General features: G+C 48.3%; 1 protein-coding gene across 1 annotated transcript; it reads left to right on the plus strand.

Moving 5' to 3' along the window:
* The first annotated feature begins 10,146 nt into the window (after positions 1-10,146).
* TRIM63 (tripartite motif containing 63) lies at positions 10,147-52,235 on the plus strand. Its single transcript, XM_086957658.1, has 9 exons — positions 10,147-10,502; positions 16,692-16,858; positions 23,136-23,304; positions 27,006-27,101; positions 30,925-31,158; positions 32,644-32,666; positions 45,550-45,674; positions 49,234-49,326; positions 51,728-52,235. Exons 1-9 carry the CDS (start codon positions 10,323-10,325, stop codon positions 51,736-51,738), a joined length of 1,098 nt encoding a protein of 365 aa, XP_086813784.1. The 5' UTR covers positions 10,147-10,322; the 3' UTR covers positions 51,739-52,235.
* The last annotated feature ends 19,854 nt before the right edge of the window (positions 52,236-72,089 follow it).

The raw sequence follows: 72,089 nt of genomic DNA on the forward strand, positions 1-72,089 counted from the left end.
AATAAGAATATTTGCTTTCTCCCCTGACATTCACGTTGCCCCATTGCCACTGTCCAGTCTGAACACACTTGCATAATTGTGATTTTGTAAATTTTGAGTCTTTTTCCACATGTATTTTTGCTTCCACAGCTAGCAGATTTTGTATATATTATTGATTAAAGGTACCTTACATCCGGGTGAACCGTAGGGCCGCGCGGGTACTTCCTTCTGGTTAGTAGGTCTTGACACTAGGTCAGAGACCGTCGATTCCTGGGAACTCCTGGGGATTGACTACTGCAACACAGAACGAAGTGCGTCAAGAACGTAGCGGACGGTTTTAGAGGATGGGTTTCTCGAAGCTGTCGGAAATGGAAAAGGCTCAGGCCCAAAGATTCGAGTTGCGTAGAATTGCGCACACAAAATGCTTCATGTTTCAGGTGTTCCTTCTGTTTTTAACTGTTTCCTCGTTATTGGTGGGTGGGGTGTATTACATGATACAGTCATTGTTGCCTTCTGCCTCACCTATCCCTTCTCCTGAACCTAAACTTACTACCACTGTTTCTCCTCATTCCTTCCACATCTTACCCCAACACGAGCAGGCTAGACGTGCGGAATTCGTGAATAATTCATTCATTCAGCTCCTTCATCAGCATCAGTTGGTGATGAACACTACCAATTGTTGGGTGTGTGGGTTAATGCCACATACCACCGATAAGGGAATTCCGTACTTGGTCCTTCCTTATAGTTCCCAGGGTTCAGCTCGAGCATTCCAAACAATGTTTCGAAGCGCACTAGATTCTTACCCCAATCGAGAGCCACGTTCTCCACACTTTGGTCCCGGTCCGTACCATAAGTCTTTGGCAATAGCGATTGCTGATTTAGATAGGGATATCTATGAGCCGTCGCTCATCCCAGAGGAAGAGGTGCGAGCCTATAGGGATCTCAGTGAGGTTGAGCATAGTGTGCTCGTGGGCGAAAGACAGCTTAGGAGCTCGTCTCCAATATGGGTCGTACCCCACCTTGGTAATTTCTGTCTAAAAGGCCGTGGCCGAAACCAGAGAGCTCACCTTGGAGAGAGTGCTTGCTCTGACACGTATGTCTTGCCAATGCTCTCTTCCCCTGTTCTCCTGACTGCCAAGGGTACGTACTTTGTCTGTTATGACCGTGCATATACATGGTTGCCCCTTGACTTTGCGGGCACCTGTTATATTGCAAACTTGTTGCCACCGACTTTTACAGTCGCCTCCGATTACCACAAGACCAGAGTTGTGAGGGGCGTGATTAGCAAAGAGGACACTGCCGGTCAAGAGGCAGGAGACTTTTTCAAGGGTTTCTTGCTGTTTTGGGGGCCTATGATTAATAGTAGGAACCTAAGACAGTTGACTCGAGTGGTGGAATCGACAGCTAACATCACTGCCAGTGCCCTTGGTAATATTACAGCAGAGCTTCAGGCGGATAGATTGATGACGTTACAAAATCGTATGGTTTTAGACGTTGTCTTAGCAGATCGAGGTGGAGTATGTAAGGTGATCCATTCGAGTTGTTGTATTTTCATTCCATGTAACAACAAAGAGAGAGATAGGGAGATTCCAAAGACACTCTCTTAATCCCCGGTTATATATCCAACAACAAAGTAAGAGAGGTCTAAACTGGTCAAGCTCACGGCTGCCATAGACGTGGAGCAAAAAAGATAAGCAAGATATTGATGATCACAGTCACTCTAGTTGAGTGGGATCACAGTCACTCTATTTGAGTAGGAAAGCCCTCACACACCGACCTAGTCAGTGTCATGCTTCATCATCGGGCCCCACCGAAGAGACCGAGTGTCTCTTCGGTGGGGCCCGATGATGAAGCATGACACTGACTAGGTCGGTGTGTGAGGGCTTTCCTACTCAAATAGAGTGACTGTGATCCCACTCAACTAGAGTGACTGTGATCATCAATATCTTGCTTATCTTTTTTGCTCCACGTCTATGGCAGCCGTGAGCTTGACCAGTTTAGACCTCTCTTACTTTGTTGTTGGGTATTTTCATTCCAGACAACGCTCCGACTGTCTATAAAGCCATCTCGAAGTTGCATAAGATTTCTGAGTCCATACACGTGGACGTAGGAGATTGGACGTTACTCGGATGGTTTTGGGGCCTGATGTCGACTTGGGGTTGGAAGATTCTGATGATCATCGGGGTTGTTGTAGCATTCCTGTTCACGTGTTGCCTTTGCTTGCAGTGTGGTCCTGCTTTATGTGGCCTCTGTGCTACGACGTGTATAAGGCAGCCGCCTGTTACCAAAGGAACTCTGTTGGATAAGGCTATGTTGCAGCAGCATCTAGATAGTCTGATGAATATCGAGATCGATTTTGATTCCGACTAGTGCTTGCCTACATGAGGGCAAAAGGAGCGTCTGAGGTTCCGTGACAATTGTAAGTGGTGTTTTCGACTCGCACGAATATGGTTGAGTCTGGTATCTCTGAACCGCAAATGATGAGTTTAGTGGGTGTACGCGTTTTCGCTGTGCTAACCTAAACCGTTCATTTGTTTCGTGGGTTTCTTCATCTGAACCCACGGGTTCCATCTTAGATACGGCATCCATTTTGTTTCTTGCCCTCAAGTAGCCAGCGAACGGACGCTGTCCGCTTCGCGACCCTGGGATTCCCAAACTCTTGAGGAAGACACGTTTCCTTTGAAGGTGTCTTTATGATGAGGGGGATGGCACTGTAAGGCAGATGGCCCCGCTCGAGGCTCATCTTGCCGTGCCGCTCTATTGTTTCAGTTGTGTATGCATTAGGCACGTCCCATTTGATGCCTGCAACTCGTGTTCCTTGACGCCACCCCTTTTACACCCCTTTCAATCTGTTCACTGTTTCCGTCTTCCTCTGCACCTGTTTCTGTCTCTTCCTTGATTCGTTTACTACTGATTGGAATGTACTAATGGTGGGAAGATGTACTTTTACAGTTGGGAACCGCCAAATGTTACTGTAATTATGTTCCAGGCCCTGAATACATGAAAGCGACCCCTTGCGATCTTTACGATGGGAACCAAGTTGTAAACCTTTGTGCACCATGTTATCCTATGCTTCAAAACTGTATAAGAAGAGCGATCCACAGATACAAATTGAAGCAGTCTCCGTGAACTTACATGCTATGTACTTCTCGTGACTTCTGTGTTCCCTGCAGTAATAAACCTCGAATCTTTGACGCCGAAGGAAGTGTCCCGTGTCTCTGTCATTTGTACGCCGGAACAGGTTACCCACGAAGGTTTTAGGTGTTATCCCTGGCACCGCTGGGTCTTAGAGAAAACCCAGTCCTTCAGTAGCAACAGGCTTACTCTTCTTTGGGTGGGTGCATCTCCCTTTCTCCCTAAAATCCTACCTAAGCCTCACATTACTCCTCCCTGTTCAGTAAATCAGGGTTCCCCTTTCTAACCACTCTACCTAGTTCCTCCCACATTTACTACTAAGGACCTCATTTAGATGTCGGTCAGAACCTCCCCAACCGACATCCATGGTTTAAAGTCTGACTTCCTAATTACAATATCGGCGGTCTGAGTTTAAACCGGCCGGTCGGACCAAGTGGCTACCGATGGGCTCAAGGAGCCCGTCGACCAGTCAGAGGCTGTACATAATCCCCTCCGGATGGGATTTCTACCATTGATATTAAGATGCCGGTTTCCAACAGGCTGTTCGTGTTTGGCTTTCTGACATGAAAAGCCTTTCGGAAAGCGAATTTGGGGGCTCCTAGCAGGGCCCCCATCCCTTAGCAGCCTCCGGTTGGGGGCATAGGGGGCACCTATGGTGCCCCCCTGTAAATCCCTGCACCATGTGGCAGTCACCCTGAGATGCCTGTCACGCAGTGCAGGGATTTACAGAAACTTCCATTTCTCTATGGGAGCTTGTGCTGAGGACGGTTTCCGACCCCCGCACAAACTCCAACTGGGAAAAGGGAGTTTGCGACCACACCATGTGCAGTCGGAACAGCCAACCTGTAGTGTGTTGGTTCTCACACAGAGAAGGTATCTGTCGGAGGCAACTCCGACCAACATCGTAATTAGGGTTTAAGTAGTCAATTTAGATCTCTGAGATTATCCTCATGAAAAAGATAGGAGGGGGTGGAGATTTAAACTTGTATGTTTGTCAATTGCATTTCATTAAAAATAAGTAGTAGTACTATTGTAGAACAACTTTACATGCTTGTTGGACTTGGCCCTTCTGGCAGGTTCACCCCTAAACTTTTTGCTTTGTGAATGTGAATTGGTGGTAGTGATTTTTGGTTTCTGCGCACTTTCACTGTGTCCCAGTGGAAAGTGCATGCGCACTCTGAGTGCGTGGAGTAAGGTTGGCCTGCCCTCCCATAGGAATGCATGGGGAATGTCTGTGTCCCTGGTAGTTCCTGATGCGTGAGGTGTGCAGGCACGAGTTTGGTATGTGCGAACTCGTGAGATTGAATGCTGCGCAATGGTGTATGCAGCATGTATGTGTCTAGTGGGGAAGTGCCCCTTCTAGACATGGCTGTGCGTGTGCTGTAAAGGTGCTGACGTGTGATTGGCTGGAGCTGGCTGGGGTGCCAGGCTCCATGAGCCATGATGGGTCTGCCCTGTGGTGAGTGTTGAGATTAGCATGCTGATGACTGGGGAGGAGTGCACCTGGGTCCTGAATAGGGCTGGGCTTTCCCCACACAATGCTGGCTCCGCCCCCTGTGGTGCGTCTAACGACCCTAGTCCTGCCAGTGAATAGAGTGAGGGGCTGAGCACATCAAGGGTGCTCCCAGACCAGCTGCGACTGGTTCTGCCCCCACCCTGCCAAAAGACAAAGGATTTAGTGGTATAAGAAGGGGCTGTGTCCCCTCACATTTTGTTCTCTTCCAGGATCCTACAGAGGAGGGGCTGCTGCTGCTGCTGGGCACCAGGAGGAACCGCCACTTGGACTGCCTCCCTGCCTGGAGGGCCAGTGAGCTGGCCCTTGGCCCAGCCTTGCCCCCCTGCCTGCATTCCAAGGACTTGTTGCTGCAATTTTAAGCCCACAGTGCCGGGAGAGCGCTGAAATTACCCCCTAGCGCTGGAAGCGCTTCATTTTCACATGTAGCGCTAGGAACGCTTTATTTTGTGTTCTAGCGCCTGGGAGCGCTTTATTGGTGAAAGCCGTTGCCCACCCAGCATTTGCCCTGTTCTTGGCCAATTTTGGAGCCCCCTGGCAGGTGCCCACCCTGCAAGGGACATTGCCGCCCAGCGAGTGCCCACCTCGCTGTATATTTAAACTTAATTGGGAGCCAACCCCGAGATTGTACCCGTCGCCGCCCGGCCGAACCGGAAGTTAGGCAGGCCGGGGGCGGGACGACCGAGACAATAGGAAGTGACCTTGCTTCCCCCGGGGCTTCCAGGAGGAGAGAGAGCCCCGGAGGAGAGGAGCACTGCCCGCGGCCCCTGTGGAGCAACGCCAGAAGAGTAAGCCGGAAGCTGCCTACCGGGGCTCCCATGTGAAGGAGGATCCCCGGGGAGAGAAAGAAGAGCCAGCGCGACCGGAGGAGCCAAGAGGGAGTCCCCCGGCCGCTGGCAGAGGAGAGCGCTGTGCCCCCACCCCCCCGGAAGTGCCCAGTAAGGAGAGGGCCTCGGGTGGGTTTTTGCTGTCCCCGGAGCGGCCCCACTGGATAGCGGGCCGCTCCCTCGAGGTTCCCCCAACCTTGGGCACAGTGTGTGAAAAGATCCCCGAGCGGGACACCCAGGGAGCAGAGGTACTGCTGCATGCCGCCAGAGTCCCAGGGTCGAAAGAGCTGGTGATTGCGGGGCCATTCTCTTCTTCGCCTAGAGCGGCCCCGGTGGTCAGAGGGCCGCTCCAACGCAAATGCCCCATTTGTTTAGTTAGAGCCCACAAGGCTCTTAGGGCATACTTAGGTGGTTGTTTTTCTCCTTGTACAGGTGGTGCTAGTGAGGTCCTGGTTCCCTGAGTGACCTGTTCCTAAGGTGGTTAGGGTTGCGCATGTGGTACTTACCTTGTTACCAGTGATTAACTGGGTGTGTGCTTTATGTTCTGTTTTGTGCTACAGTAATTTATATTCTATGTGCTAATTCTACCTAGTGCTAAGTTCTAAAAGTGTCTATTCCTGACAGTGGTCCATGTGGCCCTGCCTTGTACATATCCCCTGTAAATGCTGCCTGTGCCTGTTGGCACATTGTAAAGTGTGTGTTCTAATCTAATGTGTTTTGGTATAATACAAAGGCTATTTTTATATATAACCTTGTGTGGAGTTTCCTTTGTGGTGGGCCTTGGGTGTTGTTGCTGGGTGCACACGCAAACACTTAACCTACATAGCCTCCAAGTTTAGCCTTGCTGCTCGCGCCACGTTACGTAGAGGGTGAGCAGGGGTTATCTTGCCGTGTAACTCCCTTGCCCTGACTTAGGAGTGGTGGTCTCTGACTGACTTTGGCGCAAGCCCTGGCCAACCAGGGATCCCATTTCTAACAATGCTACAAAATGCAGTCTGTGAATCATGCCCTTAATTAGGAGGATTCATTTTAAAAAAACAGCTGGCTAGTCAGATATACAATGCAGCAATGCACTGAGAATTAGGTGACACCTTGGTCCCTTTGTTATTACTCATGCCTGCTTCAACAGGCTACTACAATATCTGGCTCCTGGGGCTTCCGTGTTGGGACGTGTCCCTCGCCAGGTATAAATGAAACGATTCAGAAAAGGGGGTGGTGATGAACAGAGTGTCTGAATTAAGCAGACCACTCTTACCCAGTCCAAAGATCAGGGCTTGATCCATCACCGTTATTTATCTCACTGCACCATCCCAGCTCAGAACCTGGCTATGTGCAAATCAGTCTGTCCCTGGCCCAGTGCATCATGGGAACAGGGCAGACTAAACTACCAAGCCAATTCTTCACCAGAAAGGATTCAAGCAAACCGGGCCGAAGACGGCTGTAATGCCAGAAACCGGTCCCCGGGAGCTTGTTTCCTTCCCAGTGTAAGAATTGGCTTTTGTAGTTTGGTTTGCCCTGTTCCCATCATGCACTGGGACAGGAACAGACTAATTTGCATACAGCCAGGTTCTGAAACTGGGATGGTGCAGTGAGCTAAAAAACGGTGTTGGATCTAGCCCTGATCTCTTGACTGGGTGAGAGCTTTCTGCTTAATTCAGAGACTCTGTCCCTCACCACCCCTTGTTGTAAATATTTTTGTCCACCCTAAGCGTGGAAGGGTATTCTCAGATGTGAGACCCTTGCTCATTGCACCATCAGGATTCAAGCAAACCGGGCCGAAGACGGCTGTAATGCCAGAAACCGGTCCCCGGGAGCTTGTTTCCTTCCCAGTGTAAGAATTGGCTTTTGTAGTTTGGTTTGCCCTGTTCCCATCATGCACTGGGACAGGAACAGACTAATTTGCATACAGCCAGGTTCTGAAACTGGGATGGTGCAGTGAGCTAAAAAACGGTGTTGGATCTAGCCCTGATCTCTTGACTGGGTGAGAGCTTTCTGCTTAATTCAGAGACTCTGTCCCTCACCACCCCTTGTTGTAAATATTTTTGTCCACCCTAAGCGTGGAAGGGTATTCTCAGATGTGAGACCCTTGCTAATTGCACCATCAGGATTCAAGCAAACCAGGCCGAAGACGGCTGTAATGCCAGAAACCGGTCCCCGGGAGCTTGTTTCCTTCCCAGTGTAAGAATTGGCTTTTGTAGTTTGGTTTGCCCTGTTCCCATCATGCACTGGGACAGGAACAGACTAATTTGCATACAGCCAGGTTCTGAAACTGGGATGGTGCAGTGAGCTAAAAAACGGTGTTGGATCTAGCCCTGATCTCTTGACTGGGTGAGAGCTTTCTGCTTAATTCAGAGACTCTGTCCCTCACCACCCCTTGTTGTAAATATTTTTGTCCACCCTAAGCGTGGAAGGGTATTCTCAGATGTGAGACCCTTGCTCATTGCACCATCAGGATTCAAGCAAACCGGGCCGAAGACGGCTGTAATGCCAGAAACCGGTCCCCGGGAGCTTGTTTCCTTCCCAGTGTAAGAATTGGCTTTTGTAGTTTGGTTTGCCCTGTTCCCATCATGCACTGGGACAGGAACAGACTAATTTGCATACAGCCAGGTTCTGAAACTGGGATGGTGCAGTGAGCTAAAAAACGGTGTTGGATCTAGCCCTGATCTCTTGACTGGGTGAGAGCTTTCTGCTTAATTCAGAGACTCTGTCCCTCACCACCCCTTGTTGTAAATATTTTTGTCCACCCTAAGCGTGGAAGGGTATTCTCAGATGTGAGACCCTTGCTCATTGCACCATCAGGATTCAAGCAAACCGGGCCGAAGACGGCTGTAATGCCAGAAACCGGTCCCCGGGAGCTTGTTTCCTTCCCAGTGTAAGAATTGGCTTTTGTAGTTTGGTTTGCCCTGTTCCCATCATGCACTGGGACAGGAACAGACTAATTTGCATACAGCCAGGTTCTGAAACTGGGATGGTGCAGTGAGCTAAAAAACGGTGTTGGATCTAGCCCTGATCTCTTGACTGGGTGAGAGCTTTCTGCTTAATTCAGAGACTCTGTCCCTCACCACCCCTTGTTGTAAATAGGTATAAATGAAAGGCATAATGGTGGGCGGGCGGACATCACAGACCGTGTAGGTCAGTATTTATTGTGTAACCTTCCTACATGCTATCTCAAGGGATTGGGGTGCAAAGACTCCTAAATCAGATCCTATCTATGCCTTATACTTGGCTGACAACCAGGACTAGGGCCAGGCCCTTCCAGGAATTTTGTTGGTGATTGTCTAGTGCTTAGACTCACCTACAGAGTTGATAGTCCGACGTGCTGACCCCCACACCTGCCCTAGCACTATCCTCCTGCTTTACAAGACCTTTGGCAGTGAGCAGGTCCGGGCAGTTCCATCCCTTATGTAGAGCTGGATTCACAGAAGTACACCTCCAAGCGCCTCACGCTAGGCTTAGTGACAGCCTGTTCAACTATCAGACTATCACTGTGGACCACACATTGAATAGGAACTGACTTCATTTGCATCTTAATGTTAATTCGTGTTGATTTAGTATCACTTGTATGGCTGTCACTCGTGGACATCACAGATGAAGGTTTTCTTTTAAACATAATTTTTCATATTATCACAGTACAGTAATGAAACGTGGCAACACATTATTTAAAATGTGTATTTTAATTTCATTTTATGACGTGTTTTACAGAGTTTGTACTGCACTTAAGAATGTATTTGTTCTGCAGTCCTGAAGGTGGAAATCCATGCTCCCAGGGCACTTTTGTCGCCTGTTCCTATCACTGCTATTGCAACTTCTGAGGTGGCCAGTGCACCTCTGTGACCTTTAAATGACATCAATGGCTTTGCACAGACTCGAGGTTCTGAACAGGAGCTAGCATACATTTCATTGCATAGATGTTCTGCATTTCATGCTAGCTGCTCAGTTTTTGTGGCACTTGCGACAATTCCAGGGTGTTTCCTCCATGTGTTTAATTGTTTGAAGTTTCGTCGTCCAGATGGGAACTTGTCACCCTTTTCCGTATTAAGCGGCCTTTATTTTAAAGGGGGGGGGGGGGGGTTGTATATAGCGCGAACTAGATGCAAAGGTATCAACCAGAGCGCATTACAGGAGCACCAGTTAAGTTACAGAGGGACAATTCATTCTTTAGGCACAGCGAACGATTTATTTGCTCCAAACCACAGAATGTTGTGAGTCCGTGCAGAGACTCGAACCCGGTTCCCCAGCTCCAAGGTCAGCCGCCCTAGCCGTTTTGCCACATTCTATCCATTATATGAAGTTACCGACCCTGTTGTTAAAGAGAAGCCGGCTGGCAATGGCGTGCAGCTCCAGTCCAGACAGTCACACGGCCGAATCCATAGAAAGCGTAAGTTTAGACCCCCGAATCCTTGGAAGAGGGTTGGAGGGGGTTGTTTTTCTCACGCAAAGCCAGATCCCGGGAAGGGGTGGGATTATTGTCCAGCTGTCCCGAACATCCTGTGCCCCCTTGTTTACAGGTGTCGGGCTAGGGATGACAGAAGATTGCTCACTGTTGCATGTGACGCCCCAGCTGTGTCTCTCGGGCCGCAGGAAACCCAATCCTTGCCCGGGCAGCGTGGCCGGAGGAATCCGTGAGCAGTCCTGCAGACACGTGACCTTGGGACAAATCATATATATATATATAGACCTGTAACAAGATCTGCAGATATAGTGTGACGCTAAACTGGGAACCTAACAGAACAGCACTAGGAGCCGAGCAGGCGACAAGCAGAGAGCACCAGCAGGCATTCGGATAAGCAGAGGCAGCAGGCCCAGAACGCACAGCCAGGGAGCAGCCGCAGTCGCAGCGCTACACTTGCCTTCGAGAGAAACCCTGCATGCAGGACTTGAGCCACAGCATGGACTTCCAAGCGGACATCATACGGGACTCTAACCCCATGGACAACTTGGAGAAGCAGCTCATCTGCCCCATCTGCCTTGAAATGTTCAACAAGCCGGTGGTCATCCTGCCCTGCCAGCACAACCTGTGCCGGAAATGTGCCAACGACGTCTTCCAGGTCAGTGCCAGCGGGCAGGGCAGGGGGAGGAGAAGTTAACATTCACTTTAGGGCCTGATGGGCAGTATTCCACACTTTCCTGGCCGGGGGCACTAAGATAACGCAAACTGGAGACCCCTCTCACCCCTTTGCAAAATATGAAGAGGGGCCTCTAAGTTTCTCATATCTCACAGATATTCATCTGCTTTGGGCTGAATACCCACCCCCGAAAGATTGAGGGACCATTGAAGGCTTGCCAGGCTGCCCCGGGCCACCGAAGGGGGCACATAAGAGGGCGGCCACCCTTAGTGCCACATGATGGCACTCCCCCATTCAAGGCACCAACTGCCCCTGAAACAGCGACACTCCCTGGATCAAAGTTAAGCCTGTCTTTTCACTTCCAATACCTCTCGTATGCAGCGGAAGCCGTGGCCCTTCACTGCCTACCCCTCTTCTCGTTCCCATAACGCTGTCCCTGGACAGCTCGACACTCTCATGTCCAGAGCACAAGCTGCCCCGTAACTCACAGCGCTCTCCTGATGTCAGTCCAGCATGTCCCTTCAATGGCAGGCACTCCTATAACCAAAGCACAAACTATCTCTTCCCTGGGCAGCACTCTTTTGACGAGTATCAGCATGTCCCTTAACTAGCAGCCTTCTCTTCACCAGGGCTTTAGTCTGTCCTTCCCAGGCAGGCCCGCAGTTTAGTGACAATCCCTTTACTGCTGCCAACACTCTGCTAACCAGAGAAGCTCTACCCCATCTCTACTATAACTCTTCTGCCCAAAGCCTCACCCTGTCCCTTGATTGCTAGCACGCCCTGACCAAGGGTAAAGACCCTGCTGCTTAATTTGTGCCAGGGGTTGTGGCAGATGGGCAACGACACTCAGTTATGGGGACTGCTGCCTATTTTTCATCTTCTGACTTTGACCCACTGCAAGAGAGAGAGGCATTAAAGGGATGAAGAAGAAGCTAGGAAAAAAGGGACAAATTGTACGTGTGGATGAAACAGAACTGCTAGAGTGAGATAAAGAGACAGGAGGTGTATGGTGGTGGAAGAAAGTGGCATGAGTTGGATCATGAATAGACAGCATTGGTATTCTGAGAACCCAGCAGCACTAGTCATGGCCTTCTAAAAAAAACCTTCACCCATACACTTATTTTAAGCACTACCAAGCTCACTGCTCTACTGCACACAGCCTCCTGCCCATGCTTCTGACTACATTGGAGGTCAGGACCTACTATAACATGTGCCCCCTCCAAACATGTTGGTAGCACATTTCTGTCTCTGGGCCAGAGCCTGGGTATTCTCCTCAGTCAGATGATGGTAGAGTATTCATTGCTCAGTGTTGTTATCACCATTCCCCTGACTCTGGTTTGCAAGGATGGCTGCCAAAGTCACTGCCTCCTAGCCTGGGTTATTTATGGTTGGGTGCTGCCCTCCCTACTCCCTGCGGATATTCAAAAGGGGAAGCCCAGGAGAAGGGCATGCCAAAGTTGTGTGTTCTGTGGTTACCAAGGTCCGCAGACCTAAAATATGGGTGAGACTTTGCCAATGGGGAGTACGAGGAACTCAAGATCTGGAACCCTAAAGAATGGTTCAAAGATCTCTTCATCTGGCATTACAGAAACTGCACCAGAGCCTGGCATACATGTCACACCTGGGGAGAAATCAGCTATTCCAGAAAATGCTGTGGGAGGTAACCACATATTTAAACACCTGGGGAGACATCGGCTATTGAGGAAGTTAAATATCTCATCACGAGTGGAGACAAACCCATTCAGGTAAAGGGGTGGGAGGAACACACATATTTTAACACCTGGGACGATATCACATATTGAAGAAATGCAATATTTGCTCATTTTGCCAAATGTCAACCGTTCAAGAGAAAGGCACAAGAGGAAAATAAAGATCTTAACATCTGGGAAGATATCAACCATTCAAGAGAAAGACATGAGAGGAAAACAAAGATCTTAACTTCTGGGAAGACATCAACCATTCCAGAAAAGGTGCGAGAGGAAAACAAATGCCTCAACACTTGTGGAGACATCATCCATTCAGGAAAACAAATACCTCATAACCTAGGGAGACAGCAACCATTCCAGAGAAAGGCGTGTAGGAAAGCAAATATCTTAGTAACTGGGGAGACATCAACCATTTCAGATGAAGGCATGAGGGGAAAACATAGATCTTAACTTCTGGGAAAATATCAACCATTCCAGAAAAGGTGCGAGAGGAAAACAAATGTCTCAACACTTGTGGAGACATCAGCCATTAGGGAAAACAAATACCTCATAACCTAGGGAGACAGCAACCATTCCAGAGAAAGGCGTGTAGAAACACAAATATCTGAGTAACTGGTGAGACATCAATCATTTCAGAGAAATGCGTGGGAGGAGAAAAAATATCTAAAAACCCGGGAAGGCATCACCACTCCATATAAAGTTGTTGGTGGAAAATAAGCATATCAATACCTGGGGAGACATCAGTCATTGAGGAAAATAAATATCCCAGTGCTTGTGGCGATATCAACCAGTCCAGAGAAAGGTGCCGGAGCAAAACCAATATCCTAATACCTGGAGAGAAATCAATAATTCTAGAGAAATGGATGGGAAGGAAACAAATATACCAATACCTGGGAAGATATCAACCATTGAGGAAATTAAGTATGTGAACATCTGGGCAGATGACCACCATTCAAGACAAAACCATGGGAGGAAAAAAAAAAGATCTCAACACCTGTGGAGACATCAGCCTTTGAGGATAACAAATACCTCAAAACCTGAGGAAGCATCAACCATCCCAGAGAAGATGTGGAAGGAAAGCGAGTGAATCAGTACCTGTGGAGGCATCAGCCATTGAGAAAAATAGTATGAGTGGTGCTAAAAAATGCACGCATTAGTTTACACTGGTGAAACACACCTGAAAACAAGTGAGGCCACTTCTGCTCAGGCCCCCTTCTCCGCTTAGTATGCCTGCATAAGTGGGAGGCCCAGCTAGAGAAAGGGAGTGACACCTTTGCATGTTGCTAAACGGGAGTCATAGGACGCCCATCTCACTCCAGAAAGGCCACTCAGACACCCACTGGGCTGCTGGCTGTATAGGAACAACAGAGGCCCCGCCAAAAATCGCCCCACCAGGCTGCTAAAAAAAAGCAGCCCACAGCTGGAACCCAGACCCATCCCCTCGGGCATTGCCCGAGTGAGATCATTACCAATCCGACGCTGCACATCAGGCCTAAAATGGGTTTGGCGCCAAATTGAGGCATGACAGGAATCCTTGCTGGAATGCTGCGCTCAGTGATTTTCTTTTTTATTTTAAAGACGTTTATTGAAAATAAATTTTACAAGTATAATACAATGCAGTATATCAATTCTTGTCTGCGGTGGAGAGAGAAGAAGAGAAGAGGAAGGGAGAGAAAAAGGAAAGAAAAGGGGGGGGGGTTATCGCTCCAGGTGAGCGTCCAGGGCTGCCCATATTCCCCCTTTTGTGGTGTGGTTCGCTGAGTGGTGATTTGCGGTGATATTGCCGGCCCCCCTCAGGAAGGTTACCCAGTTAAACCATCGCTTGAAAGTGGCTTTGCCAGTGTTTTTCCAATTAGCTAGAATTGTTTTGGCCGCCGCTGTTAGCAGGAGGTCAACTAGGTCGCAGTCATCTTTGGATTGGAGCTCTGTGGCCATAAAGGCTTTTGATGGCGGTTTGATGGCCAATCTTGTTTAGGTTGTGTGTGTACTGTATGATGGAGGGTTTGTGTTTTGAGAGGTTGGCTTTGGTGATTGGCGCCTTGATCTTGAGGAATTCGTAGAACTCCTGTTTTGGTAGATTGTGTGTGCGTTGTAGCGCTTCGAATGTGAGCGGGTTGTTCCCTATCTCCAGCTGGGCCGGTGTTGTGATGCTCCTCCCATACCACTCTTTGCTCGCTAGTGTTTTCCCCCTGTATGTTATTCTGGAGTTATGCCAGATTGATTCCCATTTCGACCCTTTAATGCTGAATTCCATATCCCTGTCTACTCTGAGAAGCGCCGCTTTGGTATTTTTGATGATTGCATTATTGGCCTCTGGGTGTTTGTATGCCGTCAGTGCCATTAGTGGGTGCGCTTAGTGATTTTCAATTGAGTCTGGAGACATCTTTCTTCACTCCCCAGTGTATGCTAGATCAGGACCCATTAGAAAACCTGTAGGCAGGAACTCACCTTATCCAGACCATGACGTGCCTCTTGCTTAGAGGATTATTGATGCTGCGTGAAGAGCTTTTTATTGGGTGTTTTGCAGCACTGTCAAAGATTGACTGCAACATTAAGTATCACTTAAGTATTATATCTGCAACTTTGAATTGTTAAGGGGAGGATTTTTGATTTGTTTGAAATTGGCTGATTTTGTATCAAATATAGCCCTGGTAGGCTCTAGTCAGGTTTCAATTGCATAAAGTCAAGCACGGAATATACTTCAGTTCATTCATATTTGTCCGTTCAACGCTGTACAAAGATGTGCAGGACAGTCCCAGCATGGTGATCTGTTTTTGTATGAGTTTAGGCTGTGAGGACTTTGAGAGGGGCTTTAGCTTCATTTGAAAGGCTATTGATTTTGGGTATTCAGTTGGTATTTGCTGATTGGTTGTATGTGATAATATTGTCAATAACGTAGACCTGCACACATATATGCCCTCCACAATATCACCAATGTATACATATATAGAGTAGTGCAGTTTTACTGTTATTAATTCCATGATGATATGCTGGTAGTGGATATTGGGGAGTTTATATAGGTGCAGGTCTATATTAAAACTTTGACATTTATTTTATTGCTTTTTTTTAAAAGAATAGGTGCCAGGTCCAAAGTTTTGTTCAGATGCCCGCAGCTAGCACTATCGAAGGTTGGCATACTGAATACCAAAGTTACCCCTTCTTGGCTCCACTTCATACATGCGTCTTTACTCTACTACCGCACACTCCCTGCCTCTTTATCTTACTCTCACAGGTTGCTTTTTCATCCCTCCTTTCTCCATTTGTCACAGTTTTTACATCTTTCATTTCCCCCCCTTCTTTCACCTGCTTGTGTTTTTCACTCCCTTTTTTTGGATCAAGGTCTGTTGAAAAATAAGCGGGAGTCCTAAAAATAAGTGCCTCTGGAATCCACCTGCAAGCCCTGGCTCAAATTAAGAACTCCTTTTTGATATACAGAGGTGAGACTAGGGTGTTTTTCTGCATCGGACCTTCTTGATCAGAACAGTCCTATATCAGATCTTCGATTTCCTCTATATCAACCTCGATTGAATATTCGAATGCAGCATAGACACCTCCATAACTGTTCATAACCAGAGAGGTGTGTGCACAGATTCTGGGACAGAGTTATGAGCCCCTTGCAACACTTTTGCGCTGCTGTTGCATTACTTTTTGTGATGCAGCGGCGGTCTTAACAATGCACCATGTTCCGCCATATTTACAAAGTGACTCATCTAGGCAGATGCGTCGCCTGAAGTGGCACAGTGAAATGATCAGATTTTACTGCGCCACTTCTAGGACGCTACTGCATTAAATCCTTACGCCTGCCTCATAGCAGGCGTATGGGTGACACAGTGCAATATGTATAGACCTCCCCATGCATTGAGGAGTTGCGTCCTGCGTACGACACAACTCCAGCAATGCCTGAGTTTTGTGCTGACAGATACGTCAGGATTTCTGACGCATGAGTCACTCTTTGCGACATGAAGCACCGTACAGTAAATACGGTGTATCCATGGTGTCGCAAGGAGGACGCAGTGAAAAGTGTTGCCTTGTTGTTTTATCGCAGCAATGATACACTTTTCATAAATGAGACCTTCAGTTCTTTCCTAGGTACCACAGTGAGTGTCTAAACATGCTTCACCAATCGTGTGGCCTAGTGTGAGAGGCCAAACAGGATATGATATTAACAGAGATTTTATTTGGGGAACAATAGGAAACTACACCCTTGTTCTGTTTTTGAGGTGGTGCCATATAATTTGTTTGCAGTGCACTCGCCATCTGGACTATTTTTGTTTTGGGGTGTGCTGTTTTTTCATAGTTGATAACATGTATTGCTGCTGTAGGTGTTTGTATTTTCTGATGCCTCCAGAGTTCCCCCTGGTTCCCACTGAACAAAGGGACATGTTTTAATCAAAGCTGATAGGACATGTGATTGGATGTCTACTGAGGCCAGTTAATTCACACGCTGGTATGTGTTTTTTTCTAGGCTGGGAACCCATACTGGTCGACGCGCACCAGCTCCGTGTCAGGGGGTCGTTTCCGGTGTCCTTCCTGTCGTCATGAAGTGATTCTTGACCGGCATGGGGTGTACGGACTGCAGAGGAACCTCCTGGTGGAGAACATCATCGACATATACAAACAGGACTGCCACAGGTAGGAAAGAGTTTGGGCGCTGTACGCCTAGGTGATTTGTTAAACCTTAGGGCAGAGTGCACGTAGGTTCACTGTACACTCAGGGAAGTGTACTGGGGTAATGCAGATGAACACACTTCCTGCTGCAGCACAGTGCTGTCGGGTGGGCAGAAGGCGGCCATTTTCTTGTGTGTTAGGTTAGGGTGCGTTGCATAGAGCCGACAAGTGTGTAGGCATGCACATGTCGGTTGTGGTATTCAGTGACAATGTGCTGTATAGAGAACCAAATATGCATAGGTAGATCTGCTTGCTGGTCATCGCATTACAGTACTGTACGCATACTTGTCTTATGCCCAGGAGAGGGCCAGGCAGTGGTATACAGTGCAAGAACAATGTGCACAGAGAAAGATGTGCGAGAGGGTGATCAGATTAATGTATGCAATGGCAGTTCTCTTAACACAGGGATCTATGTGATGACGAAGAATACAAAAGGATGCCTTCAATGAAAAAAAGTAATCTGGACCGTTTGTGTCAAGATATGCTCTGATAGGCCAATTTAAAGGAGACTAGTCAAATGGTTGGCTGAAACATGAACAACATGTTGTGGCAGCGATGACAGGACTTAGGGAAATGAGCCCAATGCTATCAAAAAGAGTTTAAAAAAATGTAAAGTGAAAGGGTGAGCACTAACTGATACCCAGGGGCTTGTTGGGGGATCTTAAGGGGACTCTCTCTTTTTGGTTATATGGACAACATGGACTTCACACAACTCAGGGGTCATGGTCCACAGTGAAATGGTTTGTAGTGAAAGCCTGTTTTTGAGGGCCACAAAAAGGAACACATATGAAAGGTGATAACATATTTTACCCACAATATAAATCATTTGTTGGTGTTGTAATGCTAATTTTTGGAATTCTGGTGGGTTGTCATGTGGTTTTGCCCTGTGAAAATCCTGGCCATCTTCTTGTATTTGATGAACTATGTTTGAGAGAAAACTATTTTCTCTCGTGATTTTCTCTTAGAGGTTATGGAAGGCGCTTTAGAAGCTAAAATGAGAGCATACTTTCTACATGTATTTATATGCTATTTCTCTATCTGCGACGTGAGAAAAAAGTCTTATGTTTTGATGAAAACATATCCTTCCAAAAGCAGCAGCAGCCTACAAGTTAATTTATTGGCGTTCTACTTCAGCTTCCCACAGTGTTCTAATTAACAACTATGGTGTGAACACTGCATTTTATTAAGTCTGGGAGGTGAACTCTGCTCCGCTCCAGGAGTTTGCAGAGTTTGCCGCACTCTGCAATATGTGGAGCTCGCGGAGTTCCGAAAACCTCCACATGCTGTAGCGGAGCAGAGTTTTTTCCTCGCTCTGGCTCATCAACATCAAGTTGGCGAGTGCGAGCGACAAAAATCCACCTCAAGGTTAGATTTTTCCTCATTCGCGAACGTCAATGTCAAGTTGGCGAGCATGAGCATGAAAAATCAACCACCCGGCAAGATTTCTCAAAGCGTGCGGTCGGATTTCTCATTGCGAGTGGTCGGGTATGCTCACGGCTGCTCGTGTTGAGAAACCGTCCGTTTGCATTGAGAAAGCTGACGATCAGGTACAAAATATGAACGAGCGTCAGAAAGGAAGCAGCACCGGCTTGCGCTGTGCATGGTGCTGTTTGTGATGATTGCACAGTGCGAACAAACAGCCGGCACTGAAAATCACTGCAAAAGGCATTTATCTAACGCACTCCATCCCTGGCATAGCCCCACGTAGCACAGCAGATTTTTTTTTTTGCACTTTGCAGAGTTCCATGCAGCGGAACTCTGTGAACTTCGCCCCGGCTTAAGGGCATATCATCAACGGCCAGCGAAAATTATCGCTGGCCGTGTTTAGCGTGCCCAAAATTAACGCCGCTTATCGCCGGAATCTATCGCCCAGTGAGTGCACTATCAGCAACGCGCATCACCGAGGCGATAGAAATCCAAGCAATAGCGGCGATATGGGGCAATATCTCAGGTTTACCTGCAAGGACAAAACATCGATAGTGAAAACATTGGCGAAAGGAAGATGAGAACTTAGCATGATGGTCCACCTCCCATGTTAAACATGCCTAAGTCAAAGAATTAGCATGCGTAAAGAACAGGCAATATAGCCTGTTAGTGCTAATCTTAAAGTCGCTAGGCCGGTTAGCCTTTCCATTGTTGATAGGGAGATGCTTCGATAGCGATTATTTTTTCTGTAATTCGCACAGGAACGCCTACCTCGCAACTCATTAGCGAGGCGAGGCAAAAAGAAAATGGGAGCTAAAGCATGGATTAACGCATTGGAAGGGTTGGTGCAGGACCTGGACACAGACAAGGCCATGAGACCAACCACTTGCTGTACAAGGCCAAAGACCATGCACAGCAAGGGGGTGTCTACATGTGGAAGGCAGAGCACAGGTTTGGCCATTGTCAAAAAATGAACATGGGGTGAACCAGTACTCTTTACTACCTGGGCGATGAGCGAATGTGCATATGACAAGGGCTTGCATGGGTTTATATTACAAGAACCAGTCAATTATAAACAGTGTATAAGGTGGATTCAGGAACTAATCATACATTACACCCTGAATAAATAAAAAAAAAATAGCAATAAGAGAATTCATCCTATTTTTTTTTTTAAATTAGTGAACACGAGAAGTACATTTAGGTGCTCCATGTGACTGCACAGTTCTAGTTATTAGTGACATAAGTGTAAATAAGCACAGCAGAATAATACTAGTGTAAAAGCAAAAACAATGTTGGCTGTTAATACATTTCAGTTCAGTACACCGACAACAGTGCTTGGTTCTGGTATACTGATTATACATTGAGGGCCTGGACATTTCGGGCCTATTTCACAAAGTTAACTTTGTTAAAGTTGCACTTTTGTGTATGTTTACTACTTTTGACTATTCACAAAATCAGAGTGTAAGTTAAAACTGAAAGAGAAAAAAACAATACTAAGTCCAGCACCAGACATTGCCAACCACAGGTACTGCAACATCATCCCATAGTAAATAATGGATATAGGGAATTAATAATTATGAATATATAATCACATTTGTTTCTAGGTGGGATTTTATCTTTAAATTCGCTTTCATATATTTCCATCAATTTAAGATTTATTAGAAATTAAGTTAATAAGGGCCTGATTACAATGATGGTGGGATGTGTCCCGCCATCGAGTTTTCTGCGTTCTGACCGCCACCTCCTTGGCAGTCCAACCCTCCAATTAAGATGTGTTATTTTAATTTAATATTATTTCCTCTGGGGATTCACTATAATTCCTCAGCTCCTTTATTTTCTATGGAAGAGTGTTGCAGGACCAATGGTCAGCTGACTTACTACTGTTTTTAGGAGTAATTTACACTCAGATTTTGTGACTAGTCAAAGTAGTAAACTTGCTAAAAAAAGTGTGAATTAGTCAAAAAGTTTAAGTTACCTTTGTTGGTAAGTCGCTGATTGCTTAGCCAACAAATCAATCAGTAGGTCTGTGTTTCGACCCTAATTGGGTATTTACAGCCAGGGTCTTCTTCAGGACAAGATGATGATAGCATACTACAGTGAAATAGAACACTCAGTATATATTTATTATTTTGGTTAGGAAAAAAGTCTATGTAAACATATATGTAGGTTGTAGTCTTACCACAGAGTAGCTAATGATTGAGTCAGAACAATGGTATAGTGTAAATCATTAAGCATCTATAAAAAGGAAAAATTAGAACATAGCTCTCATGGGGATGAAATTTGTCTCTCACACGCTATTCGATTAATACATTTCATGTCCATAAGCAATCCTATGTGTCAAATTAAGAAAAAACTCCTACTCAATTAGGATCCACTATTGCATAAACTTTGGATTGGATTCTGGCAATGTGGGATTAAATGTTCCACAGGAGGAAAAATCCTCCTGAGTGACAGCAAACTGTCCACTGTAGCAGGTGATACAATAGAGATCTGCTCTTGGTGTAGCAGTGCTCAGAAATTGTTAGACACATCTACACCTAACAAACAACAGAACAGAATGCTCATTGCGGGAAAGACAACTTGTTGTGAGCAAGGACATGAGACAGGAACGCAAGAGCCTATTTGTTTCAAGAGAAAAAAGAAACTATTGGATTAAAACTGTCTGATATATATATATATATATTTTTGTATATCTACATACATGTGTATATTTATTTATATATGCAAAGTTCGCCGCAAACAGTAGCCTCCCAGTGACAAAAGGACGAAGAGCGGACCCCAGATTCTTGGTACCACTAAAGTGATGTTTATTTAGTGCCCAGCAAGTCTGCCATTACGCGTTTCGACCCCCACGCGGGTCTTGATCACATGACGTGTTGCATAACAAAACAATGACATTTAAAGTGATCAAAGTAGGAAATGACATCATTAAGTCAAAGTGCAAATGCATGGTAACTGAAAAGTTACTAGTAGCAGCATAGATTATTCAATTTCAGTGCAAACTTTTTACGCATTTAAAATAAGCCAATAAATATGTAGCTATATAAATATCCTCACAAATGCTAAAATTTAAACATGAGGTATAAAAACAGATTTATGCAATATATACCACATTAGAAATGACAAAATCACCTTTTTTTATAAAAGAAGAAAAAAAATATTGTTCAAACAAGGAATGACACATGGCATTTAAAATCTTACACAGTGATGCAATGGATCTATATGTAACTAAAGATGCCTACTCATATACTGTGTATGTGCCAATCCAATGTAGGTTCCATTTTCTACAATGCTGTAAAGTGCTATAGAGTGTACAACTTTTTATGCCACTAGATGCAATATGCAATAAATCCCAAGTGGGCCATCATAAACTAGAGTCAGTCATTAGATGGCCTGCATTAAAATCCCCCTAGTCGATCTTAAATTTGTGCAAATTAGTGCAAAGCAAAAATTCTTATAAAAAAGGTGAATACTTAAAAAGAGATTGTATACACAATCATAATCTACATTTCATATATGTTTGAGGAGACTTGGCTACACAAAGCATTTTATTTACATAAGAAATAAATTGATATCTAAAATATGTATATAACAGGTGATTCAAATATATATATTTATATTTATGGGTTCCTTGCTTTTCTGATAGACGGATAGAACTGCAGGCATTTTGTCAATCCAAAAACAATTAGGTGTTACAAGCAGCTCAGAAATATGTAAAGAACATCTGACTAGATGGGATCATGTAAAGATGAGAAAAAATAGAAATATGCAATAACATAGATAAAATTTAAAAAAATGAACATATTTCTAACTGGTGAAGTGAATAGTCTCCAAACTGCCGTCAATATTGGCTTGTCAATCTCCAGATTAATAATGAGTTGAAACCCATCACTAAGTGCCTTAGATTTGTGCCAAACCCTGGTTCAGCAAAATCTGTAGTAAGAGCCCTAGCACTGGAGACCCATAATAAATGTCTTAGGGCCCTATTTAAAGCTTAGTAGATAGGATTCTCCATTGCAAATATGACATATATCCCATTCACCCTATTACTAGTTCCATAGGCTTAATGTACTTGTAATATGACGGATAGGGCATCCGCTATATTTGCGATCGAGTATCCCATCCAACATCCTCAAATTAAGGCCCTTAGTCTGAAAAAATTTACTAAATACCTGCTTTGATCATTTTCATACATTTGGCTACCATCTTAAGGTAATACAGCATTGGGTCTTTATATTCATGATGGCAGTTCTTCACGTTGATGTAAGCAAAGGGACACGCGCAACTATGTCTTTGTGCTACAATGATCACAGGAAATTCCAAGATAGGTGGTCTGGTGCATTTGTCATCTTGGCTCCGAAGCTAGGATCTCAGGCAGACCATGTTGATTTGATCTGGTTTCTCAGGACTATCTCATCTACTTTAATCATTGTCTGTGGAGAATAATTTGACATGGTGGCCAGATGTAAACATCATATCACTGATACACGTCAAGTGAACAGACTAGCCCCTCTCCAATAATACCAAAACTGTTCACCTGCAATCACTACCTCTTGCCAAACCACCAACCTCTATGTCACTGTTCTGTGCCCTCTTCAGGCCAGTGTCGGGACTAGTTTCTTTCATGGCCTTATGCGTTTGTATCATTGGATGAGCAAGTTAGGGGCATGTCTGGCTGCGAAAGATGTGTCCAAAGGCAGGTTTTCTGAATGGCTGCCAGTGCTGGAGCAGAATCATTCTTCTACTTTGCTCTCATGGCCTGCATGTGTACAATCTGAAGCTCTCTGAACCCTTTTCTATTGTCTTCTCTCCACAGTCGACCCCTAAAGAAAGGGAAGAACCCCATGTGCAAAGAGCACGAGGATGAGAAGATCAACATCTACTGCCTGACGTGCGAGGTGCCCACGTGTTCTATGTGCAAGGTGTTCGGGGCGCACAAGGACTGTCAGGTGGCCCAGCTCCAGAGTGTATACCAAGGGCAAAAGGTACACTTTAGGAACCCTACCTCAGTTAGTAGAACGTAGAATATGGTCAACAACAAGAGCAGTGCAGAACACAGCCTGCAATAACAGCATTGCAGAATAGGGTCTTAAGTAAGAGCAGTGCTTAACAGGGGCCCCAATAACAGTAGCACAGAACTTGGCTCCCAGTCATTATAGAACATGGACGACAACAAAAGGAGCACAGAATGAACTCTGGAATAAGAACAAAATATACCCTTAATATGGGCAATAGACAGCAGTGGCCCCTGCAGGTAATAGCTGTGGGGCCGGGTAGGAGGGATATCGACAGACAACCACAAGGGAAAATTAATTATTTATTTAATTTACCCTCGTGGTCATTCGTCGAATCGCCCTTCTCCCCAACCCGGCTCACCACACTTACCTACACAGGCCGCTAATGGCAATAGAGGACATGCCACCCCATGAGAGCAGGACAGGACATGGCCCCAATAAGAGGACAGGAGGGGCCCTCACTAAGAACAACATTGAACAGGGTCCAGAATAAAAACAGCTCAAAACAGAGCCCCAATAAAAATAGCACCTAAAGAGGCTCCCATTGAGGGTCTCACAGAACAGAGCCCGGGGTAACACGAGAACATGCCCCAATAAAGGCATCACAGAACATGGCCTCCAATGCTAGCACGCCAGAACCAAATGCACCCATCAGATAAAAACAGCCCGCTTCCTCGGGCTCTCCTGCTTCCCGTTCCTGGCATTGTGGACTCTCTATTCACTCCCCGCTCTGCTCTTGTGCTTGCTCTCAAGCATGGCAGTAGCATGAGAATTGGCCTGAGAGGGATGAATTATCGCTTGTTCAGGCACAGGGAGTCTGTATTTGCTTCTCCAACCCAGCTGTGCAATACAGCTGGGTTGGAGAAACCTAAGCGCACATGTCAGTTTGGCCTGCCTAAGATGGCTGGCCAAACTGACATGCGCACTTATAAGTGCACATACCACTCCTCCTCCCCCCTCCCATGGCCTGGCACCACCCATCCCTGCACACACTTGCTTAGCCAGCAGCTGAAAAATACAACCATAATAAAATATAATTTAATTTTTCAGCTGCTGGCTCTGAGCCAGTGGGGCACTGTTCCTCCGCTATTACAGAGGGGCCGCCGCTGCACCTGCTATTACCCACCCGCTCCCACTGGCCTATCAAGTCACAGCCAATGACCTCACTATGAAAGGGCACTCAGGATGCTGCAATGCTCCCAGTGTCAGTGTGCTCATGGGGTCTGCAAGTGCATTCAGGGTGTTAGTGTACTGGTTGAGAAGGGCAAGTAGTGCGCTCATCCACGGCTTCGGTTCTTATGTGTTTATTAATAATTTGTGTCATCGAGAGCAGGAGGATGTTAAGTCACAGTTTATATTTAGAGTTTCAGTAGGCGCAGTGCGCAGAGGGTGCCCGTCACCTCACATTTAAAAATCCGCTTTGTAGCTCTTGGAAGCTCCAGGAAAGATGTCATTAGTCATCATCAGCTGTTTATAAAAAGCAGCACATGCTACCTCCATTTAAAGAAGCTCATGTTTAATTCTGCAACATATCTGATCCCCCAAAACTGGCTTTTTATTGCTATCCAAAAGTCCTCTATTTCTGGACAGTACCCCTTTCCAGTTCCAGTATCAAGCCACATCTACAATAACTGCCTCTAATATCTTATAGGTCTTTATTCTTGTTCCATTATCTAGCCACCTCTTCACTTCCTGTTTGTGATATCTTTCCTGCTTTTGATTCCAGTCTCATTTTCTAGTCACCTCCCCATTTCCAGATAGTCTGACCCTGACCTCCATTTTCTGTGTCCAGAGCCAAGGCTTGATTTCAGAACCCGATGGCCCCATCAGTGAGGTGCAGCTTGAGTCCTGTGGCCCAGCGATATCAGGACCCATGTCAAAGCATACCCCTCCCAGTTAGGGAGACTCACTTAAACAACACAAAAAGTGATGGGCAGAATCTATGAATTAATCTCAGCCTCTGGCAACTACTTAGGGCCACCACTTACTTCCCTTAGGACCTTTAATGTCCTATGGTGTATCCCTTATTGACCGTATGAGTTAATCATCATGTGGTGTCTTAGCTTCAGCATCCACCCTTGCATTTAGTTCCATCAGTGGAAATAAAAATCGCCAGAAACTTAATTATGTTCAGAGTAAATGGGAACTAAAAGCCAAAGGTGTGCCTGATAACCCCAAGTTTCTTCCATAAACACTGATTTCCGTGCTTTTTACTCTAAACCCCCAGTGGACTTTCCCTGTTTTAATATCGCCTGAGTCCCTCTCTGTATTATGACAAGAATCCTGTGCACACGTTAAGCGAGGTGTATACATGTATCATGCTTAATCAAAAGAACACAATAGGTAGTAAATGAAACAAAGTGGACACGATAGAAAGTCTTTTTGTTTTTCAAAGGATTGTATTTGACCTTCCTTTGTTGAAAGGTAACTTCAAAAGCAAATGACCAGCCGACACGTGTTTCGTCAAGCGGGCAAGGAGCCCGTGACTCTTCAGGGCTGTAAGCACAAATGGGGTAACAGTCTGTATAGCTGGTGATATTTCCGACCCGGTGTCTGGGGTCTGGCCAGCCCCTTAGGAAGACCGGACCCGTCTCTCTGCTGCCATATCCCAGACATTAGCTGGTTTGAGACGGATGTACCCACCCGTCTCTGAGTCCACAGTGACTCACTATTGCTGATTCTTTCAACGCAGACCCCAGACGCCGGGTCGGAAATATCACCGCTATACGGACCGTAAACCCCATTTGTGCTTACAGCCCTGAAGAGTCACTGGCTCCTTGCCCGCTTGACGAAACACGTGTCGGCTGTAGATTTGCTTTTGAAGTTACCTTTCAACAAAGGATGGTCAAATACAATCCTTTGAAGAACAAAAAAACTTTCTATCGTGTCCACTTTGTTTCATTTACTACCTATTGTGTTCTTTTGATTAAGCATGATACATGTATACACCTTGCTTAATGTGTGCACAGGATTCTTGTCATAATTACCGAGTGGGCCCTGGCCACTCTCTGCAGAGGTTTCAGGGTCTCCTCTGGCCTTGTTGCACCGGTTTCATTATTGTTGTTCTTTACCTAACACACACCGCTACCAGTTAAGGTGCCACACTTCCTGTACTCGTCAAAACCCTCCACAGAACCCGCAATCCCTCTCTGTATTGTTCAGTTGTCTGTGCCTTTTACTCAGCAACCCCCAATCTGTTGACCAATTACTTCATAATTTATTTATTTAGTTTAACAGCTTTAGTTATAAAGTGTGAATCTAGCCCCAACGGCCAGTGGTGTGCTGTACAGAGCAGCCAGTCTCAATAAGAACCTGTCATTTGTCTGTTGGCAAACACACCGTGTGTCCTTAACAACTTTGTGTCACTTGATGCCCACATCAGTTTCACTACTGGATGCTACCTGCTAACTAACACTCCTGGATCACTGAGCCGTGTGCCTTTTGGTTAACATCTTCCTGTATTTTTGTCTTTTCCTTGTGTTTTGTTGCATACCACTTTATGACAACCCCCTCGTGTATCTTACTGAACACCTGGCTATCTTGTTGCCTCTTCTCTTTCGGTGTCCTTCATGTCACTTGATGGTGGTCTTCTTTGTCCCTCGTCAGTGTCGTTGACCTCTCTGTTTTCCTTGCTGGTCTCCATGGTTAACTCTCTGTTTGGATCCCCACAGACAGAGCTGAGTGGCTGCATTTCTGCACTGGTGGCCGGGAATGAGCGAGTGCAGGCTATTATTAGCCAGCTTGAAGAGTCCTGCCATTCCATTGAGGTGAGTAATGCCAGAAGGAGCCGGCCCTTCGAAATCCGAGTCACTTGCATGAAACCCAAAGCAGAAACTGCTGTAGGATGGGAAATCCAGGTGTCCAAACAGAGCTAGGACAGGAGCCAGCCGTGGCAGGAACCAGTGTCAGTGGGTACTAGCTGGGCAATAGACAATCTGAGCGTGCCCCAGGAGGGGCAGAACTGCATCAGAGTCTGGAAAGGACAAGATCAAAGAGGTACCAGTTTGGGCATAACAGGATTTGGGGGCTACGACGTACAATGTCTGGTCAGGACAGCTTTACCAGCTGTGGCAGATCACTATGAAATGGGGCAGAGCTGGAAGAGGAAAGGATCAAGTATAGTATCAGCTGGTGTCACCCAGGGATGTGTGGGTACCAGATACGGTGGGTCAGGGGCGGGTAGCTGCCAGGAGCACTATATGAAAATGAGTGTCCTCTGGGAAGGAGGTGGTCGGGCGAGTGCCCACTGTGCAAAGCTAGGATAAGCGGTTGTAGCACCTGTGGCAGGCGAGGATATCAGGTGGGAGGGAACATCCTGAATCTCAGGATTCACCAATCACTTCTCGCGAATGAGTGAAATAACTGTTTTAGGTGGAGGTATCTCAATCCAACGTAAAATTCCCTTCTAATTTTAATCTAAAACCTGTTACATTTACACATTTACTGCCCATCTTTCTTTTAAATGTCCTGCCCCTTTGTTTAAATGTTGCTGCTTGTCCACTTCGTTTTTTTCTTGTTTAGTGTACAGCAGGAATGTATAGGCATCCCTAAAAGGAAAACAGCCTCATTGCATCTATTTGTTCTGAGGCTGCATTGGCAAAGGCTAGCTCTCAGTGGATGCTCCAGGTAAAAGCGAGATTGGTGGAGAAATCCTGAAATCCCAGGATACATCAAAGGTGTGGGCAGGAGATCGTACATGTTTGCAGGACGAATTATGATATTCCATTAATCAAGCTCCCAGTGTTTTTAACAATATCTTCAATTACACCTTCATCTGCCAATGAAGTATGCATCTCTTGCTTTACATTTCCTCCAGTCATAAATACATCTCTTCCTCTACAATTTCTCCAGTCATACGTACATCTCTTCCTCTACAATTCCTCCAGTCATACGTACATCTCTTCCTCTACAATTTCTCCAGTCATACGTACATCTCTTCCTCTACAATTCCTCCAGTCATACATACATCTCTTCCTCTACAATTTCTCCAGTCATACGTACATCTCTTCCTCTACAATTTCTCCAGTCATACGTACATCTCTTCCGCTACAATTCCTCCAGTCACACATCAATCTCTTCTTGTCCAATTCCTACTGTCAACCATGCATTTCTTCCTTTACATTTTCTCTAGTCACACGTGCATCTCTTCTAATATTTCACCAATCACACAGGTATCTCTTATCTTACAATTCCTCCAATCACACATGCATCTCTTTCTTGAAATTTTCTCTAGTTACACTTGCATCTCTTATACAATTCCTCCAATGACACATGCATCTCCTGCTCTCTCTTTAAAACCGTTCCCACTAAAAGCATATAAAAGATTGACAAAAACGATATCTGGTTAGATCTGTTGTGGATTGTCCGCCATATTTGAAGTTTGGCTTAGCCTGGGAGCCATGTATGCTGGAGATGTCTTAATACAAGAATAGGGAGCAGCAACAGAAACTCATTTTATTGGTTAAAAGGCTTCGAGTTTTAACAGCAGAAATGTACATGTGATATGCAGCCAATTTAAAGAGTTTGTTGTTTTTTGGAACTTATAGTCAGTATCAATAGCATTTGATGTGTACAGAAATAGCAGTAGCCATTAATATCCCATGTTCAACAAGCTATAAACACCTAACCAAAGATTTGCTCAGTGCTGTGCCAAATAAAAATATGATCTTCATTTAATATAGAAAAGTGGCAAAAGCCAGGCTAAAAGCATTCAAATGTTAGATAGTTAAAAGTTCTTTTTCCAACAAATGCTGTTTTGATGAGCTAAAACTTAGGGCATCATTACTGTGTCTGAAATGGGACCACCCGACAAGAAGTCTGAGGTCCAGCTTCCTTGATAATGATGCGACAGCATTGACTGTGGTTGGAAAGTGAATATTTCCTATTGCTGTTTGTGCTGCAAGCTGCAGCACAAGCCGCAATAGGAAATGTGCATTTCTTAAGCATCCCTGTACTGTGTGGCAGGCACCATGCGGTTCCTACCACACAATGCAGGGATGTTTGGGGTGCCCCCCAGGGCCCATAGCGGAGGCCCAGTAATGCACAGGGGCCTGCTAGGGTCCCCAATGTCCCTTTCTGTCTGCTTTTCTATGCCGGTTCGACCGCCATAGACAGGCAGACAGAAAGGGACATTGTAATCCCTATTGCGGTGCCTGAGCAGGCACGGCCTATATCGAAGGGATTACTGTCCGCCCGACGGGCTGATCCCGTCATAAAGCGCCAGACGTTCCCTCAGCCTGCTGCCTCCGACCGCATGTATTGTAATGCGGCAGTCGGACCGAAGCAGTAGATGTCGGGTGGACTGCCACCGACAAGTATGGTCTACAGCCCGACATTAGAATAAGGGCCTTAGTCAGGCCAAGAGTCCTAAAAAAATAATTAGGGGGACCCTGTCACCGGAAGTGACGTCACGACAGGAAGTGATACCAGGAAAGTTGGCTTGAACCATCAGACTCAGTGCCTTCCCTCGCTCACCCCTTAGATGCGATGGCATCTGAGAAGCCAGCGCGTGAGCAGCGTGCTTAGTGAGCTCCGATCTCGTCCCGGAGAGGCCAAAGAGTGAAGTCAAGCAGTTTGGCAGGGGGGACAGCGCCCACCCGGTAAAGTAAGTGGGGGGACACCTTTCACCCGCTTTGTGCCCCGACTCAAACCCTGGCCTTAGTGTAAATTTAAACAAATGAAAACATTAGGTTTCGGTTCAAGATGTAAATCAAAACTTCATTTAATTTTCTAAAATATTATCTGCTAATACAGACTTCCTAGATTGATTGTGTTTATGTTTAATTTGTCTTTGTGGCTGTGTAAGTTGTCTAAGTTGATATTTATGGACAAACCATGGATGTCTGGACTACTGTAAGAAATCCTGTTTGGTATAAAGTGGAGATGTTACAATGTGTTAGTTTAGCTTAATTGGTGTTTGATTAAAATATTGAAAATAAAAAGTGACAAAAATATTGTTCCACGAATATTGAGGACAAAACTATTGTGAAGGTAAATTCTATGGGTAAGCAATGTTTTACTATACTTAACTCCACATGTATCTTGATGATATGTGTATCTTCAAGGTACGTTGATGTGCAGTTAAGAATAGTACATTTATACATTCCTATTTACACTTACCTTCTCGATAATTTGGTTCTCGATATTTTTGCAACGATATTCTGTCGCCCGATATTTTTGTCCTTGATATTCTGTCTACATTCACTTATTGTTTGGTTTAAGTCCTATTCACCGATGCCCTGGGTAGGTACATATTCGTAGTACATTTTGGTAGAATTGGCGACCATTTATTTGCTAGTTTTTCTGGGGTTGAAACAAGACTTTAATTGTGAAAGAGATTCATGGCTACGTGTGGAGCTCTTGTGTTGATTACATGTTTCGAGGTTGGGTGAAGAGTAAGTTGTGAATAGCACTATAGAGGAAAATCAACTGCATACAATTCTTGAGCGAAAGCAAAATTGACAGATCACCCAGCAAATTAAATGATTTTTGTTCACATAAGGATTTTGTTGTTGCTGTGGTCATACTTATTGTCTTCCTTATCCTGCCCTTCCTTTATTTCTGGTTAAAATGAGCCTTCTTCTCAAACAGGAGAACAGTCGGCAGAAGAAAGACTCTTTGAACGAGATGTTGGATGTGCTCTACAGCATTCTGGAGGAGAAGAAGAGCGAGCTGCTGCAGAGGATCACAAAGGAGCAGGAGGACAAGGTTGGCTTCGTTAGGACCCTGCTCCAGCGGTACCAGGAACAGCTAGAATCTTCGAGCAAGTTGGTGGAGTCTGCCATCCAGTCCATGGATGAGACAGGCACTGCTGCTTTTCTCCAGGTGGGTAGAATCAAATTTGGAGCTCAATGATCAATATATGATTTAGAACAATCTTCAGAAGTCAAAGAACTTATTAATGAGGAATTAATTAATGTTAATTAATGAGTTGGGTGCCAGAGCGCAATGTAGGTGACTTCTGATTAATTAATATAGAGAACGAGCTTCAAATCATCATTTTTCAAAGTTTGGGGCTAGAATTGCAGTTTGACCTGACTGCACTGAGTTGCATAAAGGGGAGTGCATCCAGCTACTTCCCTAAGGTGTTTGATGTTTGTTATGTGACCTACGTTGGAATGACCTCCCACAGGGAAGGTGAGCTTTGAACCCCTAAAGGAAGGTTACCTCTGGTGGGGAGCAAACCACCATGCGTCTTCTGGTGAAGACTGGCCTCAACTGTGAAAGTTCTGGTGAAGATTGTTCTCAGTTTTGTGAGTCCCCTGGCATAAGATATCTTGGCTATAAAAGATCTAGTTTTCCGGTATGTATAGTTTAGTGTAATTTATTATAGAAGCTATGGAGAAGCTTGGACAACAAAAAATGAATTTTAAGAGGTTTGAATGTTCTAAGGGAAGTAGAAGTTGAAGGCATTTAGGGTAAATTCTCAAATCGAGCAGGGCCTTTACATGCTACTACTTCAAGGAAGGGCTGCATAGTGGATGGGTCTAGAGATCTTTCTGCTTTCAAGTTGTATATTTGTGTTCACTGCACAACTAAATAGTTTAATCTTCGGACCTTGGAATTCGAGGCAATGTGTATCTGTTTTTTTACTTAAGGATTGGTGAAAGAGTCAGCGTATGTGTTTGAAGGACAGCAGAAGAGTCACCAGCCACATACTTCTACGCCAGTAGTAGATGAGGTTCTTGCTGGTAGATGAGAGTTGGAGCTGCATAATTCTGATGGGGAACACACTGACTCACTCCTATGGCCATTTTGGAAATAAGTTATGACCAGAACTGTGAAGTGAATTGTTTGGGCTAGTGGAAACTTGAGCCATTGCTGGAGAGCTGGTTCTCCTCCAGGCTTTCAACAGTCTTAATGAAATAGACTGAACCATTTTTTGTCTGAAATGCCATTCAAGACAGCCCAGGTCTGGAAAGGGAAGGGGCTTCATCTTCGACTACCCTTGATGGGTACTGTTCCACTTACCGAGGTGTTTTATGCACTGCGAAATATCGAGTGTATTTAAGGAGAGGTCTCTGAACACAGGCCATGTTCTGCTATAAAAATGTCTCTATGCATAGCATGATCTCCTGAAAAAGTAGCTAACTAACCCAGGCCATGGTCTTCGATTAGAAGTGTTGTAACCCCATACGTTCCTTTAAAAGATAAGTTGCCAGACCCCACGTCACGTGCCTCTCTAAAAAGGGATTCTCGCCCTAGGACATGCTCAGCTAATCTGCCCTCTTTCTTTCTCTCTCTCTTTCTCTTCATGTTTCTCTGTCTTGCTGTCTCTGGGTCTCCTTCTTGGGCTGCCTTCAATCACAGAACGCCAAACAGCTCATTAAAACGTAAGTGTCCGCAGATGTTTAATATACTTAATGAAGTGCCCTGTGGTGGGATATGTGCACCCTCTCAAGCCATAGTGACAATGACCTGCACACTAGCAACAGATGGGCCTTGCAGGAGAGGCAGCAAAATGGTTCTGTGGGATAGGCAGGAGCAAAGGAATCCCTCAGGGAGGTGACAGATGGTTCCTGCAGGGGAGGCAGCAGAGGGCCCGTGAAGAGGATGCAGCAAAGGGGACTTCAAGGGGAGGCAGCAGAGGGGGCTGTTGTAACAGTAAGGAAGTGCAGGTAGCCATAGAGTAGGTTAAATGAATCAGATTTTTTAAGACTTAGTTACAGGTTATTTAGACTTAGTTACAGGTTATGAGAGACCCCCCACTTTTTTCATCCCACTTAAAGCCCTGCGCACACATGAACAGTATACACAAATCTAAATGCTGCCCAGCCACGTTTACACAAAATGCGCTTCACTTTAATTACCACCCACACACCCCCATGGTAAATTCTGCTTTCGACACATTGTGAAGGATGCTTTATGGCTCTGCCCTGACAGACTTCTCAAACGAATCGGACAATAATAGTGTTTGATAAGCCCTAGACATTGCATTAAGTAGATATTGTTTATTTGTTCTCGGCTTTGATGTATAGAGCCACAGGTGAAGGGCGAAGGAAAGGCCAGGGCACCAAAGAAAAAACAACTGATTCAGGTCCCCAATTGGGGAAAAGAGTCAGTAAAGAGCAATCATCGGAAGCAAAGACGTTGGTTAGAGGGGCGATGCCTTTATTTCGCCAACAGCCGATGCGCTCCTGTTCCAACAAGACTTGGCATCCTGTGATTCTGAGCAAATCACTTAATCTCCCCTTGCCTACAAAAAATAGAAGGGAGGTGGGGGTGTTAGACGGACCGGGAGGGTCGGCCGAGATTACGGGGAGAGGTCTCCAGGGAGAGCCGTCTCCAACGACTGTACAGATAAGTAACTTCCCCCCCACAGACGGACACCACACAAGATTGAAGGTTAACGAGACTTTATATGCACTTCTTAGGTTACGTTGATATAATACAAGGAGGTCTGGACTCAGGGGTCCCCTCGGTTCTGATCTCTGGTTGAGGAAAAGGGTAGCGGGACAGTCTTAGTTACCAATGAGTTCAATAGCTCTCAATCCTCGAGCTCGGCGTGGTTGCTGATCGGGCCGTGGAGGAGCCAAGCAGGTCCCGAGATGGATGAAGGATGGTCGACGGGCCGTGGAGAAGCCAAGCAGGTCCCGAGATGGATGAAGGATGGTCGACGGGCCGTGGAGAAGCCAAGCAGGTCCCGATGCAGATGACAGTTACAACGGTCCGCGGCCTCGCCAGCAGATCCGGACGACGGTGAAGGATGAAGGTTACGACGGCTGTGGCAGCGCCACCAGGCAGGATGATGGTGCACAGGACAGAGCTACGGCAGCGCCAGTAGTCCGTCCAGGATGAGTTCTTCTTTCGTCTCTCGACTCCAAGATACAACTGCCTTCCTGTTCTGGAGCTGCCCCAGTTATAGGGCTGGCGTGCTTTGATGTCCGGACCCTCGCACTTGGAGGTCGGGAGGTCCGGGATGAGGGAGTCCAGACACCCAGCAGGGGGGTGGAGCCAGCGCCCGGGGAGGCGATGGGCGAGCGGCACTGGCCGGGGGAGAACCATCGACACCTCTTTCTCCCATTGACTGGCCAAGTAGCTCGCTCACCTCCTGGGTGGAGGGTGGTGCCGGAATGTCTGAGGCCGGGCTAGGCCCAGGGTTGAGGTCGATCGGGGGCCAGGCGGCCTCGTGGCGAAGTGTCCAAGATGGCGGCCCGGGCTGGGCGCGTGGGTCGGCCGTGGATCGGACCCACGAGGTTATCATGCTCGGGGGCAGGTGTCCCTGAGGGGACGTAGGACGTGCAATGGTGGGGTGTGGTGCTTGTATGACTGGCTCGGGCTTGGTCGAGCCGGGGGAGAGCGGCCCGTCACGTGGCCTGTCCAACATGCGTCCCCCCCAGCTGAAGGCGGGGAGAGTTACCCATCCTCTTGGGGACTCTCTTCGTCGAGGCGGAAAAACCGGGACAGGCCATCCGCGTTGGCGTGGTCAGACCCAGGCCGGTGTTCAACGGTAAAGTCCATACCTTGCAAGGAGATGGACCAGCGTAGCAGTTTTGGGTTTTCCCCCCGCATATGCATCAACCACTGCAGGGGTCGGTGGTCAGTCTGCACCCGGAAGTGGGTGCCAAAAAGGTAGGGTCGGAGCTTCTTGAGGGCCCATACCACAGCGAAGGCTTCCCTCTCTATGGTGCTCCAGCGTTGCTCCCGTGGTAGGAGTCTCCGGCTGATGAAGGCCACCGGTTGATCAAGGCCTTCGGTGTTCACCTGGGACAGGACCGCCCCAATGCCCTGGTCGGAGGCGTCCGTCTGGACGACGAACTCCCGGCTGTAGTCTGGGGCCTGGAGTACAGGAGCGGAACACATGGCGGCCTTTAGCTGTTCGAAGGCCGCTTGACACTCTGGGGTCCAGTTCACCTTCTTGGGCTGATTTTTCGACGTGAGTTCGGTGAGAGGCCCCACGATGGTACCATAGTCTTTCACGAACCTTCGGTAGTAGCCCGTGAGGCCCAGGAAGGCTCGCACCTCAGTTTGAGTGTTAGGGGGTTGCCAGTTCTGGATGGCGGCAATTTTCAGTTGAAGAGGGGCCACTAGACCGCTTCCCACTTGGTGTCCGAGGTAGGTCACTGACCCTTGTCCAATTTGACATTTGCTGGCCTTGATCGTGAGGCCAGCTCGCTGAAGGGCTTGCAACACTGCCTGGAGGTGGTGGAGGTGCTCGGTCCAGTGGTGGCTGTACACAGCGATGTCGTCCAGGTAGGCGGCGCTGAACTCTTCGAGCCCCGCCAGGACCTGATTGACGAGCCGTTGGAAAGTCGCTGGGGCATTTTTCATGCCGAAGGGCATGACCGTGAAGTGATAGTGGCCATCGGGGGTGGAGAAGGCAGAACGTTCTTGTGCTCGGGGTGTGAGGCCGATCTGCCAATAGCCTGCCGTTAGATCGAAGATGCTGAGGTAACGGGCAGCGCCCATTCGGTCGACCAGTTCATCTGCCCGGGGGATGGGGTGTGCGTCCGTTCTGGTGACTTCATTCAGGCCCCGGTAGTCGACACAGAACCGGAGTTCGGGTGTGGTTCCGGGGGCGGCTGCTTTGGGGACCAGTACGACCGGGCTGGCCCATGGACTGTCGGAGGGCTCGATGACCCCGAGCGTGAGCATCTTAGTTACTTCCGCCTGGATGCAGGCCCGTACCCGATCAGGTACGCGGTAGGCCCGGTGGCGGATAGGAGGGCTGTCTCCGGTGTCCACATCGTGCACACACCAGGAAGTGACACCTGGGGTGAGGGAGAACAGGCTGGCAAATCGTGATAGGAGGGCTTGGCACTCTTGGCGTTGTTCCTGGGTGAGGGTCTCCGAGAGTCGGACCCCATCCACGGAGCCGTCTTGCTCCTGGGTCCGCAAGAGGTCAGGGAGAGGCTCGGAGTCGTCCTCAACCCCGTTGTCTGTGGCCATCAAGAGGCTGAGTTCTGTTCGTGCAAAGTGGGGTTTCAGTCTGTTGGTGTGGAGGACTCGGAGCGGATTCCGGGCGGACTCCATATCGATCAGATAGGTGGCGGGTCCCTTGCGCTCGATTACCTTGAAGGGTCCCGTCCATTTGTCTTGGAGAGCGCACGGTTCTGTGGGGGACATTACCCAGACCTGTTGCCCCGGCTCGAATTCAATAGATGAGGCGTTCTGGTCATACCATCTCTTCATGTCCTCTTGACTGGCCTCTAGGTTGGCTTTCGCTAGGTCTCTGAACCGCTGGGACTGGTTGCGGAGGGTGAGGAGGTACCGGAAGACATCTGGAGGACTCTTGGCCGGAGGCAACTCCCAGCCTTCTTTGATCAGGCTGAGTGGCCCCCGTACTGGGTGCCCATAGAGCAGCTCGAATGGGCTGAAGCCTAGGGACTTCTGTGGGACCTCCCGGTAGGCGAAGAGGAGGCACGGCAGCAGCACGTCCCACTGGCGACGGAGGGGTTCTTCCAATCCCCCGATCATCCCTTTTAGTGTGCGATTGAACCGTTCAACAAGTCCGTTTCCTTGGGGGTGATAGGGGGTCGTGAAGCGGTAGGTGACCCCACACTGTTGCCAGAGGGACTTCATGTATTTGGAAATAAAGTTCGTGCCTCTGTCACTGACGACTTCTCGGGGGAACCCCACACGGGAGAAGATCCCCATCAGGGCCCTGCCGACCACTGGGGCTGTGACGGTCCGGAGAGGAATAGCCTCAGGGTAGCGGGTGGCGTGGTCCACTAGTACTAGGATGAAGCGATGGCCTTGTCTTGTACGTGGGTCTAGGGGTCCCACAATGTCTATTCCGACCCTCTCAAATGGGGTTGTGACTACGGGAAAGGGTTGCAGGGGGGCCTTTAATTTGCGGCCGCTCTTCCCACTGGCTTGGCACGTGGGGCAAGATCGGCAATGCTGGTGCACATCGTTTCTCATTTTTGGCCAGAAGAAGTGGGTCACTAGGCGGCTGTAGGTTTTATCTTGTCCCAGGTGCCCTGCCAGGGGGACATCGTGGGCCAGATTTAGCAGGAAGTCTCTAAAGCGGAGTGGCACCACTAGTACTCGGTTGGCCCCCAGCTCGGCGATTCGTTGCTCGCTGTACAGTAGGTCATTGCCCCAGTAGACCCAATGAGCTCCGGAGGTATCCCCTGCGCTTTGGGCGAGCGCTTGTTGTCGGAGTCCCTCAAGGGAGGGACAGGTCTTCTGCTCCTGACGAAATTGTTCTTGTGTGGGCCCCCCTTCTTGAGCCCACTGGTCGAGATTAGCAAGGTCGGAAGGTTGAGCAGGTTCGAGGGGGATGCACTGGTCGGGGGTCTCGGCGGGGGCGACCGGAGGCGGAGGCGCCGGCCATTCTGGTTCTTCCGGGTGATGGTTGGCACGGGCGGCCATAGACCGGGTGGTGACGCACGCCCAGTCTGGGACGCCCAACATCCCCAAGTGTTCTTTTCGCTCCACGGCTGCCCACGGGGAGCTTTCCAGGTCATTTCCGAGGAGGCAGTCCACGGGGGCGTCGTCTCGGACCGTTACTTTCAACATGCCGGAGACCCCTCCCCATTCAAAGGGGACGCAGGCCATCCGACACAGACTCTCCGAGTTGTCGGCTGATCGTACAGGGCAGAGAATGTTCGGTAGATATTGCTCTGGGGTCACCAGATGACAGCGGACGGCTGTCACACTGGCCCCGGTGTCTCGAAGGGCTTCGGCCCGTTGTCCATTGATGCTCACCCATTGGCCGTACTTCTGGGTGTTAGCGGGTAGGGGGACCCGCGGGACCATGTCTCTTCCCCCTAAGCACGCGAGAGTCATGGCGGCTGGCTCCCACCCTTGATACTCTTGCTCGTCTGTTTCTTGTTCCTCGGAGATCTGTTCTTCCCCTAGTGCCGCGGCGGTCACCTGGCGGGGTCTTGGGCTCTGATACTGCGGGCAGCTTGGGTCATTTGCATAGTGGCCGACTCGTTGGCATCGGTGACATGTAACATTGGCTCTGTATCCCGGTCGCGCCGGGGTGCTGCCCCGGTTGGCCGGGGGGGTGGTGCTGGTAGCGGGGGCGGCCGGAGTATTGTCTCTTCCTCGCCCTTGGCCCCCTCCTCCTCCTCTGGATCGGTGGTGACCATTGTTGTTCCTGTTCTGCTCGTAGGACCCATTCCGGCCCACTCGGGTGATCTCCCACCGGTCAGCTTCGGCTGCGAGCTGCCGGGGATCGGTTAACTTGCTGTCGAGGAGGTGTTGGCGTAGTTCAATGAAGCAGTTGTTGGACAGATGCTCCCATACCATCAGATTGAACAACTGCTCGTAGGTCGTGACGTTGTTCCCTCTGATCCAGCCTTCGAAGGCTCGGCTAAAGTACGTTACATAGTCCACCCAAGTTGTACCTGGAATGCGTGTGCAGTCTCGGAACCTCTGACGGTACATCTCGGGCGTGAGGCCATAGCGAGTGAGGAGGGCCGCTTTCATATGGTCGTAGGAGGTCATCTGGTGGTCTGGGAGCTGTAACAGAGTATCGCGGCCCTCATTGAGGAATTTGCCCCATAGGCCGGCTCCCCAGTCGGCTCTATCGATCCGGTGCGCAGTCATCGCGATTTCATATGCTTTAAACCATTGCTGGATGTCGTCTTCTCGAAAATATTCTCGGACCACATCCTTGGGGATGTGCACTTTTTTGTCCGTGGTCCCGGGGGTGGACGGTCTGTCGGGCACCCCTAATTCTTTATTCTGTTTGCGCAGGTTGATCTCGGCTAGGTTCCGCTCGTGCTCGTACGTTAGTCTTTTTTCCTCGAGCTCCCTTTGCCTCTGTTTCTCCTCTCTTTCTTCTCGGAGGCGAAGGTGCTCTAAGTTTATTTTTTGCTCGGCCAATTTGAGTTCTATGTCCATCTTGAGTCGGGCCATTTCAAGTTCGTGTAGTCGGGCTTTTTCTCTTTCTTGGATCTCGTCTTGCGAGAGACCCGTTCTTTGCTCTTCAGGGGCCGTGTTGGTCTTTTTCGCGGTGCTTTGCTCCGGGGCTTCGACATCCCCGGTCTCTGCCCAAGATTCTAGGGCATGCTTAAAATCGTCCTTGGTACTTAGTCCGGTGGTAGCGATACCTAGTTCGATGCAGAACTGCTTTAGTTCACGATGGCTGTATTCCTCTAGCTTTTCCATTTGGAACTTCTCAGTTGATCCGCTCTCTTTAGTCGACATTGTTGTTCGTTGTGGGGTGAGCTACTCTCTGTACGTTATGCGGTGATTCGGATCGCGCCGCTGGCCACCAATGTTAGACGGACCGGGAGGGTCGGCCGAGATTACGGGGAGAGGTCTCCAGGGAGAGCCGTCTCCAACGACTGTACAGATAAGTAACTTCCCCCCCACAGACGGACACCACACAAGATTGAAGGTTAACGAGACTTTATATGCACTTCTTAGGTTACGTTGATATAATACAAGGAGGTCTGGACTCAGGGGTCCCCTCGGTTCTGATCTCTGGTTGAGGAAAAGGGTAGCGGGACAGTCTTAGTTACCAATGAGTTCAATAGCTCTCAATCCTCGAGCTCGGCGTGGTTGCTGATCGGGCCGTGGAGGAGCCAAGCAGGTCCCGAGATGGATGAAGGATGGTCGACGGGCCGTGGAGAAGCCAAGCAGGTCCCGAGATGGATGAAGGATGGTCGACGGGCCGTGGAGAAGCCAAGCAGGTCCCGATGCAGATGACAGTTACAACGGTCCGCGGCCTCGCCAGCAGATCCGGACGACGGTGAAGGATGAAGGTTACGACGGCTGTGGCAGCGCCACCAGGCAGGATGATGGTGCACAGGACAGAGCTACGGCAGCGCCAGTAGTCCGTCCAGGATGAGTTCTTCTTTCGTCTCTCGACTCCAAGATACAACTGCCTTCCTGTTCTGGAGCTGCCCCAGTTATAGGGCTGGCGTGCTTTGATGTCCGGACCCTCGCACTTGGAGGTCGGGAGGTCCGGGATGAGGGAGTCCAGACACCCAGCAGGGGGGTGGAGCCAGCGCCCGGGGAGGCGATGGGCGAGCGGCACTGGCCGGGGGAGAACCATCGACACCTCTTTCTCCCATTGACTGGCCAAGTAGCTCGCTCACCTCCTGGGTGGAGGGTGGTGCCGGAATGTCTGAGGCCGGGCTAGGCCCAGGGTTGAGGTCGATCGGGGGCCAGGCGGCCTCGTGGCGAAGTGTCCAAGATGGCGGCCCGGGCTGGGCGCGTGGGTCGGCCGTGGATCGGACCCACGAGGTTATCATGCTCGGGGGCAGGTGTCCCTGAGGGGACGTAGGACGTGCAATGGTGGGGTGTGGTGCTTGTATGACTGGCTCGGGCTTGGTCGAGCCGGGGGAGAGCGGCCCGTCACGTGGCCTGTCCAACAGGGGGCAACGCGCGCTGTGACGGGAGGCAGCTTGCGATTGCCATAAAAACAAGAAAGCAATTGGCGAACCCAAAGCCCACTCTACTTAATAGTAGTGTTCACAACAGGTTTTCGACAAAACAGCTAAAATGTAGCCGTAGGCAAGACCTAAATTGACTGGTCTCACCAATGCTCATAGAGACTGTTACAACAAGGTCCTTCTCATAAAGAGCAGTCCCATAATCTCAATGGTGCCAGCAACAAAATGTAGTCAATCACGCATGTCCCTTTCACAGGGGAATGTTGTATGCTTTGGCTAATGAAAACAGTGACAAGTCTAAGTGAGACTCCAAGGAGGTGTGACAAAATCCTCCTTATTTACATTTTTGATTAGATCAATTTAAAAAGTGGGCGTTGTAGGAATAAGGGGGAAAAAGCAGCATAAGACATTACCCTCTGCTTCTTAACCTTGAAATCGAGGTGAACAATCGTAGTGATGACAACGTTAGAGGTGTGTTGAGTGGGAGGGGCGTCTGTCGTGACGTTTTCTTATTCCTAGTGTGCCTCACATCCTCAAACACATAAAGCAGGAGCAGGCGAGGCCCCCTAGAGTCTAATCCCATAAAATATGTGTCTTTGTGGAGTGTAACCGCTGCTCATGTAAAGCACTCCAAATACCTTACAGTCCTGTTTGGAGTTACATAAAACTACAAAGGGAGATTCCTCCGCTTCACGGAGGTGGTTCCTCTACAACCAGACAATAGTAGGGGGTGGGGCGGTCAGCTGATCAAGCGGTCGTTGTTTACCTCGACGTCTAGTTAACGATGCAGATAAGAGGGGGTCGCTGTCTATCCCGACGAGACTACTCATCCCTGTTCATTGCACAGCATTCACATCAGTGGTTACTTGCCTATGGGAGGCTCACCAACATGTCAGATTTTTCCTAAACATAGCTTCCGCTGCAAAACATCAAACACCTCAGAACCTCTCATCAAATGTACGGGCACCTAACAGTAGGACCTCATGTCCCCATAAAGATAAGAAAGTGTTTCACGACAACCGTGAAGCAGGTAACCCAGTCCGGATCGCAAGCCTAAGAGTGGCAACCAAAAACCCTAATTTCTAATGGCAGGCCAACGTTTAGCAGAAACGGTGTTGCCGGCTAATGGAAATGAGGGGCAGGGCTTCAAGCCCTCTACTGAAACTCCTCATTAGCAATAAATCTCGCAGAGAGAGGTGCGCATGTGTGCAGCAACGCTAGGCAAGACCTAAAAAGAGGCATGTCAATTTCCTTCAAAACAAATGCTGCCGGTTAGACTGACATAGACATTCATCACAGCAAGTTCATTGCACTTTAGAACTGCTGCTTGTTGCTCTTGCTGATCCACCAAATCCAGTAACTTCTTGTGCCCCACTCTTACGGACATCTGTCAGACATCGAGACAAAAAGGCAAACAGGCAAGCGGACTTGTTGGCATTAATTAATCAAGCCCATTGATGTAAAGGTCAAACTTCCCAGACTGCAGGCTGTCCAGAGGATAAGGAACACTGGTGGAGCTAACCAGGGTATTTCTCTTCCTTCTAGCTTCAGGTTTTTTTACTTCAGTTTCTTCAGCAGGTTCAGATTGGCTTAACCTTCCACAACACCCAGGTACTTCTCCAAATTGTCGCTAGTGTTGAATAGTAAGGACGTCCAGGTGGCAGTAAAGTAGGTTACATGAATAAAATGCATTAAGACTTAGTTACAGGTTATTAAGATGGTAAGTTTCAGGTAAGTAGCTCATAAGTACATAAAAGACAGAATAGCTTACACCAAGACCAGGAGCAGCCTCCTTGCTGCTCAGTCTGCACACTCCAACTGACTCTCTACACCTCACCAGACACCCAGGCATTACATTACATCACCAAGCACTCCAGCGCTCATCCAGGCTGAGCAGCAGGGAAGGTGTAACTAAGTAATAGGTGCATAGCAACAACTCAAGTTACAACAGGGCCGAGGGGTTTTCAAGGGGGCAGCAGAGGGGCCTTCAAGGAAGGAAGCAGAGGGGCCACTAAAGGAGAGGTAGCAGAGGGGTCTTGAAGAGGAGGCAGCAGAGGGGCCTTCAAGGGGGCAGCAGAGGGGTCTTGCAGGTGAGGCAACAATAGGTTTTGTAGGAGATCCAGCAGGGTGTCTGTAGGGGAGGCAGCTAAGAGGTCTTGTAGAAAAGGTAGTGGGTGTTTGTTGGCGAGGCAGCATGGGGGTCATGTGTAGGAGGCAGGAAAGTGGTCTTGCAGTGGAGGCAGCGGAGATGGCCTCCCATGAAGGGCAGTAGAGGGGTCTTGCAGCAGAGACATAAGAAAGGTTGTGAAGGTGGCAATGAGGGGTCATGCAATAGAGGCAGCAAACGAACCCTGGAAGAGAAGGCAACAGAGGTGTCTTGCAAGGGAGGCAGCAGAAGGGTGTTGTTAGAGAGGCCGCAGGGTGTCTGGTAGGGAAGGCAGCACTGCTCGTCTGCACAGGATGCAGCAGAGGGATCTTGTTGATAAGACAGTGAGTGTCTTGTGCAAGAGGCACGAGATGTTGTCCTAGTGCAAAGAAGGAAACAGGCCCCCTGGCCACCCTTTGAAATGTGAAATACAGCAATAATCAGGGTTCGATTGCGCCCTCAGGCTTTTGGGCCCCGGTGCCACTGCACCGGTTGCATTCATGGAAGCCACACCCATGGCAGCAAGGTGGTCTTATGGAAGAGACAGCAGACGTCTTGTAGGGGAGGCAGGAGACGGGCCTTGCAGGAAAGGCAACAAGGGGGGCAGTTGGGGAGGCAGCACAGGGACCAGTACTGGAGGCAGTCGAAAGTAGGGGAGGTAGCAAGGGCCTCTTGAAGGCGAGGCAGCAGAGGGAAGGTGGGTCTTATAAGGGAAGCAGCAGAGGGGCCCAGCAGGGGAGGTAGCAGAGGGGCCTTGCCGTGGCTATAGCTCTCCAAAAGGCTCCCGAAGCTGCCATTCCTCGACGGATTAGGATAAATGCTTGAAATTACACTGGGACAGAACTAACTGCTGGAGCAGGATGAAGGGGTCGCAGAGGAGTGAGAGAGTGGTGGTGAGAGAAGGAGCTGCTACTTTATAAGTACTCTTCTGTGAGGCCTCCGGCACAAGCTATTTTTGTTCTGAACCCCTAGTCAGATCAGTCTAATCTGTCGTCGCCCTTTCCCTGCCTCCCTCCCAGTAGCTTCACTCCTCCCCCTTCTGCGTTTGCCCCCTCCCCCTTTCCTCTAACCTCTTTTCATCTTTCTCTATGAAAATGTTAGTTATTACTGGATGTGAATAAACACAACAAAAGGCCACAATGCCCCTCACACACGGTCTTCGTTCTGCTCGAGTTGTGGCCCTCGAACTCATCCTGGCACTCCTCGCGAGCTTCCGTCCTTGGCATGCAGTGAAAGGCCGCGTGCTAATGGGGATTAGACATAGTGCAAGTGGAGTTCAGGGCAGAGCAATTCAGGCCACCAAGCCCGCTCTGGCTGACAGCGCATTGAGTCGATGTGGCTGCACAGCGTGGGGCATATTTACAAGGGGCTATCGCCACCAGAACTGTCACCTTTAGCGACGTTCTTGTGGCGCTATCCCCTTCTCCTTATTTACAAAGCGGCGCTAAGCCGCTTAACCAGGCTTAATTTCACCTTGTAGATGAGGTCCTTATTCCTGCTTCCCTTAGCACGAAAGGGGCGTGCAATGGGTGTTGCAGTGGGCGTTCTGCTGCAACACCCATTGCTTTTTGACACTGCCCCATATTTACAAGGCTGAGGCAGCACCAAAAACTAAGACCAGGGAATACCTGGTCTTAGAGTGCTGATACCAGGAGACGTTATTAATTTCTCCTTGTTTTTTTTCTCCTTCTATGTGTGCTGGAAAATGCAGCATACATAGAAAGAGCAAATCGCCTTTTAAGAGTGTTTATATGCAGGAAGGGGTCTCTTCTTGCACATAAGCAAACATCACTGCAGCGCAGGCACCCTTGAAACACAGTGCAAGGGTGCCTGCGCTGGAGCTAGGCAGCTTTATTTGTGCCAGGGCTAGGGGAAACACAGGGGTGCGCCGTATTTTTGTAAATATGGCGCATTCCTGCATTTGATAAATGTTGGAGCGCGGTGTTACCAATTTTGGCAAAACACAGCACTCCAACATTTTGTTGTAAATATCCCCCTGTGTGTCCACCTCTCTTCTGAGGTGGAAAGCAAGATGACACTGCTTCAATCTTCTGATGGGGCACAAGGACGGGGCCTCTAGAATCTACTGCTGCTGAGAGAAGGTGATGGGTTCAGGACAGCCTGGCACTTATGATTGCGTATGATAGGTTAGGGCACCTAGAACTTCGTGCTGAAGGTAGATAGTGATGTGTTGGAGCACCTAAAACCAGGGGCTGACTTCAGATGCGATTAGTTGGGGCAAGAAAAATATGTGCCTTCTGATTGTGTATGATGGAATAGGGCACCTAGATCCTGCTCTTGCTGCCTGAAGGTGTTGGGTTGGTGCACCTAGTCCCTGGTAGGGGCAAGGAGAACCTGTGCTATCGGATCATATATGATCAGCTAGGGCAACTAGACATGACAACCACTGAGAGAAGGATGGGACAGAAGCATCCTGCGGCTGCTTATAGTATGTGGTGGGTTGAGGTACCTTGGTGAATACAGTTAGTTGTTAGTTACCTAGAACCTCTTGTTGTTCTATGGGAATATTTTAGGGACCATTCATGAATGCCCTGTTTGATTACCCAGGACTTAACTCTAAAGCCCTTTTGAACCAGTTTGAACTAGCCTCTCTCTCTCTCTCGACCTCTCTCTTGCTCTCTCTCTCGCTCATTCTCTCTCTTTATCAATGTTTCCATTTCCTTTCCCCTTTTCTTCCTTTACCCAGATCCTGTCACCTTTTCTCGTCCCCCTTCACATTGGTTCTGATGAAATCTGTCTTCTTCTCCTCAGGATCACAGAGGCGTCGGTCAGCTGCAGACTAGAGAAGCTGGAGCCGGGCTTTGAAAACATGGAGCACTTCACTCTCGACCTGGAGCACGTTAAAGACGTGCTTAGAAGCCTTGATTTCGGGCCAGGTACGCAGATACCTCTCCTCTGGATGTGATCTGAAATGAAGGGAGCAAAAAATGAAACTGATCCTTTCGCTGCAGATCCCCAAATCACCAACACTGTGATCCTTCTCTGGAGGACCAACTTTGCCCCGTTAAACTTAACACACAACAATACTGAAAACGGCCCACTGTGAATTAAACACATTTAGATGCCAACTTTGGTCGACATACCTTACTAACCGGATTGATCTACACCATGTACACCATGCTGAGCAGCCAAGATCAAAGGATCCTCTGCATCCCCAGGGCAACAGGGTTAAATTAAAAACAAAGAGGCCGGGTCTTCTCTGTAGCAGGTCCAACAGTCTGGAATCCCCTACTTTTAATCATCATACCTCTAGAATGGCACTTACAACTTACCTATTTTTTGGAGATCAATTTATAAGGACTGTCAACAAGAGACCATTTATTTATTTATTTATTTATTCAGCTTGTAGAGCGCGACAGCTAGCCAAAAAGGGTTTCCCGGCGCTAAAATTAAGGTTATCGTAGTGTACGGTAGAAGGAAAATTATTGGTTAAATAACCAAGTCTTGACTGTCTTCGGGAAACGGTAGTAGCATTTGAAGGTGGAACAATTGCCACCATTAATTAATTAATTCATCCATTCTTGCATCCTAATGTCACATTAGCCAATTAGAGCAGGTAAGAGCTGTGCGGGATGGGGCTAGGTTGGAGGGGGGGTATTTCGACAGTCGATGACGAGGGTAAATACATTATTTATTTGAATTTCCACCATCATCGTCCGTTGAAACCACCCTCCCAACCCCACCTCATCATCTGTCTTCCTCGCCACAGTAATTACACAGGAACTATACTGTGACGAGGAAGACCAGGACTCGGAGTAATAAAGATTACCGGTAAGTAACCGGGGCTTTGCTAGAGCTTGCTAAGGTGCCTTTAATGTTATCAGAAAATGAGGTGGTTACAGTGCAACGGTAAAGTACTTGAGATTGATTGATGGAAACTAAAATGGCGCCTCTGGCCGTGCGACTGCCGAAAGTATTGGTAATGCAACAGCCAGCCAATAGCATGAGATAAGGGAGGTAGAGCGACCTTAGTACAGCCAATTCCTACTCCATGTGTACTTTAATGAACTGGTAATAGGTTAACAGACAGCTGTAATATCAAGACAGACCTAAAAACAGTATTAACGAGCAGTACCTAGATCCCCCGGAGACAGCCACCATCCACCGCATAGGAAGCAAGCCAAGCATGGACATAGCAACAGATAACGGGTCCACAAACAAAGCAAAGCAGATTAGACGCTAGAGTTGCTGTCGTCATAGAGCGGGCACTACAGGAAACTAAAAACAGAAATACTGTTAACGTGAAGGACGTGGTAGGGGAATCAACACAGGTGGGGAATGTACATTTGTTTATTCCCATATCGCGTTGCAACAGTCGCCGTAATGCCTTCAGAGAGCTGTTGTCCTTGGTTTCATAAATACGTCAACACTGTTGAAACAAGTGTGGCTGGGTTGAAAATAGACTTTAAGATAAGGGGCTTGTTGGGGGGAGGTGTGAATTCCATTGACAAGTTCAGTTTGGCGGCTGGTATGAGTTAGGCATTCTCAGGAGGAGGCGGGGCCAGACAGATAGCGGGGAAGGTGCTAAAACGTGTGCGTTGGCTGGGGTCGTAATCCACCACTGCGTCACACATGCTAGTAGGCCATAGCTCCAGTATCGCAGCATCACCTTTACCTTAATCTCGTGAGATGCCGATTATTGGCCCTGTACTGCATGTCACGCGCAGACCGCCAGCTGCAGACACCGCATTTGGAGTGGCATCACAGATGTCAGGCGTTGATGCCCTCTACTGGCAAGAGTGACAGAGCCTGGAAGCTCGTGCGCCATTCCAAAGTGCGTGCTAAATCTTATGACTTACACTGTTGTCTTCTTATCACATACTGTTGGGCACGCTAGGTGCCAAGATATGTGTTGTAGATCCAAAGGAATAAGCAATAGAATCTTCTTAAGAATAATAGTAGAGTTTAATTGCAGGACAGAAAAAAACATGCACCTCCTTCTCTGACCAGGATCTAACTGCCACAGCTAGAATCCCAGCAATGTCAGAATGCATAAAGGAACATTTACACTACACTAAGAGTGACATAATACTGAATGAAATGGAAAACAGACTACACAATACAATAAGAATAAAATGATATTTACAACACATCTCCCTCCCTTGGAACATTAAAGGGAATACAAATATAAAGATCATTGTAGCATAGAGTCAACGTATATAATCATCCAAATGGAAAACAGACTACACAATACAATAAGCATAAAATGATATTTACAACAATATGGTATCTTGTGGTTATGTCCCTGGCAGCTTGGATTGTGTATATCAGGGCATGATTGTGGCATTTTTGAGGAGGTACAAGTCTTGTTAAAAGATGCCGTAGGTTATTCTGAGTCTAGCTATATATATCTGTACCGTACTCCTACCATTTTTTTAGTAGAGGATAAATATTGCTGCTGCATTCTAATGAGCTTTTCTCCCCTGAAATGTTTTCATCTATAAAACTAATTGGCAAAGCTCTGTGTGGGGGCCTTTATCAGTCTGAAAGTGGCCGAAGAGTGTGATAGAGTAGTCAGTTATATTAGTGTCCTCACGGCCTAGTGTTCAATTGCACTACGTCATCCACACTGCGCCTGTTTCGCATCATACGCCCCCAGCAATACTAGCTGCTTTCACTGCACAGCCAGCTATCACTGACGTAAATCCCTTCACCCATTCAACTTCACTCTCAGTAGTATTCCATCCCTCCCAACCCTCCTCATTACCCTCTCATGGACACTACCTAAAATATCACACGAGTAAACTCTTTCCTCCACTACCCGTTTACCCACACTGCCCTTCCCCTGCCCTCATAATCCTACTCTGCCCATATCTTTTGTCAGGACACTACTTGCTCTCATTCTCTTCTGTGTCTCAAGCGCACAACTCACCTCTCCCCACTGCCTCCACCACCCACAGCTACTCCCTCACCCACACTACTTCCATCGTCCTCACCTACTCCCTCACCCACACTACTTCCATCGTCCTCACCTACTCCCTCACCCACATTCCCTCCATCACTTACACAACCTCCTCGCTCACTGTTACCATCTCCCCCTCACCTTTTCATTCAGCCGCACCAGTCCCTCCCATACATTTTACCTCCTTACCAAACTACACTCTCATCCCGATTAGATTTCCTTCTTATTGTTTACCACTCTATAGCTGAGGACCTCTCTCAGGGCCCAAAGCTCCTCCCTAAAAGCCAGCAGGCACAAGTTCCCTTTGACACTTCCAGACTCCCTAAGCAGGACTTCGCCTAAATGTATGTTCAAAGTCCAATTTATGAACAATCAACATTTGAAATCCATCTTGAAACACTTTCGGTCTATGTATAGTTATAGAACATTATCTTAAAATAGCTTTCTATCCTCCTGACCCGGAAGTGTTTTTCTGAACTCTGATATACTAGTTGTGGAAGCCTGGATTTCAATGATTTTCTTTCTTTCTGAAGGTGAAGCAGAGGGAGAAGAGGAAGAAGATGAAGTAAGCGAAGACGATGATGATACTGAAGAATACCAAGATATTCCAGAAGGCATAGCGGAGGGTAAGAATCACCCAGACATGGGAACCAACTGGCTCTCAGAGAACTCAGGGGGTGGATATTGAAACTTCAAGGGAGCAAAAAGCAACTGAGGGGCTGGGGCTTCAGCGGGGTGGGCCTGGATCCGGAGGGCAATATAGCGCAGGGGTGAGTGGGAAGGGCACTCGGAGCAGGGACTAGGTGGACCAGTTCATACTAGGCGACTTACCGAATATGGAGGGTTAGAGGGAACAGGAGCTGGACATGGAGATCCCTCACTGGGCAGGTCTGTCTGTGGAGGGTCACGGGTGTGACAGTAGCAATAAAGCACTAGACAGATATCTAAGAATACTCAGTGCTATATTTGTACAAAGATATGTACCAGGGCTCGTGTCAGGAAGGTACTGTAGCTTGCACCACACATTGTCCCTGCCGTGCTGCCAATGATAGTAAAAACACAACTATTAACCATCAGACAACTACAAATGTGACGATTCTGACTATTTCAGGATCCCAAGCTATAAGGATGGCTTGGCCGGCAGGTAATAGTATTTTTTTTATGTATATTGAATTAACAATTAACTGTTGTGATCATCTCTAATTAGCCAGACCACCTTGTGGAAAATTGTCACAAGCGCTGGTGTTGACAATTAAGTGCCAGTGCTGAGCACTTCGAAACCGTCCGACTCAAATTAAGCACTGGTTGCTATAGCTGAGAACAGGGGCTGCAAAGTGGGCAACAACGGCATAAGGAATGTCCCAGGGAGCCATATGGAATGCCCTTGAAGTAGGGGGTCGAGATTATCTACAGAGGGGCGCTAGACTAGAGTGCACATGATGTCTAGGCTGAAGGTGTCTAGTGCGTCATCTGACTATGGGGAGGGGGGGCGGGGGATGAAGGCTGGGTAGATTTTATCATACAATAGAGTGGGGACAGAGGGATGAGGGGGGAGGGGACCATCATAAGGCTTCAGCCGCCATTCTTGTGTGTGTTGAAAACACAGGGCACGCTGCCCATCTCCGCTCGCAGCCACAAAGGAGGCCTTCAGCTCTCGAGAGGAGTCACATGACAGCAAGCCGCTGCTCAAGGCACCCGCAGGAGCATGTGAAGGAAAGAGGGTGAGGAGTGCAACAGGCCCAGAGGGGAGGGAAGAGAGCGGGAGGCAGGAAGAAGGAAAGGCTCGGGGTGGGCTGAAGAATGTGGACAGGATGGGGGAGATAGATAGGCAAGGAATCGAGAGAGAGACGAGAGCGAGAGGGAGGGAGCAAAGTCGAGCAAGTAAGAGTAGGTGAAGCGAAGGGGAAAAGGTGTCGAGCAAGAGTAGGTGAAGCGAAGGGAAAAAGGTGGTGAGAGCGGTATTTTCCCCGAGAGAGTGAAGCAGAAAAGATTTCTAAACCTCTCAAAATCCTGCACTGAAAGGTTCCCCGGAGGTCTTCTTACAACCTGAGGAAGCTTCTCAGCATGAAACAAGCAGCTGCAACCCTCATAACCCATGTTTTTCGGAGCCTTCTTTGGCTTTCGAGTGAGAAATAACCATTGTAAAGTCTTCCAGAGCTGCTTCTCTGAGTCAGTAACCAGACGTAGACAACACATTTTACCTTGAAACAGTGTCTAGGTGCTGGAGACAATGTGTTAAGAGAAAATGCAAGGGTGTGTCATTCACAGAAGAGGATGAGAACAGAGACACGAATAAGAACGTATTGTTTTAATACATACAGATAGCAGACAGGACTACTGCGCCACCTGAGATGGAGGGGAACAGCCATCTAGCTCTTTACCTTGCCATTTGATACATGACCCCTCTGATCTTTGTTCCTACCCTAACTATACTCAAATCTCTCCTTGTTATCAGATACATTTCCCCGTCCTATTTTTTCTTATTATGGCCAAGACTACCCTTTCCTATTACCTGCTTCTTGCTACACCCATCACACACCTGTCTATGTAGTGAGACAACTCTGAACTTAAGCCACCTCATATATACTTCTAATGTCAGGCAACCCTACATCTAGCTCCAACCATTACACGCCAGCTTCTGTGGTCAGCCAACCTAAACTACCTCAGTGATCAGACACAGCTAACCACCGCCCTGCCAGAACACTTCTGGAGCTGTGGAGTAATGACCCAGCCCCACCTACACGGATCACACATGTTAGTATGATCAGGTAGCTCTGCATAATATACACTTTATTGCCATTTGTGGCCTGGCTGCCCTCACATTATGCCCTGCGGCGACAAACATTCCAGTATGTACACATACATTCGGAAAAAATAAAATCATTTTTGAATGAATAAACTGCCCTGCCCACAGAACTACCAGTCACACATCTGCCCCTGTGGTTTAACAACCCCTCCTGTTGTTCTGCCCATCACCCACCCCCCCCAGTGCATTCATCGCTCACGTGTGGCATTTCTTGTTTTCAGGACAGCAATGACTGTGTCGCTGAACTCCCGAAGATGAGGAAAACCCTCACTGCGCAAACTACCTGACATGGATTGGGGGCGCCCTGAACCTGCAGCCACCCCTTGCCCCCTGAGGACAGTAAGGAGTGGGCAGAGTGTGATGTGGATGCACAGGAGCATCGCCCAAGATGATCTACAAGAACCATGACTCCTTGAAAGCTTTTGGAAATGTGCTCAAAGAACACTTTCTGTGTTTCTCAACGGGGCCTTTGGCCTTTATCTTCTCTCTCTGTACATAGCTGTAGGATACACTAGCTTTGTGATGGGATCTGGGTGTGTGGCTGGACCTCGGAGCCCTGGTCCGGTGTAGATTCTTACATTTTGTAGGGGTGGACGCCCCGCATCAGCACCTCCACACCGCACTTTTTTTATATTCACAACGTGGATGCCTTGGTACCACTAAGATAAGCAATCCAGGGACTTTTTGTCGTACTGTATTTCTTTCAATAAAACAAACGGGTATGTGCTTTTCACGACTCCTTGTGCTCTTTGTGTGTGAACACACTGCATTTGGCCTTGGTAAGCATATTTTGTGGCGCAGCCGAAAACATCACCAACTCAAAACCTTATCAGTCATCATAGGGAGACAATTTTCTAATCCTCCAATGGATGCTGCATCTAAAATGAAAGGTGGCCTGGGATTGGGACACAGCCTATCACGTGGCAGGTGACCCTTTGTAAGGCCCCGGGTAAAGTGAAACACATGTTCAGCCAGCTAAGGTTAGACATTCACCTAACTCTTCTGCAGCAGCAGATTTCAGACAGCATCCGCCCATACATAAAGCTCCCATTTTTATAACATTATGGATTCGGGGCTTGAGAAGATGTCTCCCCTTGGTTCTTTTTTCCTACATTTCAAGTCTGACCATGTTATGGCTACTTGCTGCTCCCTGAGATTGTTAATTTGTTTTTGCCAGGTGGGCTAGTGCAATGGGCTTTATTGACTCGAAAATGCCCCTACAGCTCTTGAAGATAGTGCAGGATGGAAGGTCGAGCAGCTCACCTCAATATAAGACTATTCACCCTCATATTAGAAGAACCCTTTGTACCCACTAAAGCTAAGGACTTTGTCTCAAATTGCACACCCCTATACAAGAACCTGGATTTTTGTTTGCAAAAAAAATAACAATCTTGTCACACTCTGTAGCTTACTGCTTCATGAATCCTTTTGAATAGTTCCCAGGTGCCCCAGGTGATTAGTATGGGCACCTGTTCGAACCTTACACTTCTATCACAGGCCACTGACATACCATTAGCCGACCATATGCTCTGTGGCTGTAAAAATGTTTAATTAAATATCTATGAGTACCCCACATATGCAGACATTTAAGTACACCAAAGGGGTGATTCAGCACAGAGGGAAATTAGTTCACTTCAGACCAGTGGAGCTGAAACAATTTCTGGAGTGGGGGTAGTGCTATTAATGTTACATCACTGAAAGTGATGGAGATTGTGAAAAATTCACATCACACATAAAGAACAAGTGTAGAAAATGAACCCCACCCATTCAGCAGGAAATAGGTAAGGCTGTGGTACATAGGCTGTGGTGTATTTTGAAACATACTATTTCAAATCTTTTACATTTACTGACAGCATAGTTTCCATTGAAATGGCTGTATATTTCGAACTGGCATGCAGTTTTACTGATAAAACCATAGCCAACAAACAATGTGTGTGACTCATTGTTTCACACTAGCTAGTAGTGCCCTGATTTGTTCTGATCCTATTAAAACGTTTGTTTTCATCACATTTTTTTTAAAATTTGTTTGTGCTCTCCTCCATGCTGATATATTTTGAAATATATGTACAGTTCTTTTACAGGTATTTACATTTTGCTATGTGTTAGAAATAAAACGGTCATCCTATAGTGTTTCCTTCAATGCTCTCGGGTAACCCAGCAAGATTATCACATAGTTCTCTGCACACAATGCTCTAAATTTGCCCCCAGAGAAAGAAAAGTAAACACCAATCTCCCTATTGAAAGCATTAATTTGCCCGAAGACATAGCATGGCATTTCACATCTCCCTTTGAAAGCACCATTAATGTGCTCAGATACAAATAAACTGTAAAGACATCTGTATTGCTCATTCCCCTTCTGAACTCTAACATGATTATTTTGAGGGTGCAGCAGCACCCCCAGCCTCCCTACTTCCGGCGCCTATTTTTCACACTGTCTAACATCTCTAACAATCACCAACAACAGGCATTCTGTGTTGTTTACTTGTTAAATGATGTATACGACTTGGATTTTCAGACGTGTTATGATATAACTGAACACATATCCCCTTAGATACAATTATTTTCACCAGTGTTTTGTTTCGATGAGGAATGCCTTGAGGAAGAACATTTGTTATGAAGAACCCACCATAAAGATTTGTCTAAAAACGTTTGATGGTCAACAATAAGAGTACCTTTAAGAATAAGTACGTTTGTAAAGAAAATGCATTTCACCCACGGCCCCTGTATTAACCCTTAACCTATATCTAGCACTGTTTCTTTACCTTATTCTTAGACGACACTGTCCACAAATCAAACTCTTAATCTAACCTTCATTTTAAACGCTGACCTCCACCATAACTCTGTCTCTCATACTAACCATTATCTTGTTATCATGACTTTTTTGATCAATAACAAAAATGTAATATTTCATTAATGTAATCTAAAATAAAATGGGGCATAACAAATTTGTATCCAGTGTGGTTTTTCCGTAAGTTAATTCTTTATAAAACTTCCTTAATAATGACATAATTCCATTCACCACACAACATATCAAAATCAAAACAAATATAAGCTTATCCCATAAGCACATTTTCATTCAGAACGTATCTCGTTAAGACTCTTGCTGGTAATATCACTCATTACAACGCATGCTTTCACAATGCATGCCATTACAACACAAGTCATTACAACAACACATTGTCGCATTGCATGCCATTAGAATGCAAGTCATTACAATGAGCTGCTGTAGGGAGGAGCTGGAGTTTGGAATAGTATAATTTACTATTCCAACTCCAGTGTGTGCAGCAGGAGGGAAGGTGTTGGATTGAAAATCCAACAAATCCAACATCTTCTGCCCCCTACAGCAAGTCGTAATGAATAAGCACAAAGATTGTGACCATCCTGCTCCCAGCAGAAGCGGTCGCTCCACACGCTGCTTCCTGCTTAACCTGGTATCGAAGCGCTTACCGCCAGACTGCTGAGTGCTCATCTCGCCTTGGTCGCTTTAGCCTGATTAATTATTCATTTGAGTGCGTTGCGCTAGATTGCCCCGCCTGTTTATTATTAATTTAATTGCTGATGTAAATTAGATCGTAGCGCTTGATTGCCAAGGTGCGCTTTCACGATAATGTGTATTTGTGCTGTGCTGCCTGCAGACTCATTTGTGCCTGATTGTGCCGGCGCCACTGCCGTTTGCATCACGCTATTCACGAGTGTGCCCCAATCCTGTTTCGATATTGCTTGCTGCCATTTTGGTTGTTGTTGTTGTGCCTCCCGGCCCTGATCTCCACCCCGCTCCCGCCTCCCAGCTGATCCTCCCTCCCACTGATACTGTTTACCCCGCTCTGACGTAGTAGCGCTATGACGGTCCTGCTCCCAGCAGAAGCGGTCGCTCCACACGCTGCTCCCTGTTTAACCTGGTATCGAAGCGCTTACCACCAGACTGCTGAGTATTCATCTCGCCTTGCTCGCTTTAGCCTGATTAATTATTCATTTGAGTGCGTAGCGCTAGATTGCCCCACCTGTTTATTATTAATTTAATTGCTGATGTAAATTAGATCGTAGTGCTTGATTGCGAAGGTGCGCTTTCACGATAATTTGTATTTGTGCTGTGCTGCCTGCAGACTCATTTATGCCTGATTGTGCCGGCGCCACTGCCGTTTGCATCGCGCTATTCACGAGTGTGCCCCAATCCTGTTTTGATATTGCTTTCTGCCATTTTGGTTGTTGTTGTTGTGCCTCCCTGCCCTGATCTCCACCCCGCTCCCGCCTCCCAGCTGATCCTCCCTCGCCCCTCCCCTCCCACTAACCACTTATGACAGATGTCTACGCGCGCAGCGTTCACGCGCAGCGGTCACGCCCCATGCGCGCCGAAGGTGCGCCAAAGGTAAGCCCGTCTACGCCCGTCCGCGCCTGGACCGCACCCAGTGCCAGACCCCCGGCCCACACATATCCCATTCCACCCGAATAATATACGACGCTGCAACGCTCTTAGCCCTTAACCCCGCCCACTCCCAAACTGCTACCAAGCCGCTCCAGGACACACCCATGGACCCTTCACCTGCCACTCCTGCAAGTTTGACTGCATCAGGAGCCAAACCAAATCCACAAACTCCAAACAGAGCTCGGACACCAACCACCTAAAGTGCGTACTGCTTAACACCCGCTCAGTCCACAGACACTCCATCGAACTCTGGAACCTACTCGACACTACATCGCTGGACGTCGCCTTCCTTACAGAAACTTGGATGAACGCCTCATCAGCCCCCGACATCGCCATAGCCATCCCGGAAACCTACAAGATCATCCGAAAGGACCGCATCAACCAAACTGGAGGAGGCATCGCCATCGTCCATAAGAACACCATCCGCCTCACGACCAGCTCCGACGATAACCTCACTATTGCGGAACACCTTCTCTTCCAGATTCACACCGACCCCAAAACGACACTCAGAGGCACCCTTATCTACAGACCCCCAGGACCACGCTCACAATTCAGTGAAGACATCGCCGACTTCATCAGCCCACATGCCCTCCCTTCCGAGAACTACATTCTACTGGGAGACCTTAACTTCCACCTGGACAAGAAAAACAACAACAACACCACCACCCTTCTGGACAACCTGGCCAATCTCGGACTCAAACAACTCGTTGACACCCCACCCACTCTGCCGGACACACGCTTGACCCTATCTTCACCTCCAGCAAGTACTTCTCCTTCGATCACACCACAGCTCTCCATTGAACGGGCCACAGCTGCTTTCACTTCCACTACAAAAAATCCACAACCCATAACCCCCCAAAACCAATTCCCCGAAGAAACTGGAACAAAATCACCACCGACCAGCTCTTCTCGTCGCTTCAACAAAACCCCCCTGCCAATTCATCGGACCCTAACCAAGCAGCCACCAACCTCACACAAAGGATCACCCACAGCGCAGACGAACTAGCACCCTTGAAAAACCATCTAATCAAGCAAGGTAACAAAAAAGCCCCCTGGTTCAACGATGACCTTAAGAAATCCAAGAAGCTCTGTCGGACTCTCGAGAAAACCTGGAGAAAAAACCCTACCACTGACAACCTGGCCTCCTTCAAGAACGCCACCCGCAAACACCACCAACTCATCCAATACGCCCAAAACAGCAAGGAACTATTCAACATCGTTAAAGAATTCACTAACCCCTCCGCAGGCACTAACGACATCACCCCCTCCCAAGACCTCTGCGACTCTCTATCATCATTCTTTCACAACAAAATCGCCGAAATACATAACAGCTTTCAAAACCAGTCCGAAGACCAACCCACTCCACCACCTCCGAATCAAAACTCCCCTCTAACAACCTTTGCGCCTGGAACCCAATCACCACTGAAGACACCATCCGCCTGATGAATCCATCCACTCAGGATCGCCAACCGACCCTTGTCCCCCGCCACATCTTCAACAAAGCAGACTTCATCATCGCACCCCATCTCCGAGACGTCATCAACTGCTCCCTCAACTCCGCCACCTTCCCGGAAAACTGGAAACATGCCGAACTCAGCGCCCTTCTGAAGAAACCCATGGCTGACCCAACCGAACGTAAGAACTACCGCCCCATCTCGCTCCTCCCTTTCCCCGCCAAAGTCATCGAGAAAGCCGTCAACAGTCAGCTCGCCACCTTCCTCGAATCCAACAAATCCCTCGACTCCTCTCACTCAGGCTTCCAAGCCAAACACAGCACCGAAACCGCCCTCATCGCAGCTACAGCCGACATCCGAACACTACTGGACAACAGAGAAACAGTTGCTCTCATCTTACTTGACCTCTCAGCAGCCTTCAACACAGTCTGTCATAGCACCCTCATACAACGCCTCAGCAACATCGGTGTACAAGGAAAGGCATTGGACTGGATCATATCGTTCCTTACCGGAAGAACCCAGAGAGTCCGCCTCCCCCCTTTCAAATCAGAGGCCACCGGAGTAATCTGCGGCGTACCACAAGGATCATCACTCAGCCCCACCCTCTTCAACGTATACATGAGTCCCCTCGCATCCATCGCAACCTCAACATCATCTCCTATGCAAACGACACCCAGCTGATCCTCTCCCTCACCAAAGACCCAAACACCGCCAAAACCAACTTACACGAAGGAATTAAAGAAGTAGCCGAGTGGATGAAGAACAGCCGTTTAAAACTAAACTTGGACAAAACAGAAGTCCTCATCTTAGGATCTTCCCCCTCTGCCTGGGACCATTCATGGTGGCCACCGGCCCCCGGAACCGCACCCACACCTACGGACCACGCACGTAACCTGGGCTTCATCCTAGACTCCTCCCTCTCGATGACCAGACAAGTCAACGCCATCTCATCATCCTGCTTCAACATCCTACGAATGCTCCAAAAAATCTTCCGTTGGATCCCCACCGAAACAAGAAAGACAGTCACCCACGCACTGGTCACAAGCCGTTTGGAGTATGACAACACCCTTTACGCTGGAATCACAGCCAAACTACAGAAAAAACTCCAACGCATCCAAAACGCCTCTGCCAGACTCATTTTAGACATCCCTCGGCAAGCTCACATTTCCGTCCACCTGAAAGACCTCCATTGGCTCCCTGTCAACAAGAGAATAACGTTCCGTCTCCTCACCCACGCACACAAAGCCCTCTACGACCAGGGACCCGAATGCCTCAACACGTGTCTATCCTTCTACACCCCCTCCCGCCAACTACGATCGTCCAATCAAGCCCTCAACGCTATTCAGCGCATCCACAGATCTACCATGGGGGGAAGATCCTTCTCCTACTTTGCGGCTAAAACCTGGAATTCTCTCCCCACCCTCCTCCGCCTCACTCAGAACCACCTCTCTTTCAGAAAGCAACTAAAAACCTGGATATTCGATAAGTAAATCACAACCCTCCCTCAAGCGCTTTGAGACCCTCTGGGTGAGTAGTGCGCCATACAAATTTTGGAACTTGAACTTGAACTATTGTAGCAGCGGACCCTACGATGCCGCACCTAGAACTCAGTTCCAAAAAGTTTGTAAAGTTTTGTGCCGCAAACCCCGACGTCAGCTGCGAATTGGCGTTGCTGTGCTTTCCAGATCTAAGATACTTTGTTTGGTTTTCTATGGGGGCGCACAAGAAAAAAGTCCAGAAAAGTTGTCACTGTGTATGTAGAAAAGTTCTTTATTCGTTATTTATTCATTCTTTTAAAAGTAGTCACCGTGCAATTTACAACCAAATCAGCCAACGCGTTTCACTCCCTACCAGGGAGTTTCTTCAGGGCGACTAAAATTTACACCGGTGGCGCAAGCCAGGATCCCCCAAATTCGTGATTAGCGTTTGTATCCCTTATTCCTGAAGGTTGATTTTTCTCACGATAAGGATAATGTAGAATCCCTTATTGTTGGCATCTCATGCTCCGATGCTTAGAATTCTGGTAAGGGAAGTTGTATCGCTTCCTCCTCCCACAGTCGTTTGAGGGTTCCAAAGTCGTTAACCTGGAAAAGTTTCCTCGGTTGTCTTACAATAGCGGTGTGGATGGTCCCAAGCTCGTAATGACTTGCGTTGTAATGGCATGCAATGTAACAACGCGTTGTTGTAACAACTTTGTGAGACCTGGAGGGGCGCTAGAGGGCGCACTAGCTAATGGCCGCACCTCTGTGAGGCTCTGGCTGCCTGGCCAGCATTATCCTGCTTTAATCCGCTTCCCCTGCAGATGGATGCCTGAAGATTGCACCGCTGCTGGCTACACCCGAGCTGCGGCGCCGGTCCAAATCTGGAGGAGATCCGAAGCCCAGGACCTGAGTTGTGGCGCCTTGAAAGTGCCCCGAGGTGCGCTGCTGCGGAGGGCCGCTGACCGGGACCGGGAGCTGCGCCACTTGAGACCGTGGCTTCACACGAGGCGGCTAGGCCTCAGCATCGCGTAACCCGGCCAGTCCTGCGGGAGGCCTGCTGGACGATTGCCGTGGACTGGCGGAGGTGAGTCTCGCCCCCGCCCTGGGAACGCTGCATTGCGGGGGAGGGCTGATCATCGCGCCAGCTCCCCTGCCGCGGCGGCGGACGGACGGTTGTCTGCACCCCTGATCCCGGCGGAGGCCACAGCGGACATCCCCGAGGGCGCAACCCTTCACCTGGGGGACTCCCCCGGACCCAGTAGGGACTATCGCTGCGCCTACGCACGACGGTTGGCTGCACCCCTGGTCCCGGCGGAGGCCGCAGCGGACATCCCCGAGGGCGCAACCCTTCGCCATCGAGGACTCCCCCCGGACCCAGTAGGGACTATCGCTGCGCCCACACACGGCGGCCACGGGCACCGCCGGCGATTTCGAGCCACTACGAGCGGGGCCCTGCCGGCAGCTACAGCTGGGACACACACACTTTGAACTCGCCCTCCACTGCTCTTTACTACCCGGGGTGCTCCTGCTGCTGTGGCGGGCTGCTGTGCTGGGGGCTGAGCCGGCTCCCAGATCTGGTGGGAGCTGCATATACCCTATTGACAGGTCACTGCCGCGGTTGTCTCTGGGGCATTATATTGGTAAAGACCTACGCGAAGGCTCTGATCTTGGGGACTGGCGGGCCAACCACTCATTGCAACCACTGGGTGCCAACAGCTTGGTCGCCATGGGCAAGAACGATGCCAAGCAACCCAAACTGTCCTTCGAACCTGCAGCTTCAAAGAAACCAACACGTGGTACAACGGGCGCCGGGAGCTCCTCGGGACAGCCAAGCGCCGAGACCCCTCCTGCGATCATAACACCTGAGTTGCGCCTAATCATAGAGGAGATACGTCAGGGCTTCGCGACTGTCGTGGATAAGGTGGATCGGCTGTCCTCCAGGATGGACGGCGTGGTGCAAAAAGTGGAGGTGCACGAGGAACGACTATCTGAGGCGGAGCGACGCATTTCCACTGCCGAGGACACTGCCGCGACGCACGACACACGCCTTACCCGCATGGACAACATCCTCAGAGTGATAGCGGCGAAGAATGAGGAGTTGGAGGCGAGAAGTAGACGCAATAACATCCGCGTCACGGGGGTTCCGGAGTCTACCAACACTGGGCGCATGGAGGACTATGTCGAACGCATACTGCAAACGGCAGTGGGCAAGGAGGCCTTCTCGAGCCAATTCATAGTTGAAAGAGCGCACCGCTCCCTGGGCCCGGCCCCCAAGCCAGGAGCACCACCGCGGCCTATCATCGCCCGGTTACTTAACTACCGTGATAGGGACGTTGCCCTTCGAGCTGCCCGCACGCACCGGAATTTGTCCTGTGATGGTGTACAGTTTTCACTCTACCCGGATTTCACGCCCATGGTACAAGACCAGAGGAGAAAGTTCCTGGAAGTGAAAAAGAAATTGAGGGACATGCAGATCGACTACGCACTTCTGTACCCGGCCCGGCTCCGGGTGACCCATCAGGGCAAACAACACTTCTTCACGAACCCACAGCACGCTGAGGATTATGTTAAAAGGCTTCGCACTGAAAGGAGAGGCAGGCGGAACGAGGGAGAGGATGAAGCGGGAGGGAATCCTGCTGAACGAGATGAATGAATCATAACGGCGCCCTCATGATGTTTATGCCACTCGCACCCTATCGCACTGCTGGAGTAGGGGCTGGGCGCTGCTGGCGGTGGCATCGGCATCCCCGCCCTGGCTGCTCCGAGGTGGCATTTTCCTTCATCATTTGATTTGGGTACTTACCTTTCTGCGCCATGGACCCCCAGCAGACTACTGGCCCAGCTGGTGCGCACTACTCCTTTGATTGACTAGCGCTTGGGACGCACGCACTGATGATAATGCAGGTGACTTTGCGGGTGGCAGTTGGGAATGGGACGGTGCCATTGCAGTTATTGTTGTTTTCTACAATTAGAGGGCTGTGGGTCCGGCACTGATGGTTTTCTGTTGAGGCTTATGTCTGCAGGACTACTATAAGCCAGGCACCACCCCTTCTTCTCTGTCTTCCCCATATGGTATATGCGGGAGGGGAGGGGAGTGTTGGGGTGAGTAGACGTGTACCTCTGATGCCCCCAGGAGGGGATTCCCCACATGGTTTTACTATGGTTATTGAGTACGGGGTTTGGGAGGAGGGGAGGGATCGTAATACTGGCAAGTTTGGGTTGCTTCAGTGGGTTGGGGGAGGACATGGGGAGTGGGGTTTTTGTTACTGTGAACGGAGGGAGGAGGAATGTTCACTTGTTGGGGTGGGGCTTGTTGGGAGAATGAATGAATGTGCGGATGGTAGTCATGGCATGTGTGTTGGGACTGGACGTGCGGGTTGTGTCAGCATGAATGATCAGGAAAACCGACGATACTGTGCGCTGTGGTTTTTGGTACAGAATGCGGCACCACAGAGTGCCGGGACTCTTTGCACTTATTGGGTACAGGGATGTGATGATGAGCACGGGTGACCATACTTTGAATACTGTGTCTATAATATCCTGGAATGTCAGAGGCCTTAATAACCCGCGGAAATGTAGGAATGTGCTGGGGTACTTAGATAGACACCAGGTGCAAATAGCTCTGCTCCAGGAGACTCACCTTAATCCGCGTTGCATCCCTCGATTTGCTGACAGATGGGCGACCGTGAGGGAGTTTTCCTCCTATTCCACCTACTCCAGGGGCACTGCCATTTTGATCAATAAACGACTGACGTTCCAAAAGCTGGGTGCTCGGACGGATAGTGAGGGGAGATACGTGATCCTCTGGGGGAGACTGGGCACTGATGTTGTGATGCTCATAAACTGTTACGCACCCAACATCGACACACCTGGGTTCTTCTTGTCACTATGGGGACATGCACTTGAGGTCGAGGCCACACATGTAGTCTGGGGGGGGGACTTTAATCTCTCCTTATACCCGGGGGCGGACAGGTCAGACGGTAGCGGGCAGTACAATACGAAAGCCAGAGAAGCGTTGCGGGGCATACTGACGGAAGCGGGATTGTTGGACAGCTGGAGGCACTTACACCCGGGGGCTAGGGAAGGCACCCACTTCACCACGCATGCACGCTCGTGGGCCAGGATTGATTACTGTTTCATCTCACGGGGTCTGGCTGGTGGTGTCGCCGAGGTGCGACACCTGCCTCGAACATACTCGGATCACTGTCCTGTGCTGACCGTCCTGGAATTGCCTGGATATGCGAGAATACGCCCACCGTGGCGGCTATTCCCCTCGGCCCTCCTTGACCCGGTATTCAAACAAGAACTCGGAGAGGAAATCGAGGCCTTCTTCCCTAGGAACAAGGGGTCTGTTGCTAAGGTCGAGACGATATGGGAGGCTTTCAAGGTCACTGTGCGCGGTGTCACAATCTCTAAGAGCTGTGGCGTGTTGAGGGAAATAGTGCGCACGCTGACGGGTATTGAAACGGAACTCAAAGCGTTAGAGGCGGAGATGGTTGGAAACCCGTGCCCTGACCTAGCGATAGCATTCAGAGCCAAGTTATCCAAATTTGGGGAGGAGGCAGCCAGGGAAGCCAAATTCCGTGGTAAGTACTGGACGGCTCGACGCTATTGCGAAGGAGATAGGCCGGGAAAAGTGCTGGCGGCACTCACTAGACACCAGCGCTTTGCCACGCACATACTGGAAATCTCTGATGGCGAAGGCAGAACCTATCAGGACACTAGGGGGATACAGGACACCTTCCTGCAGCATTATAAACGGCTGTATACCACACAGCAGACTGGAGAGGTTGACCGCAGTGGGTTCCTCAACGACATTGCCCTGTGTTGGCTGAGTGATAGTGATAGGGCTTTCCTGGGATGTCCTTTCGAGATTGATGAAATCCGAGAAGCGATCATGTCACTAAGTAATGGCAAAGCCTCGGGGCTGGACGGCCTACCAGCCGAATTTTATAAATGTTACATAGACATAATGGCACCAGTGCTGAAGGAGGTGTTTGAGGAGTCGTTGGAGGAGGGGATACTACCGGGCTCTATGAGGGAGGTGGCAATCACTTCGCTGCTTAAGCCGGGGAAAGACCTGAAGGATACCGACGCCTACAGGCCCTTATCGCTGCTAAACTGCGATGCAAAGATTCTAGCGAAGGTGCTCGCGACTAGATTATCCCTACTTATGACTACCCTGGTGCTGCCGGATCAATCTGGATTTGTCCCGGGTAGAGCTACGTCCCATAACCTCCGCACCCTGTTCTCCCTCATACCTACCATCTCGCCGGACCTGCCGGTCGCTGCTGTGTTTCTGGACGCCACTAAGGCGTTTGATTCGGTGGAGTGGGGCTATCTCCTGGCCATATTAGGCAGGATGGGCTTCCCCCGGATCTTCATTGCCTGGGTGACATTGCTTTATACCTCTCCAGTTGCTAGGGTCATCGTCAACGGAGTGCTGTCATCGCAGATGCCAATCACGAGAGGGACTCGACAGGGCTGCCCCTTGTCGCCCCTGCTTTTTGCCCTAGCTATCGAACCCCTGGCTTGCAGGATCCGGCAGTTGCATAAGGACAGCGCCTTTAATTGCAACCAGAGACAGATTGGCATATCCCTCTATGCGGACGACGTTACCTTGTATGTGCGGCGCCCGCAAGAACACCTCAACCCCCTATTGAGAGAATTTGTGTTATTTGGTGGCGTCTCTGGCGTACACATCAATTGGAAGAAGTCGCAGTTCTTCCCCCTCACGCCCTCAGTGGCCCATTTCCCGCTTGATTACCCGCTGGAGTGGTGTAGTACGGACTTGAAATACCTGGGAATTGTTGTGTCACTCGCTAAGGAGGACACGGTCCGACTGAACTATGGGGTGGCCATCTCCAAATTAGCTGATACTGTGACTCGCTGGTTGGCCCTCCCGCTGTCGATGGCGGGAAGAGCCTCCCTGATAAAAATGGTCATCCTCCCACGCTTCCTATACCTCTTTCAAAATATACCCTATTACCCGGGAGCCTACTTCTTTAAGAGGCTTCGGTCTGAACTGCTTCGCCTATTTTGGGGCGGGAAGCAGCCGCGCCTCAGCTGGAAAGTATTGACACAACCGTATGACAGGGGCGGATTCGACGTGCCCGACTTGGAGGTGTATTACCTCAGTGCTCAGGCTCAACATGCTTACTATTGGATTAACCCCACCCCCTTTATGCCTCAGGTGGCAGCTGAGGACTGGATAGTTCACCCGCTGCCGCTTAAAGGCATGCTGCTGGGCTTGATTGGAGACATTGAGATGCCTGCCACCACTGTCACCTGTACCATGGACGCTTGGCGAAGAGTGACTAGATTACTGGAAGCCCCCATGCTCTACTCACCGGCGATGCCCCTTTCATATCATCCGAAGTTATCGCTCCTAACGGAAAATGGATTTCACTCCATGTGCAACCGCATCCAACTTCATACCTGGGGGGACTTGTTTCGTGAGAAGCAGTTCCGCACTAAGGAACAGTTCTTTTGTGCTACTCCCCCGACACCAATGGAGGTGTTTTATTACATCAGGCTCCGTCAGGGTATGAAGGAGATAATTCCTGGCTACCCGGAGGAACCGGGCACGGTCCTGCCGCTACACGTCATGCTCGTTTCGGACGGCAGACACTTGGTGTCGAAGTTATATTCGGCCATTCGAGAGCAACGCCCCCCTGTTCTGTCCGAGGCACGTACTGCCTGGGACTCTGACCTACCCGCTGCACTCACTGATGAACAATGGAGATACTGCTGCTCGGTTACCGCCAGAGTCTCCTCTAGTTGTAGACTGAAAATTATCCACTATAAATTTGTGCAGCGGTATTATTATACCCCAGTTCGGAAACTGCGATTTCGACTGTCGGATGACGACAGATGTGCGAGGTGCCGTGCGGAGGGCGCAGGTTTCCTCCATTTGGCCTGGGAATGTGGAGTAATTCGAGAATACTGGGAGCAGGTTCATGCTGCGCTTCAGGTGATGATCGATGGCCCTCTTGCCCTTGAGCCAGTGGTGATGCTGCTGGGTTATACCAAAAACGTTCCCAAATCGGATCGCAAGTTTGTCGATCTCGCGCTCCTTCTTGCTAAACGGAGGATTGCATGCAGATGGGGAAGAGGGAGGGCACCAAAGTTTAAGGAATGGTTGGACGACCTCAAATATTGCCAGGACCAACGCGGCGTTTATGCGGACCTGATGCCTGCCCGCTGCAGACCCAGTGACTTCTGGGCCCCCTTGCAGGCTTACTGGTTGTCCCAAGCTGCTGGCAGCGACTCCTCTGGTGATGACGAGCCGATACCTGGCCCATGAGCGTATAAGTGCACGCTACACTGTACTCACCGTATTGCATTCCGCCCGATAGATTGGCCCTTGACCAGCAGAGCTCCACCTCTCATAATCCTTCCATAGTTAGCTCCCTGGGGCGCGAAGCGGGTCCACAGCCACTAGGCACACACATAACATATTGATACTCCGGGCGCCGGGGTTGGTTCACTGGGTGGGGACTGGGAGACTGCGGACTGGTGACATTACGGACCCCTTTTTCCCTTGCCGGGGGGATGCCTAACTACGAGGGTGGGGAGGCCCCCCCCTCTGCTACTTGCACAGCTAGGATGGCGGGGGGATGGATACAGGCACAGTGGCTTATGACTCCGGAACATTGTTGGAATTCATCTATGTTGTCCCTTACCCGGTGTAGATGATGTTTGTCCGCTGAATGTACCATGTTCGATACTGTACAGGATTATTGATGCTGTTACTGTCATGACTCTGTGATGCACAATGTTAATAAAAAAGGTTTAAAAAAAAAAAAAACTTTGTGAGACCTGGGGTTACCAGCCCTCCAGGGGGTAGCATGGCGCAAGCAGCAAGGCAGCCAGGGGCTTGTGTGTAAAGCGGCTACTTAACGCACACATCCAATGTAAGACACAGTGGCGCAATAATGGAGACCACACCAGTAGTTGTATTTGAAAGAATCAAGATCTTTTACATAGGCTTTCAAATAGAGCGTTGCATTGTTAACTCTTTAGAATTTCATTGAGACATTTCATGAATCGCATTCAGGTTACATTTCCCATCAATGGGTGAACATTTCCTTACAATCATAACCAGCTCATCTAGTAGGGAAACACTAGTTGTCCCCGCCTGTCGTATCAACCTTTCTGACAGGCAACGAGGTGACTGTATTAACCTGGAGGATCCTACAAGAAGCAACTATAGTAATGCATTTAAATATCACATCAAACCTCTCATGGATGCTTTTCCCTCAAGGTACTAAAACATATCAGCAAGTACTTATCAGTCCAACAAGGAACTCCAAAGAACACAACCTTTAGTTATTTGTGACAAGCTTTTCTTCTTATGAATTCCGGTTGGTTTGCAACCTAGATCAGATCATTAGAACACTAAGGAAGCCCACCTCTGCAAGAAAATTCAATACAGTGAAGTGAATCTCCCTCTCATGTCAGGCTTGTAAATACGGTGCATCATGAACATTTTCAGCTTGTAAATATGGTAGAGGAGAACGTGTTTACTTCTCCAACCTCCAAACTGAGGAGGCACATTCAGAAAGGGGCCAACGGGGCCCAGTCTTAATCCACCCCGGGGGAGGGGCAACCTCGGGCCACACTTGGCCTATCGCCCTCCTCCCCGGGGGTTACCTTGGAAAGCGTATGGAAATCCGTTCAATTACGAGCACGAGCTGTATGCTGATTGGCTGTCAACTGTTTGTCAACACTCCAAACCAGGAAGTGTTGGCAGCCATCTTGTTCGTCGCTAGAACTGAGTGTCAAGAAAACAGTAAAACAAAGTTGAGAAATAAGGAAAGGGGGCCGGGTAGAAACTTCCTGACCCTCTAGGCTTGCTCAGCAGTCGTATATGAATTTTTAGGCAACATTTTTTTTTTTTAAATAAAAAATTGTGGCGTACGTGTATGGTACTCGAACACGGTGGAAAAAGGAGGGGGCAGATTTCGGGGGCAATTCGTTTCATAATGGGGGGCTTGTAAGGTGCCCCGAGCACCGGGGAATGCCACCCCTCTGTTGTTTTATTTTGAAGTATGCGGGGGGTTACGGTCCTCCTCCCCTCAGTCTCGGCAACCGACACCCCGACAAGGCTTTTTTTTTTTTAATATCTTTTTTTATTAAATTATGTTTTCAGATCTCCCTCTCTCTCTCCCCGTACACTTCGCGGGGACCGCCGCCTTCCTAGGGCAGTAATATGTAAAATGACTTTCCAGTCCCGGGTACGTGGACTCCCTGGGGTTTTCTAACATTGGGAGGGGGGTCCTGCGGCCCCCTTAGTGGAACCCTTGATGGTCCTGGGGTCCACCATCTCCCAGGGCTGGTGTCGTTTTGTACACCCCCTACGTCAGAGGGGTGCTGATACATGCAGGTTCTGCCTGTCTATTCGGGCTCCCCCGTCAGCTGGGCACACCCTACGCGTGAAGAATCGAAAATGCGGTTGTTCGACGAACAAAATATCCTTACTAATGTTGGAATATTCAACGTTAAGTCTGTGCCCTAGAGAGACCCGCTTAAAATATAGAAAGAAAAGGCCTTTTCAATTAAGTTTTATCTACGCGGGGCCACCATTTTGAGCTGTAGCATGGATGGTGCCACTGCATAGCCTCGGAACCTACAAAAAAAAATATTGTTTAATTGTAACCAACATAAAAAGGTTCCAGGGCGAAACAAATTATAATCTGTATTGCAAATTAGCTTTCGGTCCCTTCTCCGGCTCTTTGTTAATTTAACATATTTGAACTTACATCGCAACCGACCACAGTCCTAATGAAATCCAGTTGTATACTTTAACTCTGAGTGGGGAGCTTAAAAATACATGCATCTAAGACATGGACCATAGTGCGGCTGCGCAGAATTACGCGCATGCGTGGAAACGCGGGGGGTGTACAGACAGATGGGGTGAGGCTATCGATAGAACACCGGCTCTTGCAGTGTCTCAGGGTGCGTACTTCCGGGACACTGCTGTTTGCTATGTTAGGGCGGTACCATCGCCGCTCACACTTTACCACAGAAAACCACTTTCTTATTTGAAAAAGAGAGCAAGTTTATCTGCGGTCTCTTTCAAGTAAGAAAAAAAGATTGTGTTTCATCAGCGAGAGCAGCATGTAAGCTGCTGTCTGTGTTAAAGCAATGTGGGCTGTCGAAGGACGCAGGGAGCCGTCTGGGATCGTGGGGGCATTGGGGCTAAAAAAAAAAAGAAACAAGTTATTTTCGAGAACTTACTTTACTGGTCACAAAAAGAGCTATATTTCTATGATAGTATGTAAACCTTTCCGTTTTTTTTCCTGCACCAGTTGTACTCTCTACGCATGCGCAGCCTTGTTTCCAAGGGCACGTTTTTTTTCTTTTTCTTCAAGTACGCCAAGCAAACCTCTCCTCATTTCAGGTATTAAATTTGCTGCTTTCTTTTCCCGGGTCGTGTGTGTTATCCGCTGCTATACTTTTGTAATATATTAATAAATATATTCCATATCTATTTATTTGAAACGTATTGCCGAGGCGCCAAACGTTGATTACATACTCCGTCCACCGCCATTTTAGTAGTTTTCCTCCGTTATTTTTATTATACCTGTTACTTTCATTTTAACCTCTGCTTATTTTCTCTGTGATCAATGAGATTTCCTGCCACAGACACCACGGTGTTTGTCCTCCAATCTTATCAGACTTGGTCACACGTATACCTAGAAACTAATTTGAAGGACGTAAGCCACAGCCATTACAACGCGTGTTCATCAACACAAAGACATTATTAAGATTATGCGTTTATCATGCGTGGTAAATGCATACTAGTTGTAAAAGCATGTGTGTTAAAGCCATATGCGTGCTAATGGTTTCGTGGTACCGATCAAGCGTGCTTATGTCCGCGATGTAATGGATGTTCCCCCCCAAGACACTGCAGCAACTGGACCTCTCATCAAGATTCTTACATGGTCGTGGACTCCAGGGCACCAGGAGGAGGGCCACGCAGCCCGTCTCATACAATATAGAAGTCTTTGTGGGGTTATTGTTTCCGTGGTTTGAGGGGCGTCATTGAGGCCCACAAACTTAATTTTGTAGGGGGGTAGGTTGCATGAGAAAATGTCCCAAGAGGTTTGTAAATGTGGTACACATTGTTTCGTATTAGTTTGATTTCTTTACCATGTTGTAGTGTATCCAGAGAAAATATAACACAGTACTTTTCAATCCTAGTCTTGAACATCTTAATATGGTATTTCAACATTATAAATATTATTTTTATTGTGGACCATCACCCCCCCACCCCCCAAACAAAATGTAGTATGTTGTTTTATTTATTAACTGTAAACGAAACTCAATGATAACTATATAATAAACAAGTAGAAAAATAACTTTAAAAAAAACAATAGTATAAACAAATTGTGAAATTGACTCCAAAAGACGTACGATTGGTAATCTGCAAAACAAAAAAGAAAATTAGAGTTTAGAATTATGTAGATGTGACTAAATGAGCTGAAGCATTACAAGTCAAGGTAACACTACGATTTTACATGTGCAGTGTGCCTGGTACATTTCACTTCTGTTATAGTGCCGCGTTCAAGTCGTGTCTATATGGAAGTGCCTACTGTGTTACTGACACAAAAGGGGCATAACGGGATTGTAAATACGCCGACTTATTTCTAATCCATTGCAATGAAGGCATTGTATATCTAGGCCTCTGTGCTTATCGTTGTATAAACACTGCGGCCAAACACTGCGGCCAGTGGAATTCACAACTTCACTTCAGGTGTTGATCTACAAGTCAAAGGAGATAGCACTGTCTATAAGTTTAAAAGAGAAATAGAAATGATGTCACAGAGAGTGAGAGAGAGAAAGAGAGAAAACAACTTTAAAACTGTCTCTCAGAGTCTGGAGTTGAGATTTTTTCTTAAATAGTCAGACGTAGATTTAGAAGCTGCTTGTGTCACTTTTCCCATGTTAAAAGTGATAGAAAAGTGGCGTAATAAGCTTGTAGATCTGTTTGTCAGACTGTTGTAACCTATCTGTTGTCACCGCTCTGAGGAAATTATACATTTTACACAGTGAAGCTGCTGCAAACTACGGATTGTCTCCTTTCACAAATGAAGTAAGCATGGGCGAATTTTGCGAATCTCGCGTTCGCGAATTTTGCGGATTTGCGAACTCGCAATCCGCAAAATCCGCGAATTCTCGCGAATTTGCGGATTTTTTTTTTTGTGTTTGCGCGGGTTTCTGCCAGTTCGCGAGGGTTTTGTACAATGTCGCAAATTGCGAACTTACCTGTCGGGTCGCAAGTTTCGCGAACTTGTTGTTTCTATGTGTCCAGCCTGTTTGGGACACTCTTCTTCATCACTGCCACTCTCTGTCACCACTGCCACTCTCTGACTACTCATGCCACCCTCTGGCCCACCCATGCCACCCTCTGTTTCATCACAGCACCCTCTGGTTGTCCAGTCAGTGTACATTATTGTGGCAACGCAAGCACACCTTCCCTGCCTCAAGTGACCTGAATTAATTTGGGGCTGATTAATGTGTCACAGAATATTTTTTTAGCTGGCACCTGCTTCCTTAGTGCTTCCTGATTAGTGAACTTTTGCACTTGCTAAGTGCTTTCATTGTTGCAAAATTAGTTACAACACCTGCCCTGCCCCAACTGACAATAATGAATTAGGGGCTGATTAATGGATTTGAACTGCCAGCCTGGCTCCTGCTTGTCTCCCTTAGCTGTAATTCAGGACCTTTGTGGCATATGTGTAACTATTCTGAGGTTCAGAGCAGGGTCACATAATAGTTGCAACTGGCAACTGAACTCTGGAGGGGCCCCTCAGCAAGCACTACAGGAAATGGCTACTAATGATGAGCCTGAACTTTTGAACCTGGTAAGTAGTTTCAGTTTTGATTAGATCGTATTTCTGCAATTTTGCACTTATTCGCGGGGCGCGAAGTTGTACTGGGAAGCCGCGAACTCACGCGAACAGTGCGAGCAGTGCGAGCAAAATCCGCTGCTCGCGGATTTGCGGATTTTGCGGGAGATTCGCGAATCTCGCGGATTGCGAATTTCCCGAAAATCCGCAAAATCCGCGAGCGAAACGGATTTTCCGCCCACACCTAAAATGAAGGTAACACTACAGTTTTACGTGTGCAGTGTGCCTACAACATTTCAGTTCTGTATAGTGCCGCGTTCAAGTGGTGTCTATATGGAAGTGCCTACTGCGTTACTGACACAAATGTG

The sequence above is a fragment of the Lissotriton vulgaris genome, chromosome 2_1 (assembly GCF_964263255.1).
Source record: "Lissotriton vulgaris chromosome 2_1, aLisVul1.2, whole genome shotgun sequence".
NCBI classification, from domain to species: domain Eukaryota; kingdom Metazoa; phylum Chordata; class Amphibia; order Caudata; family Salamandridae; genus Lissotriton; species Lissotriton vulgaris.

Excerpts from the sequence above, each read along its gene's own strand:
- TRIM63 (XM_086957658.1), top strand. The coding sequence starts at position 10,323 with ATGCAGGACTTGAGCCACAGCATGGACTTCCAAGCGGACATCATACGG. Across the intron at positions 16,859-23,135 it reads TACAAACAGGACTGCCACAG|TCGACCCCTAAAGAAAGGGA; the intron begins GTAGGAAAGAGT and ends TTCTCTCCACAG. Across the intron at positions 31,159-32,643 it reads GCACTGCTGCTTTTCTCCAG|AACGCCAAACAGCTCATTAA; the intron begins GTGGGTAGAATC and ends CTTCAATCACAG.